This window comes from Emys orbicularis, chromosome 12 (assembly GCF_028017835.1).
Source record: "Emys orbicularis isolate rEmyOrb1 chromosome 12, rEmyOrb1.hap1, whole genome shotgun sequence".
Taxonomy (NCBI): Eukaryota; Metazoa; Chordata; order Testudines; family Emydidae; genus Emys; species Emys orbicularis.
The window spans coordinates 4482082-4543029 of record NC_088694.1 but is presented as its reverse complement, the minus strand read 5'-3'; the positions used below and the strand labels follow the sequence as shown (position 1 = coordinate 4543029).

The 60948-nt window shown below is 49.1% G+C and overlaps 1 protein-coding gene across 1 annotated transcript; it reads left to right on the top strand.

Annotated features, from left to right (window-relative positions):
• Positions 1–491: 491 nt before the first annotated feature.
• Positions 492–49298, top strand: ZNF512B (zinc finger protein 512B). The gene is made up of 16 exons (XM_065414638.1): positions 492–615; positions 9232–9311; positions 10889–11017; positions 15103–15275; positions 15465–15709; positions 16439–16510; positions 18629–18763; positions 23551–23675; positions 26926–27018; positions 27977–28075; positions 29311–29481; positions 30619–30810; positions 39266–39367; positions 40629–40691; positions 47266–47364; positions 49005–49298. Exons 1-16 carry the CDS (start codon positions 492–494, stop codon positions 49296–49298), a joined length of 2196 nt encoding a protein of 731 aa, XP_065270710.1.
• The last annotated feature ends 11650 nt before the right edge of the window (positions 49299–60948 follow it).

The following is a 60948-nucleotide window of genomic DNA, read 5'->3' as shown; positions in this document are numbered from 1 at the left end:
ATTATTTACAGAGAAGCCAAACTGAATTATTAATCCGGGGGATCTAGATAACGTTAACAATTCTCAGTTTAGACGAGTTTGCCATTCATAACGAAAATTGGAAATTTATCACGGGATCTGTTCATTAAAACTCACTTTTTCTTTTCTTTTGTTGTCTTTTAACGAAAGCAGAGAAATAAGCAAAGAAGAAAAAGCCGTTTGTTCGTTGTTTCTCTGTAGGAATCCAGCCCGTCATTTCTAATAAAGTCTTTGCTCTTGTATGCGTAGAGGAAACGGGTTTATAATGAAAGCAGCTCTTCAACCATATATATAGTATCACTCAACCATAAAACAAATATTTGCAAATATACCCCGCTTCTTTTTTAAATGAGAACATTTAGTCCTGTTTAATATTTTTTCCACCCTAGACGCCATTCTTGCTTGTAGCGTGTGCTTTCTCTGAGGCAGAGGGTTTGTGTGTTTTTAACATGTGTCTTCTGCTCGTCCTAGAGATGGCGGATCCATATTCCTTCAGAGGTGGAAGGAGAGCTGCAGGGTCCAGCAAAACCAGCGCAAGCAAAGAAGGCAGCAGGACAGAGATGAGGGTAAATCCGACCCCTGAGCCCCCCAAGCTGGGTAAGAAATGGGGTTTTCTTTTCTCAAAGCTAAGGGGGTGGAGGAGACAGGGCACAGGGTAGGTCTTGGAACCGTCACCTTCCAAACCAAGGGGAAGGGGACATACCGCTCAGCCTGCCAAAGCCTGCGTGTGAAGCAAAGATCCAGACTGAGGGACACACATTTTACATGCAGACCTGGGAAAATGCTAGAGGATTCGGTTAGGTAGCGTGACCCGTTCTGCTGCCTCAGTTTCATCTCTATTGCTGATGTAAATGCTTTTCTGCAGTAAAGCGAGGGGTCCCTAGATCTGTATAGAACGTAGGGAAATTGGGGACGGAAGTGAATGATGTGGCTTGAAACGAGGGGCAGTTGAGAGGTAGGGAAGCAGACCTCCTGAATGCTGTCTGTCTATCTAGTCTATTGCGCCTTGGGTCTCATTTGTCACCCGCCCAGAATGCTGGGTTTGTGAATGTGTGAGGCCAATGGGATTTGTTTGCTAAAGGTTGTCATTCCGGTGAAAGTTGATTTTCTATCCAGGGACCTATAAACCTGCCATAAGTTTGAGTTACTTTGCTGCAGCTTGCCGTCTTGGGCCGAATGCCCTGGCTGGGCAAGACCCAGTCAGGAAGCTCATCCTCCCCATTAAGTGACCTTTCATCAGCACTGCGTGACTCACATGGCCTCCGCCATCCATCAACATAAGGGAAGTCTCTGTCATCCCCACAGTGCAGCTCATTCGGATGGCCAGGACCATGCCTCTAGGCAGTCTGGATACAGCACTCTCGTTTATGTGAATTCTTGGTCCTGATGGCGAGTAATTCTTTTTATTATTATTTATTTATTTGTAATGAGATTTGTCACATGGATAGTTTGTGCCAGTCCACAGAAGAGCCTGAAACTCTCCTACCCCGGCTGGCAGAATGGAGCGGCGCATGCACTGATGTCCCTGTCTCTTTCCAGGAAAGGCTATTAGAAAGTTCAGCCAACTGGGTGATCTACTGGGCTGAAGTTTGTTGGTGCTTTTGCTCCATGTTGAGAATGCAGGCGCCTGAAGATGGCTCTTTTTTCCTAGTGGAAGTCGTTGTTGGCTAATCTGGCTTTGTCCCGTGGGCCACGGTGGCGATGCACAGAATGGGGACTTTGCCTATGCTGATGGCTGGTGGAGGCCACATGAATCATGTGGCGATGATGAACAGTCACTCATTGAGGAAGTTCCCTCTGAAGCACCTGGCATTGGCCACTGTCGGAAGACAAGATGCTGGGCTAGATGGACCTTTGGTCTGACCCAGGATGGCTGTTCTTATGTTGGAAAACTGGCTGCTTACATGAAGCTGGCTCTTTCCAGTGATTTTAGGTGCCCAATTTGAGACACTTTAAAGGGCCCTAGGATGGGTACTCATCACATTATGAAAATCAGGCCCCTTTAAGATGTCTCAAGTTGGGCCCCAAAATCAATGGTCACTTGGTAAAATCTTGGCCTAAGTGTTACTTTTCCTTTTAGGCAATTGCCATAGTTGCTACAGGGACGTTATTAAATCACCAGTGGGACGGGAGGTGACTCCCCTGACCGTACACGTGCAGGGGAGTGTTCACGAGACACTCTCTGGATTAAACAGGGGTCCAGGCTCTGAAAAAGTTTGAGAACTCTTAAACTGAGATGAAAGGCATCCTTGGGGTAAAGAATGAGACATTCCATTCCACAGGTCAGCATCCATCCCACCCCAAAACTAGGTGTCAGAGACGCTCCGACGGGCAGCCCAATTGTCTGAACACTCACAAGTGTTTGTAACTGCAGCGAGGTAGAAAATAATTAATTATGGACATATAATTGCTATCCGAGTGGTGTTACTCAGAGCTAAGTAGAGTGAACTAAAGGCTTTTTTGGTTTTTGCTGTATCAGCTCTTGTCAGTGTCTTTAAAATAAAATAAAAACACCCTCCATTTTTAATTCCTCAACTTCGCGGTTTAAATGAATGTGACGGAGCGAAAACTTTTAATTATTCCCGCTGGTGGGAGAGTTCTGTGGGGTGTTAGCTCCTAACAAGGTTAATTTCACAGGTGTGAAATTAAGCTTTGTGCAGATCCAGGGAGAAGTTGCCTCTGCAGTAATAGCTTTGCTGGCGCTCTCTGGCTTGCAGTCGTTCCAAAGCCCGGGCCCAGCCTGTCTGTTCTGGGATCCGTTTCAAGGAGAGCATGGTTTTCATGCTGTGGCTTTGGTCTTGACCATGAGAGGCTTTGGATACCTAGAGAATCTGCACAGAATTCCGTGTGCCTTAAAGGTACAGGGTTTGACCCTGTCTCTCAACGTTTTAGAAGATGTACACTTTGCATTTCTCTTCACAGCTGCGGGAATGGAGGAGCAAGGCACCTCCCTTGTACATGACTATAAACAATCGGGGTTTAACACCAGCAGCGTTGAGCTGTGCACGGCATGCCAATACAGTACATAATCCCGCCACACTAACCACAGCTGGCTTCCCTGCAGCTGTGCTGTGGAGCTAGCAGGTGGTGCAGATGGGTAGCTGTGAGCCCAGATGTTGGGGAAAAAAGCGATATATTTTCTATTCCTGTGGACTAGGCCTCCAATTGCTCCCTCTTCTTCATCCCTGACGAAGAAGCAATTTGCATCTCTGCCAGTGCTGGAAATGGATGAACAAGGAATTCAATTTAAAAAAAAAAAAAGTTTTTAAAGTCTTTAAAAGTTTTTAAAAATATAGAGAGGATGAACTGTCACCAACCATTCCAAACATGCCAGGCTCCCCACTGGCCTGCTTCTTTTCTTGGGGAACTACATAGAAAAACAGGGGCACGCTGTTCTTGCTGCGTTGGAATATTTTGAACTGGCAGAATGTTTCAGAGGGACAAAGTGGAAAAGTAACAGATATTTTTCAGAAAGGACTGTCCCTCCTGACAGGGGAGAACAGTGAAGTTGCAGGGTTGCCAACTCTTGCTGTTTTACTGTGAGTCTTGCAATATTGGGTGTTGGTCTTAAAGTCCCATCTCCTGGAGTCATGTGAGAAGCTCAGCTTTCACTTACAATAAAGTAAAGTTTCTAGCCCTCATGGTTGCATAGAAAATCTTGAAACTATTACCTGTGTGCACCTTACAGTCTCAGAATCCAGGAGGCAAAGAAAAATATGTAACTAACAAACAGAATTTCTAATAAGTGGAAAACTCTTAACAGAACTTTGGTAATGGTTTTGAAAGGGGACCTGCAAACCTTACTCCAGAACTAAGATGATTTCAAAGCAACCATGCAAAATTCTATTAACCCACTTAATCAGGGCTAGTAATTGTTTTTGATGGGCAAGTGCCTAGCATTCATTTCTTTTTTCATTATGCTCAATCATCCTGGCAGGGGAAGGGCAGGCAGAGTTTCCATCTGCATGGGTGTGTCTTCATGACAGTTTTGCGAGGCTGTTTGTAAAGTGTGGGGCTGAATGGCATAAACAGCAGCAAATACATGGCTGTGAACTAACCTGGTTTAATGGGCTCCGGTCCCCACTGTCACACCAGCTGGCTCCTGATTGCTCTGACCGCTAGAATGAATCATTCTGTTATATTGCAGCTATGGGAGCTGTACTGGAGCAATGAGGTTTCCTTACGGGGGGGTCAGATATGTGGCTTTATAAGGCAGAGAGCTCAGCTTTCAGCAGTTATTTTATATTCCGTAAGGGTTATAACTATGCCATAGACTAAAAGCCACATATTACACACACATCGTTATGGATCAGCGGGACGATGGGTTCATGGCTGTCAAAGCTGAGCAGAACAGCTGGTATGACTTTAAGGAACTAGAAATAAAATACTCAACAGTCTTATTTCCTAGATGCCTCTTTGCCCCAGGGTATTTGGAGCATACAGCATAAAACTTGAGAGTCAGCTTATTCTGAGGGAAAGCTTTGTAGGTAGCCAGGTAGCCTTTCATCTAACTTGTAACAGTTGTTCCAAAAAAAGAAAAACCCCACCGATCTAGCTTCTAAATTAAAGCCAGATTCTGAGCCGGAATCTTTGACTTCTCTGGCAGTACAGGATGTGAGTTTGCAGAGTTTATTCTTGGGTTGTTTTTTGTTTGATTTTTCTGTTGGTGTTTTTTTGTAAATGTTAATTGTTCTCCACAAGCTGTTTTTGTTTCCCCTTCAGATGGAGCATTTACTAGCACTGGTTTGTTTCCTCCTTTAATTAAACCCTCCGCATCTAAGCCTGAATCTTCAATTTACTGCTTACTGTTTCTACTGGCCTATTCCGGATATTTCAACCTGCCTTTGGGTTAAATTCACTCTGTGCACCACTTAAGTTGCAATTAAGCCCTCAACGAAACGCTTAAATGGGACAGGCTTTGTCCTGGCCCTCTGGAGGGGGGATGGTTTCACTTTTGGGGGCGTGTACACTTTTCTGCACACTCCCACTAGCTCATACAAATGATAAGATTGACGAGCTCAGAACCCGTTTGTGTTTGGCTTGGAGTTGGTATGTGTCAGCGTTCTTAGTTTAGCAGCCGTGTGCCAAAAATTGTGCATGCGAGTGGTAGTGCAGGCAGAGTTGCGCATGCACACAAAGAGGCCCGGTTTTGACAATTTGGTCCCAAAGTCTTTTGAAGTTTTTATACCATGATTGCGGATATTTGCACCTTTACAGTACAGCTGCAAATAAGGTCTAATTTAGTTACGGAAAACGTTAAGAATTTGTTTTCACTATTCATGTTTTTTCTGCATTTTCAAAAGTGGCTTCTAATTTTGGATGTTTCCATTGTGGTTGCCAAATTTTTAAAAACCTGGAGGCTGGCTTTTCAGAAGGGCTGAGCACCCTCATCTCACTTTGAAATCAGTAGATAAGCCTGTGCCAAGCAATATGGATCATATCTAGGACCATATTTTAGCACAACTCTCACAGTAATTTTCTTAGAGCCCCAGCTCCTGGAGTCATGTTATTAAATGAGAATTGCAGCTTTCATTTAAAAAGCAAACGTAAGATTTAGACTTCATAGTTATGGACAAATGTGACCCCTTAAGTCTCAGACACCAGAAAGCAAATAACCCCCACTCCCAACCCAAAAATGTATTATTTTTAAAGTCGATCTCATAACTTTGGGGGCCCTGACTTATGATTTTTGAATGCTTGCTTTAAACTATACCCTGAGTAGATGGAGGAAGCAGGAACAGAGGGAGAATGCTAGCAGTCAAAGAAATGGGCACATGGAAAATGTAATAAAAATCACTAATATGTCCTTTAATATAACTGAAAAACAGGCATTTGCTATTTTTTGTCACTCTTAGTTGCTTCTGCCATCTTGCACTAGCCCATTCCTGTACCTGACACTATATTAAATGAAACAAAACAATGTCTTTAACCAGAGATTCCTGAACTGGAAGTTAGACTAGAGAGAGATATTGCGATACCAGAAAGGCACAATGAGGACATGTTTTGTGGTGCATTTGTACCCACCACCTCAGGCACAAGGCCAACGCCTCTAAGGTACGTATTTAAGGCCCCCTAAAACTCAATCTGCCATGTCAGCAACTGTATTGATAACAAAACCAACAGCCAGTGGTTTTGTGGGTGCAGTAGCTCACCCGGACTCACACAGCCTGTTCGGTGATGACGCGAGGGAAACTCGACCAGGGCTTTAGAGTATGACTGGAGGCTCTTCTGATTCCTTGCCAGTAAATAAATACTTCAGTCGACTCCAAAAGCTCCTGTTTGCAAAATAAGCAGCACTGACCACAGCTTGGAAGGATGTCAGCAAAACTGTCTCCTTTGCGGACTTTTGCAGGGCTGTGCCTCTTCATCCTAGAGGATGTTCCTGGCGTGTCCTGTGTTAGGATCCCAAAATCTTCAGAGGCAGGCGAGGAGGAGAAGGAAACTGCCCCCTTCCTCTTGCAAGGAACTCCCATCTGTGCTGTTAGCTAATGTGATAGGCCAGGAGAACAGCACGGGGGTAGTCTTGTCCTCCGTGTTCATGAGGAATCTAAGTATGTAATTGCCCCATCCGTGGGGTATGGAGTAGACCCCTGAAAAATCTTTGATGCACCAAGAGCCCAACCGGGACACTGACAATCTGCAGTGGAAGAGGAAGGGCAGAGCTCCACCCTGCTTTGGTGACGCTGATTCTCTGCGGCACTACTCCTGTCTTATCCTAGAGTAGCTCCATTGAGTTCGGTGTAAAACTGGAGTCGTGCTGGGAAGGCCTCCTGGCTGCTAGCTGGAGACCATAATGTTAGGACATAAGCAGTCATCTCGTGCTCAGCACTGTGATATGTAAGTACACGTTGTCATTCTCCACCGTTCAGAAGGGTTCTGAGCTTCTGATTCTGGCAGGCCCATGACAATAATACTCTGCTGCTGAGTAGGGTTAGGCCAAACTGGAGCTTTCGCTCTGTTTTTGTTTTCAAGGGGGGTTGTATGAAATTAGAAAGGAGAGCGTCAATCCTGCTTGAAATGATAGGAAGTTACATTGGGACACTGGTGCAGGAGTCGGCAGAACAACTCAGGTCATTGGATACCAAAGGAGCTCGACCTAGTGGAATTTTCAGAGGATTAGCCCTGTTGATTAAGGTTATATTTTAAGGGTCCATTATGCTGGCTGTAATGCAGGATGCTAGTGGATGTTTTATGAAAATACAGCCCTGTGGGACAGCAGCTTGGCAGATGGACTCTGCAAACCAGGGTCATTTGAGTAGGTACCTTGCTGCTGTTGATGTATTCAGCAAGTCTGATAGCGGAAAAACTGTGATAATCCAATCTTAGTTCACATGGGATGAGTTTTAGAACTGGGTGAAATTTTTCGGACAAATCGTTTATTTGGTAAAAAAAAAATGCAGTTTCGGCCTGACCAAAACTATTCACGAATTTGGGTCGAATGGGATGAATAGTTTTGGCCGCAAAAAATGACTTTTTTTAACGTTGAAACATTTCATGTCGATATTTTCAAAATGAAAATGTCAACTTTTTCTTTCAGAACGACGTTTCGTTTAGAAATGTAGCTCGATTTGCTTTTTAAAAAACGAAAAGGGGGAAAATAACATGGAAAACTATACTAAAAAAATGTGTGTGGGGGGGGGGATTGTTATGGGTCGACAGACCCAAACCATCAATTATTCATTCGGCTCCAGTGCAATTCATCCCTGGACAATGGAGCCAGAACAAGGGCTAGACATCATGATCGTCCCATTTAGGCCGGTGCTGGAACGTGCCCCGTCTGTGCCCATTAGGCACACACCCAGAACGTGCTCCCAGCTCCCCATGGAGAAGTGGAGCTTACGAGGGGGACACTGGCCACAGGGGGAGTGGGGGGTGTTTCCCCAGGGATTGCTAGTGAGCTCCAGTAACTCAGCCTGAGGCAGTTGCGAACCTTTTCCTTCAGCCCCCCTGTTTAGGGCAGGCTGATCCTACAAGCTGGATGTGAGCGAAGGCCCCGGAGGTGGGTCTTGGGAAGCGCCGCCAGGAGCTAGAGACGAGGTCACTGCAAATAGGGCTCTGAAAAGACCCCAAGAGTGAGCTGGACTCCCGCTGGGACCAGTAAGGATTGCCCGGGAGTGAGGGCTCATGTAGGGAACCAAGGGGCAAGAGCCTCAAAGCTGCTACGGCTTGAGACCAGGCTGAGGGTCGGCCGAGTACAAGGCCCTCAGGATAGGATGTAAGCACTTCACAGGCTGAATGCTGGCCCCCCAGGAGAGGGGTGAACTTCCCCCCTAAACAGCCTCACAGAGATGATGTGTGGCATGTAGTCTCTCTTTAGGCCCCATCCTTTTCCTCCATCGTCTGTTCCTTCTTCCTGGCCTTACTGCCTCACCTCCAGTCTCTGCAACTCCCCAGGATCAGCTCCATAGCCATAACCCGTCACTCTCCCCTACCCGTGCCATCTCCTCCTAGCCCTCACCTCCTCTGCCATAACGCTTCCACTCTAAGCACACCTGTAATCGCCACGTCGCTGTCCATTGCTGGGAGCCATTGTGCAGGCAGAGTGGGAGTGCAGCGGAGCTCTAAAGCATTAAGGTGGGGTGGGACAATTCCTATGTTTTCCAGCCTGGCTCGGGCTACTCGGTCCTGTTGTTGGATCTTTGCCCCCGGTTCCCTTCCCTGGGCATCAGGGTTAGGCCCCTTTTTCCAGCCCAAGCCTGTTTATTGTTGAAGACAAAAAGAAACGGACGAGTAGGGCAGGGATTTCAGGAGCACTCCACTTCGGCCCGGCTCTGCTCCCGCTGAAATCAATGGGTTAAACGGGAGCAGAGCGAGCCCGGAGCTGAGCGTTTTGAAATTCCCGCCCTTGGAGTTCGGCTGCTGGCGTGCACTGAGGTTGACTCTAACCCTGGCTTAGATCCAGGCTGAATCGTGGTGGTGTGAAGTTTGGACAGTCACGTAGGGTGACCAGACAGCAAGTGTGAAAAATCGGGACAGGAGGTGGGGGGTAAAAGGTACCTGCATAAGAAAAAGCCCCCAAAATCGGGACTGTCCTTATAAAATCAGGACATCTGGTCACCCTACAGTCACGGCACAGTCAGGAGGGAGGGTTAGGAAATGGTGGGCTATCTGTGCCGGTTAATAGGCAGGAGGAGTCTAGTGCAACGACAGAAATCAAGGTCTCGACTTGCTGGCTGGGTAGCTGTGGGCCACATGTTCTGTGTTTGTTTGCAGGAAACGCAACCAGCGACAAAACAGAAGGCAAGAAGAAAGGGAGACCTAAGGCAGAAAACCAGGTGCTGAAAGACATTCCTGTAAGAATCCAAATCCATTGGTGCCCTGATCCCCCTCTTCCCCCCGTCTCTCTCTGTCTGAGTCTCTCCTTCCCGTTCTCTCTTCCTCATCCTGTCCAGCCCCCTGCAAAGTCGTTAGTAAAAAGCCCAACCCAACCCCTCAGGGTCTGAAGTGGGGCAGGGCCAGCACCAGATGCCCAGGTGGTGTTCCTGATCAGCCAGTTTAATTTCACTGACTGTGAAGGAATCTGGGGGAGATGCTGTTACAGAGCCTGTGTGTGCGTCTGCCAGGGAGAAGGGGAGCGAGAACAACCAGCCTCATTCAAAGCAACTCCCCCTTCCAGCATGAGGCTGCTTTGCAGTCTGGCTTAGCGGCTCAGGCGCCAGTCTGAGTCCTTCCGGCAGCCCTTCGAGCTAGGGGAGACGTCACTCAAGCTCTGTGATTGTGGACGGTGCAATATGGGACTGACCTGCAGGGTGCTGGGTGCCCACTGGACTCAGCACCTCTCAGGAGCAGGACCTAGGGATGCTGGTTTTAAAAACCAGACAGCGCAAGTGTTTGTTGACACAGATCAGCCATCTAGCTGCCCCTTTGGAAGCGTTTTTGCTCAGGCTGGCCCTGCTGTCACATGTGCTAACGAAGCTGTGTTTGCGCACACGTCTGTCTGCACAGCTGGGTGCGTCCCCTTTGAACAATTTGATGCCAAGTGTGAAGTGCTTACGAGAGTGACATGGGTGACAGGATGATGTGAGCTAAGGTTTATTTATGGGGATTATCTATAAAGTACGGCTTAACAACTGGCATGATCCACAGTGTGGTTTCTTCAGTAGGGTGGCCAAAGGGGGTGGTGTTTGATGGGTGGGATTGGAATAACTCATTGGCATTACATGAAAAATAGATGCGGTCCGGGTTCCAACAAGTGACTGGCAGGTTGGGAGCCACGCTTGAGACACCTGTGTAGTTGCTCAGCACTTTCGGAGAACTGGGCTTCTTCACGGTGTCTCCAGTTGGACACTCAGCATCATGAGTCACTTGAATAGGCTTTTGCATGTAAAGACGGTGCTTTCCATTAGGCAGGTTAGAGATCTGGCGTATTCATCGTGGGGGTGTCAGAGCCGGTTTAATTATCAGGTGGCGCGTAGTAAGGTGTGAGTTGTTCCCTGGGGAATTGTACAATTTAATTTCAGCCCTGTAGCGTGGACAACATACGGAGCAGGTTGTCATTAGACTAGGGTGCGGCGTGATTTGCTGACTAGATGAAATGTGGGGTGGTTAAATCACTGAGGCGACTTTTGGTGAGATTTACGGGGCTGGGCTAGAATGTACTTTAGTCACCTGGGAAACACAGCGAGAGATGGGCTGCTTCCCTTTTGCAAAAGGTGCAATGTATGAGTGCGTGATTGCATCCCCAGTTGAAGCGAACCTGAGTGCATGTACCTGATTGAGGGTGGAAAGCAGGTGGTGACAGGTACAAGTAGTTCATTTTGAGTACATGCTGGGCCTGCCCTTCTGAAATGTTCGCCCCAGCGTGTGTTGTGTTCACAGGATGCTGGAAGGTGTTTATTCAGCTGCATGTCACCATGTCTCCCTTTCTCAGCTGCCCCTGATGAACCAGTGGAAAGATGAGTTCAAGGCCCATTCCAGGGTGAAGTGCCCCAATTCAGGCTGCTGGCTGGAGTTCCCCAGTATTTACGGCCTGAAGTACCATTATCAGCGCTGCCAAGGGGTAAGGAGGATGGAGGTTTGTGTTTCATTTTGACGATCCGTTCTTGTGTGTATAATTTTCAGTGTTCCCCTTCGCTTCCAGCACAACACCCACGTCTGGACGATTTCTCAGCAGTAGGGCTAAACTGCCTGGGTGTCTCAAGTTTTCGCAGGCACCCTCATACTGAGTCAATATTTTATCCCCATCCCTCCTCGAACCATCCGCCCGTGTGCAGTGCCATCCTGACATCTGGCTGGAAGGGAAAGCTGAGCAGTACCTGTCTGCACCTACTGCACCTCTTCCCCTCATTCATCACATGCTCTGTCAGCTACGGAAATGGGTTTCTCCAGGATGCTTTCCATTTGGTGGCGTGGTGTTAGTGAGCACCAGCCTGTTGCATGCCGGTGGTTTCATGGCCACCAAAGCTGTGTAACTGGCTGGCTTGGATTATTGGGCTAATCTCAAGAAGAACACAGAGGCTGTGTCTACACAGCAGTTTGGACTGAGCTTTCCAGCCCGGGTCGACAGACTTGGTTTAGTGGGGCTCGTGCTAGTGCGACAACACTTGGAGCTGTGGCTTGGGCAGGAGCGCGGGCTCTGAAGGTAGGGACGAGGGTGGGCTTCAGAGCCTGGACTCTGGCCTGAGCTGCGACTTCAAAGCGCTGTCTGCACAGCTATTGTTAAAGCGCAAATGCCATGTCTGTCGACCGCCCGCGCCCGCTCGCTCCCAAATGCTGGGTAGACATAGCCCCGCGACACATGCGCTAGCAGTTCTCTAGCTAGCTTGCTAGAAGTATCAGTGAGGGTGCAGCGAGGCGGGCTGCACCACGAGCTAGCAATGCGAGTACGCACCCGGGGAACCTGGGGGGCTTATGCGGTTAAGTCTGATCTGAACTTAACCTTTTTCCTAGTGTATGTGCAAGGTAACACCGTTAGACTGATTTACCTGCTTGAGCTATAACCTAATCAGGGCTACCACTTGACCTGTTAAATCACACACATAGGTGCTGGAACTAGGGGTGCTGTTGCACCCCCGGCTTGAAGTGGTTTCCATCATATGCAGGGTTTATAGTTTGGTTCAATGGCTCTCGGCACCCCCACTATACACATTGTTCCAGCACCCCTGACCTTGCATATACCCTAGGAAAAAGCTCACATTCAGGTAAGGCGTTGTTAGCACGTGTTAGCTAAGCCTGACCTACACTCCACCACTTTTCCTAGTTAAGACAAAGCTCTCTTGTTCCTCAGAATATTGACGTCTTGAATATTCCTTGAAAATCTATGGAAAGGTCCCAAAATGCCTGGGTTGGTTCATTTCAATCATAGAAGTGCAGGACTGGAAGGGACCTCAACAGGTCATCTAGGCCAGTCCCCTGCACTCAAGGCAGGCAATGAATGTCAGGAGCATGACAATCGAAATGAGCTGGACCTTTTAAAACATTAAAAAATCCAAAACCTCCCCAGTGGAGCCACCGTTTGAACTATTGGGGGAAAAAATATGGTTGTGGTTAGTTCGAATGACTCAGCTGTTTAAAAAGGAAACGAAAACTTCATTTAATTAGGCTCTTCCTTATCCAGGAAGATGCTAATTTTGTTTGCGGTTGTCTTTTGTGCAAGTATCTGTGCGTGAGTGTGCAGGTACATGCCTACCTGTGTGTGCATGGTGCAGAAATCCAGGCTGAGTTACCATCCCGCAAAAGGAACTTGCTCACCTGGATTATGTGACCTCCCCTCTAAAAAGAAAACCACGTTCCTTACGGACACCCAAGGAGGGAGGGCGGTGGAGGGCAAGGTGAATGTACTTTTGGAGCAGTGTGTGAGATGTAACCAGGTCCCCACAACAAGGTAGACATACGAGTGTGAATAGCACCTGTGTGATATGTGGTCTTGAAGGTGGTTCTTTGCAGATGGTGGGTGGGGGTTATTGTTAAAGATTGATTGATTGATGTGACGGTAGCACCCAGTTTGTTCCAGGCACTTTACAAACAGAGGGAGGCACAATCCCTGCCATGTGCAGCTCAAAACCTGAAACAGGCTAGCGGAGGAAATACGTTGTCTTTTTTTATTATTATTGATTCAAACCCCACCCCCCAGAATTTTTTTTTCCCCTTTTCTATCTGAGCAGTTGGGATTGTGCAGAATTTCTGGGCAGGCTCCAAACAGATGAATTTGTCGAGATTCGAAGGCAGCGAAAACTGAGCAGAAACCTTTCTGTAATCAGCAATCTCCCTTCAATTTTCTGCCCCACTTTTATGGCACTGAGGGTTGCTGTTTATTTCAGTCTCTGCTGCTGTTCTGCAGTTTATTAAGAGGCGGCGCGGGCTGTACACATGGGGGTAGGTTTGCATTACCTGCCACGGCATGGGTAGCTCAGAGGATGGGCAGAGAACATTTTGAAGTATGGAATAACCACTCCCTGAAATGGGATTATCAAATGTATTCGCCTCTCCAGCTGTCGTGTTCCCTTCAGGTCAGATTGTGCAAGTGGAGGAATTTCGCGTGATCATGTGCAAAGCTACATTAGTACCGGCTAAGTGCAAATCAACAGGAAACTCTGCCTCACTGAGGGCCCAGGCCAGTATCCAGCCCTTAGCCCATCTGACTGGACTGTGTGCTGGGGATGTGCGAGGGAAGAAAGCCACTCCGTGGCTGGTACTCCAGCCTGAGGGCTACAGAAACCCCTTTGGCTGCTGCACTGCCTGCCTATGGTGGGTGGATCTGCAGTGATGTGCATTCGCTCCCTTGCCCCCAGTGCATCTCTGTGCTGGGGCCCGGAGCCCTGGCATGCATTCCCCAACGCCTGCGCTGCCTTCTCCCACCCTGTGCTACGGAGCTGCGTTGGTTCTGCTGAACCTAAGGCCCTCCGTTGCTCATGGAGGTGGGCAATAGTTTCCCCCAAATATAGGGGCCAGGCCAGAGCCTGCTGTTGCCCTGTTTGAATGTACAACGGGGGAGGCAGTGCACAGGGGTCTGATTTCCCAGGAGGGACCTTTGCATACAAAGAGGCAGATCTAATACTGCATTTCTTGACACTTCCCAGTACATACGTGAGGTGAAATCCTGGCCCGGTTGGAGTCAATGAGAGTTTTGCCGTTACTGTACTTTCACCGGGGCCAGGGTTTCACCCCTAATCTCTTTAATGGAGACGGAGCGTTCTAATGCTCAGTTGCTGCTTGCATCCATTAAACTCCAACTCCTTCTATCCAGCCGGGCCGGACGAATTCTGCCTCCCCTGACACATCCCTTGTCTGCACACGTCCCTCAGTGCCCAGGGGCAGTGCTTTCCTTTAACCCAACAGAGTCCTTCTGTAGGCAACCCCACCCCTGCCCCCATCCCCCTGGATTCCCATTGCCTGGGGAAAGACGGATTGAGACCGTCAGGTTTTCCCCTAGCAAAATGATCCAAGCCCCACATGGCCTGGTCCCCGTCAGAATTCTAAAGCAAGTTGAGAGCTAAGGCCCCTCGGCAGGGCTTTGCCTAAGAATTAAATTAACGGGGAGCCCAGGTTGCGTGGAATGAGGGAGTGCAAAGAGAATGGGAAAGGAAATCACATTGCAGGATTCACCCTCCAGTTCAAAGCTGCAACTTGAGATAAACTGGCCCCCTGTTCTCAAAAAGCAGCCATCTGAATTGTGCACAAAACTCCAACTTTCTAGCAAGCTTGCAATTGCACGTCTCTGTGCCTGTTTGCATGTGCAAATGCAGGATTTGCGCTTGCAGTTTAGGTGGCTGACTGTATTAGGATCTCTGTTATGCTTTTATTTAAAAAAAGGTATTCTGTTTTCATCCCCACGAAGGACCAGATTCCCCTTTTGATGCACTGGGGTGTGTGTAGCTCACTAAAGCACTCCCTGGCTCCAGTTTAAAATGCTGGCTGGAATTTCCAATGGAGCCAAAGAGAAATAACCCTCCAATTCCCATTGAAAGTCGATGGGGATCAGGTACCTACGGCCCTTGTGCTTTTGAAAAGCTCACCTGCTGTGGCGTGTGTGGAAAGGGATTCTTCTACCTCCCAGTCTTGGCAGTGTGAGTTTGCAGGAAGGTTCTTGCACTTGCAGGGAAAGGGCTGGTCCTTTCCCTCTCCCACCTCTCTGCTCTCTTGCAGGGGGCGATCTCGGAGAAGCTGACTTACCCTTGCTCTTACTGCGAAGCTGCCTTCACATCCAAAACCCAGCTGGAAAAGCACAGGCTCTGGAACCACTTGGATAGGCCGGGACCAGCTAGCAAAGCAGAAAACAAAGTGCAGAAAGCCGTTGGCAAGGCCAGTGGCAAGAAAAGGTACCGGCGCGTGGCTTAGCTGTTTGCCAGTGTTTTGGGGAAGGCTGGGAAGAGAGAAGGGGAAAACTCCCAATTCCCTTCCCACTGGCCACTGGGGTGCACTCCCGATTGGCCGTTGGGTTGGAAGAGGTGTCGACAGCGTTGGGTTCTTGACTCCGCTTTACATGAGCCCTCTATGCTTTGCTCTAGAGCTGCTGAGAGTTCAGATTCCCCCACCATCCATCCCAAACAGGCCAAGGTGGAGAAGACTGTGGTCCCCGAGAATGGAGAGTGCCTGGTGGAGAGCAGGAAGAACAAAGTATTTCAGATCACGGCAGCGGAGGCCGTAGCAGCAGCTACCCCGACGGCCAAGTCTTCGAGCTGCAAGGATCCCCAACAGCAAGGGGGCACGCAGGCTTCCCTCCAGGAGGAGGACCCAGAGAGGATGAAGCACAGTAAGATTAGAGCCTGGGGCTCCGTTGGTTCAGGAGGCTGGAGTGGGCGGTGTCCCAGGGCGAAGGGTAGAGTCACTCCCGGTCTCCGGGACAGCAGTGTGATGGAGGGTGACTCCGTTGAAAGCCATGGCCTCGCTCTCCGTTTACACGCGTGCATCTGGCCCCCGGGGAGCAGGACACGGTGAAGCTGTACAGCACAAGCACAGTCAGAAATCGAAGCCCCGTACGCGGAGCAGTCAGTCGGAGGGGAGTGTGCCTGAGACTGACGTGGGTCGGGACTGCATTGGGGCTGGAAAGTGGGGCTGTGGAGTTCCGCTCCCAAAGCACTAAGGAGACCGTAGGTGCAGAAACCGCGTAGGGGGCTAGGGGGGCCATTAGTCACTCGACGCCAGGTTGGTCTACAGCCTTCAGCAGTCAGATCTGCCTTATGACGATAGGGATCCGAGGGTTCGGGAGCAGACCTTTCAGCTGCCATGGGATCTGGAAAGAAGGACAGCACCTCTAGTGCTCTACGAGGGTGTCAGACTGAGGGTCCCATCCATAGCTGCTTCATTTCAGGGCAGTAAAGCCCCTTGCGGGGGGGAGGGTAAAGTAAGGTTGGATCCCTTACTGCTCACCTCCTGATCCAGAGTTCATCCAGGTGCCTTTGCCCCGTGTGTATTTAAATCCACGCTTGCAGTGCAGTTATTTGACCAAATTTTTATCTCTGTTTTCTCTCTCTCGAGTCAGGAAGGAAACAGAAAACTCCTAAGAAATTTACCGGGGAGCAACCGTCCATCTCTGGGACATTTGGATTGAAAGGTAACATACGGGGCAGCCCTGTTTCAATTCCAGAGCCTATAGCTTCCCCCTGTGTGTTTCCAGAATACTGCCCCTCCTCCCTGCTCCTGTGAAGGCAGGTATCTGTGATCTCTTCATTACCCAGGGCACCCCGAGCAGAGCCTCCAACAGAAGCATTGGTTAGACTCTGTATCCAAGATGGGACCTAAAACTTCACCTATGAATGGCTTATGACTGAGATGATCTCCTCTGACCTGCCACCCAAAAAAGGAGGGATGGGGCAGCACCAGAAGTATGGCTGCATCATACTGCCTTTGATTTAATATTCTACCTGCAGCTCCACCCCGAGTATGCTCCAGCATCCTCATCTCCTTCCCCATCTCAGATGTCAGCAACTGGGTACAGGATCCCTAGTGCCCTTAACAGCCAGTTGGGGCCTGGAGTTCGCGGGACATTTTTGCATCATTTTTGCACACGAGGTTCCTGCCGTTGCCTGAGCAAATCAGACGTCTGTGCTCACAAATATGCATTTGCACTTGTAAATGCTCAGTTTTCACATGTAACTCCTCCCGTGCGGGCATGTGCAGAAAGAGCATGAAACAGATGCCTAAAAATGCACATGGCTCTCGGGACTCGCGTTCTAAAATTCCAGTCTGCGGGTGTTGGACCAAAACGTGATTCTGGGCAAACAGGTCTTGCTGCAACCCATATCTGCCCCTATTGGCCAGATTTTCAAAAGTGGCCTTTAAAACTGTATCTTCCATTTCTTGCACACACCCCGGTGGGTAACCTGCCTGTTAACTGCCCATACAGTGTGAGGTTTTGCATGTGCAGAGCAGAGGGGCATCAGATGGAGCTGTTATTATTGCTATTTATTTGTTGGTCCATCAGCTGCTTGTCTGGCACTATACAGTACATAGGGGAAGACACGATCCTGGCCCCTTTCCTCGGTGGATTATGGCCCAAAAGAATCACATAAGAAGTGTGTCTGGAGGGACCAGAATGAAAAGCGAGGAATCGCTTGTTCCGAGCATGGAACAAGATGCAAAGATGAGGTGGGAGAAAGGACACAAAGGCATGAATAAGCAGGGAAGCTGGACCGAGTGCCGTTGGCTCTGTGTATATATAACTCTGCCTGCTAATCCCTTTTCCACCAGGAGCAAATTTGTTTGCCTTTGCAGTCAGACTTGGCAACACGGCAGCTCACTCAGCAGTGCAGGTGGCAGCAGCCTGGTCTCCCGAGGGATTTCGGTTCCCACGTGTGCCTGGCACTCACTCTTACGCTAGCCCTGCTCTCTGCTCTCCTATTCCCAGGCAGTTTCACAGTCTGACAACACGGCCTGTTTAATGAAGTCCCAGGATTCATGATGGCAAATTTTTAAGGCTGTGGGGAGTAAAGATCCCCATTTGTGATCCCAGAACTGCGTTATTTAATAGTAGGGACTCTGGATTCCTTTTGCGAGCAGCTCCCCAAAGCTGTACCCTGCATGCGTCTCTCAGCAGAAACAGCCCTTTAATATTCCAGTGTCTCAAAAGCGGGGGGAGGGATAGCTCAGTGGTTTGCGCATTGGCCTGCTAAACCCAGGCTTGTGAGTTCAAGCCTTGAGGGGACCACTTAGGGATCTGGGGCAAAAATCAGTACTTGGTCCTGCTAGTGAAGGCAGGGGGCTGGACTTGATGACCTTTTGGAGTCGCTTCCAGTTCTAGGAGATGGGTATATCTCCATATATTATTATAATTATCCTCTTTCAAATTCCTCCATCAGGCGTCAGGTAGAAATCCCTCCCAGCGTGCTCCCCTCACCCTCCATCCCTTATCTGAATGTCCCGTGCTCTGTCTTGGCTTGGAATTTCCCAAGCTGTAAACTCTTTGGGAACAGGAAGTGTCTTGCTTTCTGTTTGCAAAATTCTAGGTGCATGCGTGACTCAGCATATCAAAATCATGTGTCAAATCCTGCCATTGCTGCTTAGGCAAAACTCCCATGGACTTCAGTAGGCATTGTGCCTAAAGGACTGCAGGATTTTTGCCTAATGAATCAGTTAGATAACATTCACCAGAAGAGCATCCATCAAATCTCTTTGTCTCAAGGCCCCGGTTTCACGGTGTATGTCTTTAATAAAGGTTGCTCTCCTTCTACAGGCCTGGCAAAAGCAGAGGACAAGGCAAAGGCCCATCGAGCCAAGAAACTGGAGGGGACCAGCAACACAGATGAGCTGAAAAAGAAGCCTCCAGGAGCTGGTGTGAAAAGGGAGGCCGTGGCGCATTTATCCTCAGGTGAGGCGTGAGAATTCCCCGGCCTGCTGAGAACTGGGTCACTTGGTGGTAACCTCCCAAGAGTGAGGGAGGAAAAACAAAGCAACAGTTTGGTTAATGGAGCTCGGTTAATAAGAGACCAAAGTCATTTTGCCTGAGTGAGGAATGACTAGAGGTTAAGAAAATGTTTCGACACTTGTCTCGGTGCTTGGAGCACTCAGAAATAGCTTATTTTTGATCCTTCCCATTCACGATAGACTCAGTTCTCAATGTGGACTTCAGGGTCTTAGTGACATTGAGGCCCAGATCTCAAGCCGAGGCTGAAGAGTGCTTGGCAGAGCTCAGGAGAAGGTGGCCGAGAAGATTATGCCGCTGTTTCACCCTCATGATCCTGGGCTGGTCTCCATTGTTCCAGTTCCCCACGACAATTTAGAGCAGCCAATAGGCTGCTCTGAGTTACCCCAGCTGCACGTGGCCCTAAGGGGCCATTTTAGCAGCAGGCCATTCAACAGCGGGGTGAGGTGTCCTTGCCACAACCCCTTTCTCTTGGCATTTTCCCCTGCACCACCCACAGGGAGGGAGGGAGGGATAGGAGCCAGTACAGCAGCTCCCAGTGATGCTGCTGCATAGGAGAGATTGCCCAGTGGCCAGTGCAGGGAAAGCATCACAAAACGTCCCCAAGGCAGCCTCGAATCTGCCCTGTGGTTTCAAGTAATGACACTATAAGCAATGGAAAATGACATAGACCCAAATCTTGCCCCTCATGCATGAAGTCCCTAGCCAAACTCCCACTGACTTCAGTGGGACCAGCGTCTGGACTATGGGCGGCGCTTTGTGCACAGTTCTTCCACTACGAACTGAATTAACATACCGACCATTTTCTCTCTGGAGCCTGCGTTTCCGAGTTCTTCCTCAGGCAGCACTTGCTTTCGCTGGCAGTCTTGACAGCGAGAGGCATGCAGGAGGTGCAGAAGAAACACAGCTGCAGTGCTTTTCACTGATTGCACATGCAAATAAGTGGCTCTCTCAGCTCATCACAATGCGGAGACATTCAAATAAACAAGCTCAATGGGCCACATGCTGACCATACTTCCCCGGCGTAAAAGCAGAGTCACCCTATCTGAGTCAACGGAGAGAACTCCAGATTTACATCCGTCTGCGATCAGAATCTGGTCTCCTGTGGGGTTTTTTAAAATCTCATATCACACATTTAAATAAACACACGTCAGAAACTTGGCATGCAGACAGTAGCTGCCTGTGTTTGTGCAGGTGGCAGAGATAGCAGTTACAGAGCATACGCGCACACAGTCGGTTTGGAAGCCTGACGTTGACGTTTATGTTTCATTCCTTCGCTGAGTTTCTCTTAGGGGGAAGGAAGGATCACTGTCAGCCGCTCTAGGGGCCATCTGTCTAGTGGTCCCAGCTTTCCTCTAATGGCCTGCTAAACGCTATTATACCGTTCACCCACTAGGTGGCATTGTGTGTAAAATACCTTCTTTAAATGAACCTCAGCCCTACCTGTCAGAGCATTAAAGGATCTTAAACACACCAGGTGTGATCATCATAAGCAAACTCTGTAGCCAGTCCGTATCTGGTACAGGGACATGACATGGTATCAGGAGTAAACTAAGATCAGAGACAGAAGGACCAAAGCAACAAAGGTTGCAAGATCTCATCAACATGCCACTCTTCAGTGCCTCCCAGAGAACTTCAGCCTTGATAAGCCTTCACAGTGGACAGACTGGAAGCAGCGTTTTGCAAGATTTCGAACTGCAAACAAACTCCGCAAAGAAACTGGAGATACACAGGTATCTTCTTTAATTTATGCTATGGGGAAGCAGGCAGAGCATATTTTTAAACCCTTTGACTTTACTGAAGACCGTCACAAAGATGTCTATGAAAGGGTTCTGCCTATATTTGATGCAGACTTTGTACCTCATCAACATGTGTTCACCAGAAAATTCAAGAACCAAGGGGAAATGTTGAATGTTTTATAAGAGCTCTGCATACATTGGCTGAAAACTGTGATTTTGAGCATGCAAAACATGAGAATATCAAAGAGAGACTGGTTATTAAGTTAACAGATAAAAACCTTTCACAGCAGCTACAGTTGAAGAGAGATTTAAACTTAGCTACAGCTGTTCAGATAGTAAAGCAGTCAGTATTAGTGAAACAACAGAACAAAAGGCAGGAGCAGCCCGAAAACCCTGAAACTAGCTTAGAAGCTATGAACAGACACTTGAGAGTTAAAAGTCATTATCATACAACTCCTGAAGGAAGGTGAGAGAACTCCCAGGCTAAGAGGGATAAATTCCAGCCTACATGCACAGGTGTGGGAAAAGTGATATCCCAGGAGATGATGCATGGCCAGCCGGAGGCGCACGGTGTAATACATGCACGAAATATGGACATTTTGAGGCTGTTTGCTGCACCGAAGCAGTCAAGGAGTTGACTCAAATTACAGACAATCAAGAGGCATTGTTTCTGGGATCTATCACTTGTGATGACACGGAGCCTGCCCGGAAAGTGAAATTGAATATTCACGACAGAACTATTGACTTTAAAATTGACTCAGGAGCTGATGTCACAGTCATCTCAGAAAGGACTTACAATCACCTTCAGCCTGTCCCAGGCCAGAGCTGAAGTCACCTGACTCAGCTCTGAGTAGCCCTCCAGGGATTCTGAACTGCATGGGCCAGTTCATCACAGATATAATTTACAAAGACAAAAGCTTTGCATTCAGAGTGTGTGTGATCAAAGACCAACAACCTTCTCAGCCGAAAGGTGGCAGCCATGATGGGCCTAGTAAGAAAGGTGGAAGTCGGAACTCTACAGAGCATTTGTTGATACTGAACTTTTGAAAGGAGATCCAGTTCAAATCAACATAAGAGACAATGCTGAGCCATACAGTGTACAGACACCACTTCCTGAGAAATCTAGGAAGAGATTAGCTGCAGATTTATGCAGATTCAGAGGACATAATTAGCTGGTGCTTGTGGACTGTTTCCAGGTATACTGAAATAATGTACTTGAAAGACGTAACAGGTTGCAGTGTTATTGAGAAACTGAAGTACCGCTTTTGTTCACTTCAGTATTCCAGAACAACTAGTGACGGACAGTGGACCACAGTTCACTGCAGCAGAATTTAAGTCATTCCAAACAACACATGATTTTGATGCTATTACTAGGAGCTCACATTACCCACAAGCAAATGGAGAGGTGAGAGAGCTGTACAGACAGCCAGGAAAATCCTACAGCAGGAAGATCCATTCTTGCTCTTCTGAGTTACAGATCGACACCAGTAGCGGCTACTGGATATAGTCCAGCACAACTCCTGACAGAAAGACATCACAAAAGTTCTCTTCCAACTTTGGAAAAAACCCTATCTCCAAAGTGACCAGACATGAAGAGAGTAGCCAAATCAGGTAAAAAATCTAGAAGAGCTTATGAACACTTCTACAGCAGATACCACTCAGAGAATGGCCACATCTAGAACCGGGTGACCATGTTCATGTCAAATTGGATGTAGAAAAAGGATGGGCAACGCCAGCTGTCTCAAAGAAAAACTCGATCATATGTGATCAAGACCGACAGTGAAGAGTTCAACAGAAACTGTTGATGTCTCCAGTTTGCTCCTCAGAAAGAACAGCACAGAGCAACACTACAGATGACAGATGCAGAAGAATCCAGGATTCCAACCCAACCACAGCCAGTCATTGCAACTAATGGACAGCCAGATGAACAAGTTGTTACATTTTTGGGTCATGTAATTAGAAAACCAGGATGATTCTGCAACATGCAACAGATTAATCTGTACTGAACTACAGAGGTAGCAGATAATGTAACTATGGGAAATGGTAGGCATGTAGAACTTAAAGGGGGAGATGTAATGGAATGCTAAACTGCATTGTACTGTTCAGCCCCTGGGTAGCGCTGTGTATGAACTACCTATTTAACCAAGTCTGAGCCATACCGGGCAGAGCGTTAAAAGGATCTGATGATGATCACACCTGGTGTGTATAAGCAAGCTCTGTTGCCAGTCCATATCTGGGGGACATGATTCTGGTCTCCCCCTGTTCATCTCAACTTAACCTGAAATGAGTCAGTCAGCTCTTAAACTCCAGGGCTTGCAGTCTTCCTTTGTCTCCCTCTGTTTCTTAGAGGCATCCCAGTATGGCGCTGTTACCCCTCAGCTATCCCAGTCCTTTCGGCATCCCCATCTTCCTCTGTTCTGCTTCCTTTATAGCTGGGCTTGTTTTCCTTCTTGGTCCCAGCTGAGGGTGCATGCCTCCACGATGGGCAAGTCTGCAGCTGGGCTCAGCCTGGTCTCCTCTCCCTTCTGCCTATGCTCGTTATGGGGTTTGTAAACCCCATTGCCATCACATGGGCTAGCATCCTGACTCTGTGCATGAAACAGGGACATCATGGTGCATGAATTACCAAAGTGCAGAAACTTCCCAACAAGACCAGATATTGGAAATATATGTTTTTCCCCATTGCGCACAAAAATGGGCATGCAAATCAAATGCCTCTGTGCAAATGGCTCCGTTTGCCCAAGCCGTTGCAATAATTTTACGTGCAAATTAGGCACCCAACTGCATTTTTGCACCTGTAATTTTGGAAATGTCTGCAATTTGGGGGCTTTTCTATGAATGATTTGTTGCATTTGACAACTTCAGCGGCTTCCAACCTTTCGAATCTTGATGTTTCTCTTATTCATGAATCCTGGAAAGGGCTTTACTCTGGAAAAAGTGTTGTCCCTCTAGCACCAACCTTTTTACTTGTTTTGCCTTTCTTTCCCCCTCTAGCAAACCCAGAGGACCAATGGCAGCGGGAGATCAATGAGAAAGGAGAAGTTGCCTGTCCTACGTGTGGCGTTATAACCAGGAAAACCATTGTTGGGCTCAAAAAGCACATGGACGTCTGTCAAAAAGTAGGTGCTTGCAATGGTCAAGTTGAGCTAATTTATTCTGGTGGGGAAGAAATTGCACACCCTAAAATGAAATTATTAATAATAACAAATACCTACCTCTTACGTAGCACTCTTCATCAGCAGACCTCAGAGCGCATCACAATTTTTAATGGATTTATCCTCACAATACCCCTGTGAGATAAGGTGATGCTATTGTCCCCATTGTTCAGATGGGGAACGGAGGCACAGAGAAGCTCAGGGACTTGCCCATGGTCACACACAAAGTCTGTGGCAGTGCAGGGAATTGAACCTGGGGCTCTCAAGTCTTAGGCAGGTGCCCTAACCACTGGGCCATCCTTGCTTCTGTTTATTAATTAATAATTAATTAATCTTCTCTAAGGCTACATCCTCACTACGGGGGGGGGGGGGGTGTCGATTTAAGATACGCAAATTCAGCTACGCGAATAGCGTATTTGACGTATCCGAGCCGACTTACCCTGCTGTGAGGACGGCGGCAAATCGACCTCCGCAGCTCCCCCATCGACGGCGCTTACTCCTACCTGCGCTGGTGGAGTACAAGCGTCGATTCGGGGATCGATTGTCGCGTCCCGACGAGACGTGATCATTCGATCCCCGAGAGATCGATTTCTACCCGCCGATTCAGGCGGGTAGTGTAGACGTAGCCTAACTGATATTGGTGCTCGCTAAACCTCAAGCTGTGGGACACCTACTGGTTGTCTCCAGCGAGCTGACTAGGCACTTTAGGCTGGCTTCTCCGCCTTCATTTCCAGCTGCTAAATTAATAGATTTTTAAGGCCAGACATGCCCATGGAGATCATCTAATCTGACCTCCTGCGTAACACAAGGAGTTTCACCATGGGACATTCGTGCACGGAGCCCAATAACTTGTGGTTGTGGTCGTGCACATCTCTCAGAAAAACACCCCGTCTGGATTTAAATTGTATTTAAAATAAGGCAAACACACACTCAGTTCCTCTGTACTACGACTTTTCCACGTGGGATATTGTGGCCACAGGAGACCTTAGGCATTGTCAAGGGGTGGAGGTGGTTCCCTGGATAATGAACGCAAGTGGAGGTGTGGATGAGAGCATCTCTGTATTCAAATGTGGCCCGTTAATCTTCAGTCTCTGAAAAACCAACGTTTAAAACATAAGATGGGTGCCCGCTTTTCAAACTGTTTAGGCATGTGACTGCACCTGCAGTGTTTGTGCCTAATTGGTGTGTGCAGGTACTGCCCTTGAGTGCACACGTTGGATCAGTGTGGCGGTTTTCCCAGGCAAATCCCCAGTTTGGACACACAGTTGCAGTAATTACACACAGAAAGGTGCCCCAAAAGTTTTTAAGAAACTGGTCCAGTACATTTTTGCATAAGCTGTTTTCTTATTGTCTGGACACAGCCCTCAGTTACAGCTGTGTAACACCCCCGCTGCATGCATATGCATTGATATGCGTGCTACTGAGGCCAGACTTTGGGGCAACTAGGTGTGTTTAGTAAGCCTGTCAAAGTGCTGTTGGTCAGTAATGGTACCGTGAAAAACTGACTCTCCTCTGCGTCAGCATCCATCAGACAAACCGATTCCATCTTCATCAGGCTCCTGGTGGGTTAGAAATAAATCCATTCTAAGAGAAAGATGACATAGGATCAATTCCGACCACTGGCTCCGTTGAAGTCAATTGCAAAACTCGCAGTGGCGTCCGGATTTCATCCATTCTCTGTTACAATTACAGTGTGCTTTGTGAAGGTCTCCCTAGACCAGTGGGTAACATAAAGGGCCATGAAGACCAGCCAACCTGCTTGATGTGTGAATCCATGTGAGGGCAGTAAAACTTGCCTTTCCGCGTGTAAACAGGCGTGTGGCTGTGCAGATCAGGTAGCTGGGCCTCTTGCTGCCTGCTGGGCCGTTCAGAGGGGCACCATCCTGTGGTGCTCGCTGCTAGCCCATAGCTGGCGCTCCCATCACTTCTGGCAGAATTTAATCTGTCGATTTGGGCGTGAGTTAGCCATGGTTTATGATTTGCAGTGGTGTTGGAGCCATGTTGGTCCCAGGATATTTTAGAGACGAGGTGGAGGGGTTGGGCAATATCTTTTATTGGACTAACTTCTGTTGCTGGAAGTTTTGACCTTACATAGGGCTCTTCTTCGTGGTTTCCGATGTCGGAAAATCTCCCGCGATGGAATTATAGACCCAGATCCTCCGCTGTGGCTGAGGAGCCCAGCTCAGGATGGGGGTGCAAAAGCAGCTTTCTGCTCTCCCGATCCTAGCCAGCTGTGGGCCCACCTGGTCCCCAGTGTACATTGGGCCTGCTCTGACTTGAATCAATTTCCAGTAGCCACAAGGGCCTGATATGGCAGCCAGAGATCTCCTGGGCACTATGCCAGTAGCCAGGAAGGGAGGTGGTTTAGGAGCTGGTGTTTTGCTACTGGGTAATCCCCCTACACTTTATACAGTTAGATGGCTAGCTGTTTGAACGACTGGAACAATGACATGCATTGACTTTTCGTTTTGGTGGCTATCTAGACTTACTGTCTTTTGGTTCACGGTGGTGCGTATTTGCCTCTGGGGTCGATAAATCTTGATATTCACCTCAGTGGAAGTCAATATGTGCTTAATTGCTTTGTAAATTCTGCTTGTCCATCAGCAGGTTAGCAGTTGCAATGCAGAGTAGCTCATTTTCATTGCATTTTTTAACAGGCCACATGTAATGCAGAGTCAGGGGTCGTATGGCAGAGTAATCGTCTCATGAAACTATTCTGCTGATGAAATCTTGGTGACATTTTCAAATAGTTCTTCAGTTTTGGACAGTCCAGTAGCAGAGGGGAGTATATCACATTCCAGGACTCATCATGATTACAGATGTCTGCAGAGTGCAGTCTCTACGAGACCAGTAGAGCTACGTTTTGTATCCCTCTAATGAGCTGAACTGAGACCCCAGGTCCAAGTGCACCCAAGTCTGGGGGGTTGAAAATCCAGGCCTGAAATCAAACTTCTCCAAAGTTTGGGGCATGAGGATTAGAAATCCACATTTGGTGCATTGGAGAGAGAGGATAAAGCTGCCAGCTCAGACTGGGTCCCAGGGCTGGGGTTCTGATCTAAGGTTCTGGTTCAGGTCCAGCATCATTCAGTAGCTTTCAAAATGTCATCTTGCGGGGCCTACATCAAGTGTTCCCTGTTGGGTTGAGGCAGAATGTACTCATTGGGAAATCAAAAATGAAATGGCCGGCGTGGTGACTCTCCTTTAATCTGTTCAGCTGCAGGATGCCTTGAAATGTCAACACTGCAAAAAGCAGTTCAAGTCCAAAGCTGGGCTCAACTATCACACCATGGCTGAGCATGTCAACAAGGTAAGGATTCCCGGAGCACGCACTGATCTCCAGTTTTCATTCTCTCTCTCTCTCCGGGAGATGCAGGCGAAGAAGATGAATAAAGAAACAATTCTTCTTCTTTTTTTTTAAATGGTGAATTTGGTGCTTATGGAAACAAAGGACTGGAAGCACTGGCTTTCCACCATCTCACACACAGCTCCCAACGTGTACCTCAATCCAGATCTGCAGCATGCCCTGATTTCCCTGTACTGCGCACTGTCAGTCCTTAACACACAGCGTATATCCACATATACAGCATGGACACCCACTGGACTCCGCGCGTCGTAGCATGACCAGAAAAGACTAAAATTGCAAAATTGTGGAGCCAAATTTTCAAAGTGCCTAAACTCTGCCTCCAAAATTGGGCTTGCAAAACCATGGGAAATGGGTAGTTACTTACAAGAATCACATAATTGGGCATTTAACCTCCCACAGGGCATGCAACGAAGTCTACCTCGGACATGCAAATGTGGGGTTTGCACAAGAACTTCTCTGTGCACACAAAAGCTGGCAGGCACAAACTTTTTGAGGCCGCTCTTAAAAATCTGGTCCTGTATGTTTCTGGGAGACCAGGGCAAGGCATAACTGTATTTTCTGTATGTCCTGAATTTACCAATTCCATATTGCATTTTTGTTGTGAATCCGTCTCCTGTGGTCTATTGTAAAAGCAGATTTTTTCACTTATGAGTTGCATATGTATTTTCAAATTAGCCGTTTGCATGCAAACACATGCTAATTGTATGGGCAAATTAAGCAAGCGGTTTCAAGGGCATTGAAACTATGGAAAATCCAGCCCATGAATTTTAACCCAAGACTCTCCTCTAAGAGTTCAGAGAGAGTAATTCCTTGTGAGGGCGAAGTTTGAGACAGCACTCAGGGCACAGAGGACACGAGTGAATGGCTGACTCTGTCGCTTCTGTTACTTCCTTGTTTCCAGCCTGGTCCTGTGGAAACCGCTGGAGTTGGTGAACAGGAAGAGCGGGAAAGGCTGAGGAAAGTGCTAAAGCAGATGGGGAAACTGAAATGCCCCAACGAGGTATAAGAACAATTCCTATTTATCGTTCTGCAAAAGGATGAAAGGAATAAAGAGCCCAGATACCGAGGCGGCCAGAGACGTCTCTGTGACTGTGGGCGTTTTAAAATGAATTCGCTGCAGCTCAGTTCTCCCCCGGGGAGGGAGGGGGGGGGTGCACTCTGTGTCAGTTCCTGGCAGGAATGATCACGGAAACAGGGAGGTTGAGGAATATTCACAGAAGGGGAATTCCCAACTGGTAAACTCAAGTATCTGCCCCGAATCTCCTCCAATCAGGGAACAGAAACATAACACATATGGGCCAGCATGTCCAATCGTATCTAACCCATCCAGTGGGAATTTTGAATACTTGCGACCAACGAACTGCTCACAAGCAAGCTCCGGGGCAAGAATTATTCACTGAAGTTCTTCAGTGAATAGCTGCAATTATATGTACAGTGAGCTATTTGCAGACACGTTGAGAACAGGTAAAGGGGCAAAATAACTGGCTGTGAAGTGTTTGCCAGATTGGTCCCACATGCAGCAGTTCTTTCCGCCCCAAGATGTACACTTTTCAGCCTGTCTGTCATACGTGTTTCTGAGACTCCTCGCACCTGGGTGCTGAAGTGCTGCAGGGGGCACAAGTCAAGCCCAGACTGGTCTCCTCCCTCTATTTCTCCGTGTCTGAGGCTAAATGTAATTTTTTGAGGATGTTTTGGAATGAAGGTGTCCATTGGGCAGGCGCCTTTCCATTTACTTGTGCGTGCTCTAAACAAGTGGAGAGCTCGGGTTGTTCTGAACCCAAGTCTCAGAATTGTGCCTTTGACGGGTTTGGTGGATGGTACAAAATTGTATGGGAGGTGGAGCGCGCCAGCTGGCAGAGCTGAAATTTTAGAGAAGTAAACTAGGACAGATTCCCCAGAAAGTGAGGAACATCTGCTCCATTCCCAGGGTGACAAGCAGAATGGGTTTGGGGCACAACATCCTTGCGCAAAATGAAGGCCGTGATAAGACACCTCCAAGACTAGCTGGAGAGAGGTTGCAGGGATGGTGCAGCTGCCCTGTGGTTCTCAGCTCCCACAGGAGTTAAATGGGGAAGTCCAGGGGCCATGCCGTGGAGGTGCAGAACAGCGTGGTAGATGGTACAGATGTGTTCCTCCTTGAAATGTTGGAGTGATGGTGCTATGATCCTTTCAGCCTGTTTGCATGTATGTACGGTGAATGCACCATCTAACCCTCTCTTGTTCCCATCTCCATAGGGTTGCACAGCCAACTTTTCCAGTCTGATGGGGTACCAGTACCACCAGAAACGGTGTGGGAAGCAGCCCTCTGAAGTGGAGAAGCCCATATTCACCTGCCCACATTGCAGGAAGAAGTATAAATCCAAGGCAGGACATGACTACCACGTGCGGTCGGAGCACACTTCTTCGGTGAGATTCAAGAGCAAGGCTGATTGTTAAAGCTTGTGTCTCTGTTCACTTAAGCAGATAGTGCGGTAGGTGCAGCAAACCCCCAAAGCCCATGTTATGTTCATAGGGCAGCAGGAAACTCTCATTACAATGGGGCCAAACTGTCCCTGACTTCTTTAAACACGATCTTGGAGTTTTGAGACAGATGAGAAAAGTTCCGGAGTGGAACAACGAGGGTCAAATGAAGCTTGAATTCTCTGCTGTTGTGTACACACATCTCACTGCCCATTTAAATGTTCAGCCGGGCATGTAATTTGAACGTGAAATTATCCTCTGATAGGGCATGAACCCACCCCATCACAAACCCGAAGAGAGTCCCCAGTGGAGGCTGTTCTTGTGAGTGACTGCCGCTCAGTGTGAGTAAGGCTGGCAGAACAGACTTCTGAGGGTCTATCTATACTGGAGCTGGAGGTGTAACTTCCATCTTAGCTCCACATAGACATGCTATCGGTGAGCAAGCTAGTGTGCTAAAAGTAGAAGTGTAGCGGCGGCGCGGGCTAGCTAGGGCCCCGGGCGGGATTGTACTCACCCAGCCTATCCCACCGCCTGCACCAATGTGTCTACATGGCAATTTTTAGCGCACTGGCTTGATGAGATCCACGTGAGCTAGAAATTACACCTCCAGCTCCAGTGTAGGCATACACTTAGTCAGTGTTTCATACATTTTGTTGAACTCTACTGATGGGACAGTCACTCACTGCTGTAACTTGCTCAGACTGAGACATTAATATACGTGGGAACACGGCTAGGGTTAAAAGACCATCTCACTAAAGAAGTTAGACTTCTAGCTCGGTTAAGAAGGAAGCGTCACTCCAGTTGGCGGGCCAGATTTGCAGCCTCCAGCCTCTAACTTTGCATGTTTGCGGAGAAGGCCTGGGAAAGGGCCCTTAGCGTTTTGCAAGCCCAAAACTTACCCGTGTGTGACAGTTCATTTGCAACATGCAGTGCAATCAGCGGTGTGTGCAAAAGCTGGCGTACAAACACGCAGGCCCTGAAAGCTTCCAAAGGCAAGATCTGAACTTCCCTGCACCAGTGATAAGAAGGCTTTCCTCTCACAGTTGTTAGCCATTCTCTTTCCTAATCCTTTCCATATTTCAGCCTCCCGAGGAGCCAAAGGTGAAGCCAGAGGCCAGCCCAGTAGAAGATTTTGAAAGGACTCCTAGTGGTAGAATCCGGCGCACATCAGCCCAAGTAGCAGTCTTCCACCTGCAGGAGATAGCTGAGGACGAACTGGCCAAGGACTGGACCAAACGAAGGATGAAGGACGACCTGGTACCTGAAACCAAGCGAGTAAGAACTCCTGATTTTTCCTGCCATTACGCTAGGTGTGAGTGGAGACACTGGGGTGCCACACACCTCTACATGCCAGGGAACCGGTCTGACAGCTGGAGTGGATCATTTCTCCCTTATTTAATAAAATAATAGTGCTGGTGTGTGGGCATCTGGTTGCACACAGGTGCACACTCGCTGACCCTCGCCTCACCCTCACCAGCTTCAATCCAAGGCAGGATGCGTCTCCACGCTTGGCTGAGAGGGTGTGGGACTGGAGGGAGCTGGCGATTCAGGGTGTGTCTACACAGCACATGAAGCCCGGGCTCTGACTCAGATTTGAGCCCAAACCCCTCTTCCATCCACACACACGTCAGTCTGACTCGGATCAGCAAGTACTCAGGACCCAGGTGCTAGGACTCTGCCAGGGCGGTGGGTCCTGCTATGACTCGGGTCCAAGCCCTGTCATTTTGCAGTGTGGAAACAGGTCAAGGCACAGACCCCAGTCAGATGGTCTACGTAGTGCAATACGGACGTGTTGGCGCGGCAGCGAGACCCAGGTCCAGCAATTGCTAGCCCAGGTTTACAATGCGGCGCGGATGCTCAAGCACGGCTTGGAAGCACCGAGTCCACAAGCCTGGGTCTTACAGGGTGTGTCTACACTGCAGTAAAAGACCCACAACACTGAGTCTCATCGTGAGGCTTGGGCTGCAGGGCTAAAAATAGCAGTGTAGATTTCCTGCTCGGGCTGGAGTTGGTCTAGAACAGGGGTGGGCAAACTTTTTGGCCCAAGGGCCACATTGGGGTTGCAAAACTGTATGGAGGGCCGGGTAGGGAAGGCTGTGCCTCCCCAATCAGCCCCCTCCCACTTCCCGCCCCCTGACTGCCCCCCTCAGAACCTCTGCCCCATCCAACTCCCCCTGCTCCTTGTCCCCTGACCGCCCCCTCCTGGGACCCCCGCCCCTAACTGCCTCCCGGGACCCCACCCCCTATCCAATTCCCCTGCTCTCAGTCTCCCGACCCCTATCCACAGCCCTGCCCCCTGACGGGCCCCCTGGGACCCCACGCCTATCCAACCCCCCCGTTCCCCGTCCCTTGACTGCCCCCCCCACAGAACCTCTGCCCCATCCAACTGCCCCCTGCACCCTGTCCCCTGACTGCCCCCCAGGACCTCCGCCCCTTATCCAACCCCCCCAGTCCCCTTACCATGCCGCTCAGAGCAGCATGTCTGGCAGCCGCGCCGCCCGGCGGGAGCTAGACATGCTGCTGCTCTGCTCGGCAGAAGCTTGCAGCCCCGCGGCCCAGAGCACTGCCCGCGCGGCAGCATGGCTGCAGGGGAGGGGCCGGGGGCTAGCCTCCCTGGCCGGGAGCTCAAGGGCCGGGCAGGATGGTCCCGCGGGCTGTAGTTTGCCCACCTCTGGTCTATGGTCTCAGAGTTCAGGCTGCAGCCCGAGTGGGGACGTCTACACTCCTATTGTTAGCCCTGCCAGCCCGAGACAGTTGATGTGGGCTCTGAGACTCGGTGCCATGGGGTTTTCTCTGCAGTGTAGATGTACCCGCAGCCCTTGTGAACGTACCCTAGGAAGGACATGGTGATTGGGGATCAGGTCTTGCAGTTCCGTCCTCCTCCTCGTTGTGCTGCCAAAGGGCATGAAAGTCTCAGATACAATCCACTTCCTTCCAGTTCTCTTCCCTTGGCCACTGGGAGAAGCTTCTTTCCCAGCGTCCTTGAAGACCGAAAGGACTCGTTGCACTGTGCTGCCTGCGCCCCGAGCTGGGGCCCAGCCCAGAGTGATGATATATACCCAGCTCGCCTCTTGCAGTTTGCATGAAAAACCTGCCCATTTTCCATCTCTCAAGACTGAAGCACAGAACCCTCTCGCCGATGATAAGAGTTTATCCCAGCGCTGCAGGATCTGACAGTGCAATGGAGTTCCCGGGCCGCTTTGCGGTACTCCACAAATTTAAAAGTCACATGCAATTAAATCAAACATCCCGTCCCAGATCCCTGGGGATGCAATACCTGCGAAAACTCCCGAATGACCCTCCCCGGGGAGAGACGTTTTCCTCATCCTGTGCCGCAGCAGGCAGTTACTCGAATCAAATGGTAAAGCTCGTGTCAGTACACAGAGAAGAAAAGGAGCTCTTCAGTCATTCGGTTTGATGGTTCAGCAGTCTGAGGCGTAGTCAGCACAGCCAGTCTGCGTGCCCTCCTACCAGCTGCGAACCAGCTTCCTGAGTAAAGAACGAAGCAAAGCAGGTGTCCTTGCAGTTAGACTCTGGCCTTCCTTGCTTGCTTGATGGGCGTGCACATTTTATCGAATGCTCTTAAATCCATCCCTGTGCAGAGGCATATGCACCATTCCAGCCCTGGTTCGAGGGCTTAGGTGGGAGTTGGGTAGTGTGTTTAGGCCGTGCTAGCCCGCTGCATGGGTGAATTCCCCCAAAGTGGGCTTCTGCTCTGAAAAGTGACTCTGAAAATGGCAGTCTTGTTCCAAAGATCTGTTCCCACTTGTCATCCTGTTAACGATAGTGACTCATAAGGTTTTCTTCCTGTTCAGCACTGCAGAGCTGATACAGCTACGGCAGAGCGAGTGGGATTCTGGTCATTAGGGTTTTGATTACAGTAGCCTAGAGGCCCCACCGTGCTCTTTACTGTATATATATATATATAGTGACACACTCCCTGTCCCAAAGTCCTTATCGTCTAAATAGAAAAGACGGACAAAGGCTGGGAATGGGGGGAAACAGACGCACAGAGCGGTGAAGTGACCGGACTGAGGAATATGAGTGACACAGCTGGGAATAAAAGCCAAGCCTCCTGAATCCAGTGTCCTTTCAGTAGCCTCGGCCTGTCTATTCTAATCCATTCTGGCTCTCGTGTTTTCAACAGAATTGTTCAGTAAGTTCTGACTGCAGAATTTATCGTCACTTGAGAGGCTTAAGCCCCAAAGAACCCAGCCTGACTCTCGGATCCCAGCCTGCGTGGGCAGAGTGGGAGAAATACATCTTCCTTCTCGCTCTCTGAGCAGATGACATCTGGGCGTCGCCGAGAGGCAATGAACACCGCCCCGTGATGCCGTTGTTTTCACAGTCTATTTTAGAGCCGAGCTGTGCCGTAAGCCCGAAAGCTTGTTTGCTAGAGCTGGTTCAAATCTTTTGTTGTTGAAAAATTCAGTTTTGCCGACACCAAAGTGCTTTGGGAAACCAGTTTGACGTTTTTCAACCAAAGAAGAACAAATTTTGAAACCAAATTTCTGTTTTGTTTCGAATATTTTCACTGAAAAATTGAAATTTTTTTGCTGAAATTAAAACTGGATTTTTTTTTTTGCCGGCTCCATTTCTGACCATTGCTTGAATTAGCTGGCGAGAGAGGCATTCAGCTCGCTGTCCATCACTGCTCAGATGTGGGCTTTCACCTTCTGTAAGGAGCTTGCTAGCAATCGCTTGTCTCTGCCACCCAGCTGCGTTTCCCTTCTCGCCTTGTATTGCTTTGCTTTGCCTCATGATGATGATGATGATGATGATTTGTGTTGCCATAGCACCTCGGAGTCCCAGTCATGGACCAAGACCTCAGTGTGCTAGGAGCTGTACAAGCAAATACTACGAACGGGAGGAACTTCCCCTAGAAATAATGTTCCTTTTTATTTCAGACGTTTTCATTTGTTTAGATTTTATTAATGTTTTCCCTTGTCTGATTGTAACCAGGGACACAAGCCACAGCCCTCTGTTAAGAAACAAAACTAATTTTTCAACGAGTCTCGAAGGGGAAAGGGCATTTATTGGTACATTTAAAGGTCTAGTTAGAACCTCCTCCTGTGAAATGCTGAGTATCCCCGACTCCCTTAGACATCAGTGGAAAGTGACGGCGCTTAGTGCCACGTAGACGGTGCTCTGCCACTAGCGTGATCAGATCCCTGTTCCACAAGAAATGGGTTTGAATCTGGATTGAGGCTTGCCCAGAGTTTGGGGATCAGGAGCCTTGAGGGGGTTCATCATAGAGTCCGGGGGCCAGCTGTGGAATTCAGATCTGGATTTGAGTTCTAAAGCTGTTCCATTGGGCCCCTCTCCACCATATCTCCTGCCAGAGTCCCACTCCCTCTTTGGTGGTTTTTTGTTTTGTATTTTGGGGTGGGGGAGCGTGTTTTACTTTCTATACAGGGCCCTGGGCCTTTTACCAGGCTGCAGCTCTGTGAAATCCTTTTCCGATTGCTCTGAATTTCAGTCCCTGAGTGCTATGATTTCTAAAAGAAAGGTCATTCCCAGGAATGCATGAACGCTGAGTCCTCCCCATAAAGAGGCGTAACATCTTCCCCCATATTCTTAGCCAAAACACTGATGTCAGCCTCTTGTGGGAAAGTCACTGCTAGTTAATACTTTGTCTAAAAAATATGATTGAAGGGCCTTAATCCAGATTCTGGGCTCCAAAGAAGGGTCCTCGATCTCAAGAAGTCTGACTGCAAGCTGACATATCCAGGGGGTTGTGATGGGCAAATCGCTCCTTGACTTTTAGGTAGGGTCGATATCACAAAGATGAATTTTTCCTCAGAAAGCCTTGAGTGTGTTGCAAACAGGGCCTCGTTGCCTTGACAACTCATCTTTTCAAAAAATAAATGCATTATACGCCCTCTTCACTGGCAAAATAAACAGCCACGAAAGAGGCAGGAGGGTCTTCGCTGGGCTGCCGATAGGAGTTTTGCTGACTTTAAAATACACTGCTAGGCGCTGCATTGCTTTGCTTGCTTTTTCTTTTTTTTTTTTTTTTTTTCCTTTCTTTCTTTCAGAATTGCCTTTTTCCCCACCAAGCTTATTTTGTTTGGGGAAGTGATCTGAGCTGTACTGGGGGTAAACAGCATCTTCACTGGGGAAGGGCCGCAGTGAAGCTACACCAGTAAACCCTCCCTAGTGTAGACAAGGCTGCCATTTTCAAGGGTTAGAAGGGAATTAGGTGCCCCCCAACTTTGGGTGCCTAAGGCTTTATGCTCTTTCGTAAAGGCCAGAGCCAGATACTTGCCATCTACTTTAGAAAGAGACCTCAGTCCCCGGCCCCTCAGAATTCCCAATCTATTAGCCACCACTTCCACAGCATTGGGAGGGAAAATGCTCATGAAAAAGGCAACGTCTCCCATCTCTCCCCCTCTCAGGGCACCTTTGATAGTCCTGAGAACAACGTTTTAAATCCTGGGAGTAGTTTGGTACGTCACAATTGCAAAATAACTCACCGCAACCTCTTTATCCCTTAGAGGAACAATTCAGTTCTGTCAGTGACAATTTGTTCGCTCCGAGCCCCAGTGGAAAGTTTCTTAAATGGATGTACCACTCTTTACATTCATATCCCAGGTCTACTGCTCGCTCAGTGTGTGTTACATTCCCTTCTAGTGGCTGGCCCCCCCACAGAAGATAACAAACTTCTACAACGACCAGCTGATTGAAGTTCTCCTGTAGCTCATGAGGGCTGCTATAGAGCTGAGAACCTAAATGCAGCTTCTGCAGATGGGGGTTGTTATAATGACTGTGGGACAATTTAACAAGCTCCTCATAACCCAGGCTCTATGGCACTAGAGAAAAACAATTCCTCCAAAATTAATGCACTTCAACAACATGTTCCTCTCTGCGCTAAGGAAATCCACGTTTCTAAATATCGACTAGAGCCTTGTTTTCTTGCCCACAATCTTTATATGACTCTGGTTAAACTGAAACGGATGACGTGTTCCACACTAGGTGGCTGCTGGATACGTCACGCTTTGAAGGGCACGTTCTGGGAAAGGCCCAGGAAGACACTGTGCAGATTTCAGCTTGAACCTCCTCTGGCATTACTGGGACTTAATGAATCTAACATATCCCGGACGTGGCATCACTCAGATCTCAGACTTTGTTTGCGCCCGCTCCAGGCTCTGGAGTGATGTGTGCCCGTACCGCAACACTTTGAAGGAAAGAAATCGTGCAGTGCTGTCTCTCTGGAGCACAAGGAACAAACTTCGAAGAGGCAAGGGGACAGAAGATCTGTTTCATGGTTTGATGCCCTCCCTCTGTGGACCAGTCTTATTTGGAGAAGCAATTCTCCGTGCAGCAAGCCCAGAGCGACTCCCCTGTCCTAGATTTAATGTGCCTTATCTCAGGCAAAAAGCAACAGAGGGTCCTGTGGCACCTTTAAGACTAACAGAAGTATTGGGAGCATAAGCTTTCGTGGGTAAGAACCTCACTTCTTCAGATGCAAGTAATGGAAATCTCCAGAGGCAGGTATAAATCAGTATGGAGATAACGAGGTTAGTTCAGTCAGGGAGGGTGAGGTGCTCTGCTAGCAGTTGAGGTGTTGACTCATAAAGCCTGCTTGATTTGCAGTTTGCTGGCTCTGGCTTGGGCAGTAAGTGCGGTTTTGATTTGTTATGGTGTATTTTAGGGAAGAAGAGCTGTCTAGAGGGAGAGGATTGAAATATGAAAGCTAATTAAATACAACTGTCAGTCAAAAAGCCTTCCCACCCCACTCCATCCCCCCACCCCAGCTATTCTCCTGAAATGATGATGGGCCCTAGCCAAATACAGTTGTAGCTGTTTAATGATTTGGCCATGAAGATTTTTATTTACAGGCTGTTTGAGAAAATAAATGGAAAAAATAAAATATTCCATGCCTGAGGCTCCTTCTTAATAGAGACATAAAGATGATGCTGACGTCTCTGGAACCACAGTGCTCTGGGGAAACATGGTCTTTGCAAGTTATTGTGACACTGATTTCTCTCTGGAGCTGGGAAGCTGGAGTGACTAGAGATGTTGGAATCTCAGCGCCCCTTGTGAGGCTGCGGGGTCGGGCAGCTGCTGGCTCCGTATCCAGTTGCTATTAGTGTTCATTTGTGTTATCTATTGATTTGTTTAAAGTTTTAATTAATTGCATGGGACCTTTGCTGCCCAGCTGTAGGTTTCCGGGGCAGTGGGCAATGCTTTGTGTTCTCCTCCCCACTCAGGTATGGCATCCCCACACAGCTCCAAGCAAGGATTCCCGTCAGAAATCTGTGTTGGCTCCATCTAGCCTCCAGTTATAGCACCCTGTTTCTCCTGGACAGAGTTGAGCGAATGGAGGTTGCTCAATGGTCTGTTCTGAGATGTGGCTCTTTCATTTTTCGGTGACATTTGATTGGCAATGAAAGGCCTGTGTTTGAGGACAGACCTCTGGGTGATTAAAGTCATATGAACTTGGTAGGACACTGGCATCCCCTTGCTCAGCAAGTGCCTTGTTTCAGAGCAGAGCAGATTGCCGGAAGGGAAGCATGTCGCCCCAGCCCAGGTAGAAGAAGGCAAGAAGGCAAAATCAGCATGTTCAGAAAAGTCACAGATGGGAAAGAAATGTAGACTGTCAACTCCCAATTCTATTGGAAAATGTGATCTTGAATTCCTTTGGGAAACACTTTCCAAACAAGTCCTGTTCTTTTGCAAGCGTAGTTAATTTATGCATTATCACTTGTGAGCACAGATGGTAGAATTCACACATACAAAATCCATCAGTCTAAATGTTCAGAAAACTGTCTGCAGTTCCACACACAAAAATGCATGCACAAATGTAACAGCAGTAGCTGCATATGCAGGTAGCCAGTGAGACTATGTAAATGACCATTTATGCATGCAATTACCACAACACAGCCTGCAAAGTAAGCAGGCAGTTGCGTGTACATTTTCCTGAAAACTTAAGCCAACAGATGCACATGCAAGAGTACAGCACAGAAATTGCCCATGGACGTGATTGTGTGTGCAGAGCTGCGCATACAGAAATGGAGTCTACAGTGAGGTCGATTTGAAGGTCTGGTCCCTTACATTAAGCCCCAAAGTTACTAACAAAGCTGTAATTAAAATGAAAATGAGAGGCCACTTGGAATGAGGGAACTTGGAATGAGAGGCCAAGCCAAAAAAGAGAGCAGACAGAGACACAGAGTCTTTCATTGTTGAATGGAATAGTCCTGTTAATCAGTGGATGGAAGCCAGATAGGCTGTTGAAAGTTAGACATCACCCCCTCTGCCAACAATAGAGTGTTGTTTGTTAATTGGTTAGGAAGTGCAGCAATGCTATAGGGGCATCTTTAGCACAAAAGAGTGGAAATGTTGGGCCCAGTACTGCCCCCACTGAAGTCAATGGGAGATCAGACTCCAGGACAGCTACGTTTCGGTCTTCAGAAAACAGCTGCTTCAAATAGTACTGGCTGGCACCAGTTGTAGTGTAGACAATTCTCCCGCGCTACTCTGTCATATACCTTAACCAGCCTCGCTTTCATTCCCAATCCCTGGCCACTCCAGAGCAGAGACCGACTCTCACGCTGGATTGCGTTCAGTGTGTTCCGTGGTGAGGATGATGTAGCTATGAAGGACTTTGGCTGAAACCTCCAAACTCATTGTTCAGCCCTGATTCACCTCTTTGGGGGGGGGAAACCCATTCAAAGGCCCAGAGGGCTGGTGCGCGCAGCTCTACTAATAATGTTCTATTGTTTGGCAGCTAAATTACACCCGGCCGGGGCTTCCGAAGTTAAATCCGAGGCTGTTGGAAACCTGGAAAAATGAAGTGAAGGAGAAAGGACACATCAACTGCCCCAATAACGTAAGGAGGTTCTCTGTACATATCACAGGTGTGATTTTTTCAAAAGAAAACACACAGCTGGAATGTTCAGTAGAAGGAGGGAATTCTCAATGGGAAAACCCCGGAACTGAACACGGAGATGCTTGCTCAGGTTTTTATTCAGTCCGTACTTAGGTAACACTCCCAGGGAAGTTAATGGAGCATGGCCTGAGTAAAGACTTCAGGATTTGGCCCATTCATATGACTATTTGAAGCATGTCCAATCTCTGTGCACTCCTGGGGTACTCATTATAATACTGATGGACATAATTACCAGCAAGAGGGTAGAGAGTGGCAATGGGAATCTGGGGCTCATTGTTCTAAGGGGAGAGCTCTGCTTGTTGAGCGGCTCAGAGGGACCTTCCTAAAGATTGCAGGCTCTGGTTTATGGGAGCTGCTTTTTGAAGTTTTGCCTAAATAAAGACGTGCAGGTTTTGATCCAGGGAGTCTCTTTTTGTACAGGACCCACATTTCCCTAGATTGTCCCTTATTAAAGCAAGTCAGGGTCTGATTTTTACTCTATTAGATAGATGTGACTATAGTAACTGATTGTGCAACTCAAGTAACTGCATGTGCAAAGAGCAAAGATGAGCTGTTTGCACGCAAACATACCCAATTGTGCATGCACAGCCACCGTCATTTCCCCTGTGGATTAGGTGTGTGCATTTTGGGTGTGCACGTCTGCATCTAACCTCTTCTGAAACTCAGGCTTTGCCTGTCTTTCCTCTGGATGTGAACTGCACCCATCTCACTGGGCCATTGATTTATAATCCGGAACGAAGCCTTGCTAATGGGAATATTAAAGCCAGGATGTTAGCAGGGTGAGACGTGTTAGCTAATTAATGTCATCTACATGCACTTTGAAAAGACGCTGCTCAGAAACTGGTTATGCTACTGCCTGGTAATTAGCCTCTCTGCCTGGATCTTCTGCTGCGGCTGTAAGAACTCCGGGCGCTCAGCGGGGCCTCCTAACCGCTAGAAAAGGTACATTTTTCACAGAGACATTTAGGGATAAATTTTTCAGCCCTGGTGCAGAGGAACGTAGCCACATGACTCCCATTAGCACTAATAGGAAACGTGTGGCTCGATCCCTGTGCATCACACAGAAAATTAACCTCATGCTGATTATCCAGAGCTGGCAATCAAAGACAGCCTCCTGGGTACGGTGGGCTGCAGTCCATGAAATATAGAAAGACAGGAAGCAAGTTGCTAGACCTCTCTGCCTCTTTGTTTCTTTCTGCAGAGCTGTGAAGCCATCTACTCCAGCGTTTCTGGCCTGAAAGCCCACCTGACTAACTGCAACAAGGTAAATGGATCTAGGCTTTCTGCCATTCTGCTGCCATCAATGTTTAGGGCGGGCGGTCTTCTCTCTCATTCTCCTCCCGCTCGTTAGGGGGAAATGGGCCAGGTGCCCCCGATAGAAAGTATTTCAGAGGGTTTTTTTAAAACGATTTATTGCATTGGGTCCTTGGGAAAGGTTGATGCCACTGGGAGCCCGAACCCTCTGCTCAGCTCCCACACAAGCCGTGCTAATGGAAACTTTCCAAGGCTGCCCCATGCACTCGCTTTAACACAGCCCTCAAGGAGTCACCTCTAGGGGTGAGGAGAGACATGCCTGCCTCATGCTGACTGAAATCAGGGGCCTTGGTTGCCAGGTAGAGCCGGCTGGGTGAAAGTCATCCTGTGCAGTGGTCCAGCAGGAGGCCAGGCACTCCCTGAACCCCGGACGGGCCCACAGTCCTTGTACAGGATCAGTGCAGGGGGATTACAAGTTCCTGTGTTGTCACCTGCCATCTGTGAGCTGGATGGAGAGCACCAGCCCCTTTCACACAGGCCGCCTGGTGATGCTGGCCGCTTTCACTCGCTCCCAGCCTCCGGCGGATTGGAACAGGAAGTAAAAAGCTCCACGTCTCCCGTACCAAGTCCCCTGAACCGTACCCACTGCCCAGAGATGGCAGCAGTCGATCCATTAACCCTTTCATCCAAGTGTGCTGGGGATGAGGAGCCAAAATCCACCACCTGAGTTGGGACAGAGTGTGGGACCGGCATAGCCTACTCCCGCCTCGGGGATGTACTCACAGCTGCAGCGCAGGGTCTGGTCTGCCGCTTGCCCCAGGCATTCCTGCCTGGCCACTGAATTCCTGCAGTCACGATCCCTCCCCTAGCCTGATACTACGTCATCGTCATCATGGCACATCTCAAAGGGGCGTGGCCTCCTTGGAGATTGAGCGCCACCCAGCTCAATCTCTGGCAAGGGACTTAAGGCGGTCGGGTTGTATATTCAGTTTGTATCCATCTCTGGCAATCTTGTCATGCCACCAAAGCTTTGCACGCCTGTGTGATCACTGGCCACGTAGCAGCATCCCTTGGTGCGCACGCCTTGGAATTGGTTGGTTTTCCATTTTAATAATACGCCCATGCCAGGCGAGCTGCAGAAACCAAACCAGTGCTGATGGAGGCAGTTGCTGAGTTCACCTTTCTGATCTTGTCCTGCCACTGAAGCAGCTGACAAAGCGGACGAGAATTGAAGACATCAATCTGGTGTTCTTAAGCTTCCATCCGCACCCACGTTTCACTTCGCTGCAACTGAGCCGGTGTCACTGCGTTCTGTAGAGCGGCGGCTGGGTAGCAAACGGGACGTTGCGACGCCCCCGCAGAGGCTGCCGAAGGACCTGAAACCCGGCAGCAGCTGCTGCTGCTGGAGGCACATCTGCATCTTTTGAGCATCTTCCAGCACCGCCTTCGAGGCTGCCCAAGTATTTGACAGCTGCCACCAGCTCGATACACCGTCCGCACAGGTTAATACTGAGCGGGTTGCAATCTGGAGTTGGACGCTGCTTGATGGTAGTGGCCTGGCACTTACCTGGCTTAATAACCAGACCAGCGTGTGTTGCTTCTTGCCCAATTAGACCGGCCCTCAGCTGCAGCGATTCACCAAACTGAGCCAACAAGACAATGTTGTCGGCATACTGAAGATCTCAAAGCAGAACAGGGTTCAGTTCAATGACAGCTGCCGTCACAGGCTTATCCATCAACCAGTCAGTGCCGATGCCGAACAGCCGTGGTGACAGAACACAGCCCTGCCACACACCCATGGAGATGGGAAACCCTGCTGTGTATCTGCCATGTATCAAGCCTGATACAGCGTACGCTCAGTGCTATCTGCCATGCCACCTTATTCAGGCAGGTATGGACCCCACCCTCATGGTCAGCAGGGAGTAGAGAGACATGCCTTAACATGCTGTCTAGTTTGTCAAGCACGGGGCTTAAGTGCCTCTGGCATCCTTGCTTAGGCTCCTCCTTAGACGGAGTGATTCTCATGCTAACCGTCTAGCAGGGTTCTGATGCTTAACACACAGTACAGTAAATACAAAATAACCCGTCGTTCATTGCCAAAGAGGAAGGTGCTAACGGAATTTGACACCTAACTCCTATTGACTTGGGCACCTAACTCCACTCATCCACTTCGGAAATCCCAGCCTATAGAAATACGGTGTGTCACATGAAGAGTAGAACCAAGGGCAGGGAAATGGCCACATAGGCCTGGTCTACACTAGGAGGTTATGTCGAATTTAGCAGCGTTAAATCGAATTAACCCTGCACCCGTCCACACCACGAAGCTATTTAGTTCGACATAGAGGTCTCTTTAAATCGATTTCTGTACTCCTCCCCGATGAGGGGAGTAGCGCTAAATTCGACATGACCATGTCGAATTTGGGTAGGTGTGGATGGAATTCGACGCTAATAGCTTCGGGAGCTATCCCACAGTGCACCACTCTGTTGACGCTCTGGACAGCAGTCCGAGCTCGGATGCTCTGACCAGCCACACAGGAAAAGCCCCGGGAAAATTTGAATTCCTTTTCCTGTCTGGCCAGTTTGAATCTCATTTCCTGTTTGGACATCGTGGCGAGCTCAGCAGCACTGGCAACGATGCAGAGCTCTCCAGCAGAGGTGGCCATGCAATCGCAGAATAGAAAGAGGGCCCCAGCATGGACTGATCGGGAAGTCTTGGATCTGATCGCTGTGTGGGGCGATGAGTCCGTGCTTTCGGAGCTGCGATCGAAAAAACGGAATGCAAAGATCTACGAGAAGATCTCCAAAGCCATGACGGAGAGAGGATACAGCCGGGATGCAACGCAGTGCCGCGTGAAATTCAAGGACCTGAGACAAGGCTACCAGAAGACCAAAGCGGCAAACGGACGCTCCGGATCCCAGCCCCAGACATGCCGTTTCTACGAGGCACTGCATTGCATTCTAGGTGCGGCCGCCACCACTACCCCACCACTGACCGTGGACTCTGACGATGGGGTATTGTCGACGGCTGCTTCCTCGGAGATGTTCGCGGACGGGGAAGATGAGGAAGGAGATGAGGAGGACGAGGCAGTCGACAGCGCTTACAACGCTGATTTCCCCGACAGCCAGGATCTCTTCATCACCCTCACAGAGATCCCCTACCAACCATCCCCAGGCGTTAACCAGGATCCAGAATCAGGGGAAGGATCAGTCGGTAAGTGTTTAAAACACGTAAACATTTATTTTGAACAGAACAGGAATATTAACAATATTAACAATGGGTTTTTCATGATTACTTTGCCCTAGGCGCTTAACTTTTTAGTCCTTGCCAGTGCAACTACTGCAAAAGTATCTCAAAATAGTCACATTATCTATCTAGGCAAGTACATGCCCTCCACTGTAGTGGAGCGTGAGGGCTGTTACACCCGATAGATACAGGAATAGTGCTTCCAGTTTAAATTAACTCCAGGAACATTGGCCCACCGCAAGAGAGGGCGACTCAGTGCAGAACCATTGAATTGGAACCAAGAAAGAACTTGTAAAACTTTTATCTCCTGAAATCCTTCCAGCTCTAAATCACATTGAATGTAGTAGATTCCAGAAGGCAACTCTTCAGTTCCTATGGGTCAAATTCATACCTGCTGATAGGGTGACCAGATGTCCCGATTTTATAGGGACAGTCCTGATTTTTGGGTCTTTTTCTTATATAGGCTCCTATTACCCCCCGCCCCCCGTCCCGATTTTTCACATTTGCTGTCTGGTCACCCTACCTGCTGATTATTGAAAACGTTCACAGCCCTCTCCCCACTACCTTTAACTAGAACACTAATGAGAGAGTTTAGAAAATCATAAGCAGAAATCCTGCACAAAAAGCAGAGTTTTCACAAAATAAAACAGCCTATGCAGGAGATTGTAACTGTTGTTTGGATGGATTGCAAAATCACCCTGCTTGCCAGAAAAAGAGGCCCCTTCACAGCAAAGCCAAGAGACTCCAGACCATGCAGGCCTGCATTTGCAAAAACTATGCAGGCAGTTGCACCCTTAATTGTAGATGGAATTACCATGGCGGTGCACAGGAAACAAATGCACAAATGATCTCTTACATCCCTAACTGGTCACTTGAGTGCACAGCTGTGGTAACTGCACTCTCAAATCAGCCGAGCAACTGCCCATGTATTTTTCTAAATGCACAAATTCATGTGCCTTATTCTGCAACATGTAGACCAGGGATTGGCAACCTTTGGCACGCGGCTTGCCAGGGTAAGCACCCTGGTGGGCCGGGCCGGTTTGTTTACCTGCTGCATCCGCAGGTTCGGCCGATCACGGCTCCCACTGGCCGCGGTTCGCTGCTCCAGGCCAATGGGGGCTGCGGGAAGCGGTGGCCAGCACATCTCTTGGCCCGCGCTGCTTCCTGCAGCCCCCTGGAGCGGCGAACCGCGGCCAGTGGGAGCCGCGATCGGCCAAACCTGTGGATGCAGCAGGTAAACAAACCCTGGCGAGCCGTGTGCCAAAGGTTGCCGATACCTGATGTAGTCTGTGCTAGCAGCAATCTACAGGCTTGCCTCTAGCATCCAGAGTACAGATCAAATCATGTCGTCCTGACTCAGGAGCGACCCCTGCTCTCCAACTTGTGCAGGGAAGGACATAGACTCAGTGCAGTCCTGTGGCATGGGGAGAGCATGGGGAATTCCTGCGCAATCAGCCTGCAGGTGTCCTCTACCACTGTGTGGAGATGTAGTTTGGGAGTCCAATGTGGGACAGGCAGAGCAGGGGACATGTGGCTCCCACACACAGACTAGTGGCCATAGGACAGCTTTGGAGGTTAGTTGGAGAATACAATGGAGGAACCTTGTTGGAGGATACTACGCCCCATGGCTGCTGTAGAACTCATAACACACAAGTCAGCACTAGTGTGAGGAACAGGGCCTCCGCTCTTACTCTAGCATTGACTTCAGAGGGAGTTTTGCTGGAAAAAAGACAGCAGGATTTAAACCTACAATAATCCTCTCTACTAATCAGTGGGGTGGGTAGTGGGGGTGTCTGGCAGACACCATCCAGTAATTCTTATGAAACCTAAGGAGCTGGACTGAATTATATTTTTCATGAAATCCCAGTGGAGTGTTTAGAATATATTTATTGATCATTGAGAAGGGTCAAACTGACGCAGAATCATTGCACTGGGGTCAATATGGATCAATGATCTGTGATTTTGCATGATCGTTTCTGGATTATGTGTGAAGTGGGAGTCTGGGCTGGCCCGGCCTGCCTGTGTGCAGACACAGCTAGGAAATGAAAGACCTGTCTGCCATAAAATTTACAACATGAACCCAATTATGAAGAAATTCCCACAGAGCCCATACATCGCCCAGAGGGCCTAATATATAATTCTCTGGTCAATAAAGAACGCATTATCTCCTCTGTGCCAGTGGACCGAGGCAAAGTCGAAAAATCATTCATTTTCACAAGGACTCTAATAACAAAAATCCAGCAATTTAATGGCCTGTTCAAGAGTATAAAGGCAAAATTAGGAAAGACCCATTGATCATAAATTAGAAGTTTCACTCCCAGTAGGTGTTCTTAATGATCACTGAATTTGCTGACAGTAAAGAAATTGTGTAGCTAGCGATATTAAATGAAAAAAAAAGTCTGTTAATGTAATATTACAGTCGAGATTTTAAATGCACAAACACCAGGAAATTCCCATTTTCGCTTCCACAGAAACCATCATTCATTCCCCTTGGGGTGCATATGTGGTGTTCTGTATTATTGTAGAAGGGGTTACTTTTATGCCTTGATACACAGGTACAATTACAGTTGCCATGGGAACTGCAGCTTTGAATTTCCTGGCTTTCAGGCAATTAAAATCCACACCATTGTGGAGGAAAACATGCCTCTCTGTTTCTGTGTGGAAGCTCCTCGCTCTTCTTTGCTTCCCCAGGGAATAAGTCTTACACATCATGTTCCCTGATGTTTTTCATGGGTGTTCTAGGGAGTAGGTCCAAGTTTTCAGGTACATGTGTGTATCTGTGCACCTGCTTTACACATGTTGTGTGGGTAATTGCATGCACAGGTGTCTAATTGAGCATGATAATGTTTGCAGCTTTACCAGGGTTGCAGTAATTGCCCACACAAGTCAGATATGCGAATGTGCATGCATCTGACACAAGCCCAACATTTGTCCACCATTTGTAGCAAAGGAAGCTTCTCTTCCTTTTGGATCCTTCTGAGGAGAAGGAGCCCCTCACTGTAACAGATAAGGGGCCGGATTACATGGTAAATTCCTGGCCTACAGCTCCAGGGGCACTGGCGTGTCCACATAACCATGGATGCAGTATTTTAGGAATACATCTACGCATTTACCTTGAAGACAAAGTCTTTGAGCTCTGGATGCTGAGGGGGCATTTGTGGCCTTCAAGTGGCCCTGGACCCATCATCATGGGCCCAAGCAACAGGCCATTTTCTGCAGAGAATGCCTAGAGATTTTCAAGGGGCTTCTGGGTTGTGAGGAGAGAGGGAGGCTGTATTCTCTCCTGCAGCGCACGTTTGAACCTACTTTGGAATACTGGAGGATGTTCTCTGCCTTTCAGGGAGACCACTCTGTTGGGAAGTACCGGTGCCTTCTCTGCCAGAAGGAGTTTAGCTCAGAAAGTGGAGTCAAGTACCATATCCTCAAGACTCACTCAGAGGTAAGGAAGTGGGCAGGGTGCAATGGGGCTTCGGAGCATGGTTGAGGCTGTTTCCTGCTAAGGTTCATCTGTGTCCACTAGAAGCTCCCATTGGAGCTAGCAGCGTTTAGGCCAGAAGTGGGCAAACTATGGCCCGCGGGCCACATCCAGCCCGCGGGACCGTCCTGCCCGGCCCCTGAGCTCCCGGCCAGGGAGGCCAGCCCCCGGCCCCTCCCCCACAGCCTCACCTCACCGCACCACCAGCGCTCTGGCCCGCTGCTCCTGCTGGGCAGCGCGGGTGGCGTGGCTGGCTGCGGCGGGGCTGCGAGCTTCTGTTGCTCTGAGCAGCATGGTAAGGGGGTGGGGGGTTGGATAAGGGGCAGGGGGTTCCCGGGGGCAGTCAGGGCACAGGGAGCAGGGGGGGTTGGATAGGGGGTGGGGTCCCGGGGGGGGGCGGTTAGGGGACAAAGAGAGGGGGGCTTGGATGGGTTCTGAGGGGGGCGGGAAGTGGGAGGGGGCGGATAGGGGGCGGGGGCCAGGCTGTTTGGGGAGGCACAGCCTTCCCTACCCGGCCCTCCATACAGTTTCTCAACGCCGATGTGGCCCTCGGGCCAAAAAGTTTGCCCACCCCTGGTTTAGGCAGAGGCGGGAGGTGAGCTTTTTTGGCCATCCCTCCTTGTCCCACCTGTCGGACCTTCATCTGAGGCCCCAGAGCACCCGGTCTAGTCTCTGGCACGTCCGGAGACACGGCGCTCCTATGGCCTTACTTTGCACACTTTGTGTTCAGGGTGGGCAGTGGCAAACTCATTCAGCCCAGTTTCCAACCCCACCCCCAGGCTGAAAAGCTTGACTCTGATTTGAAGGTTGTTGGGTTCCCGTTCTGCTTATGGGAGACTGAGAGAAAGGGAAGAGAGAGAACTGAAAACATGGGGGGAAAGTGGAGCGGAGCCTGGGAGGTGAGGGGAAATAGAGAGAAACTGGGAGGAGGGGGTGAAAGGGGAGGAAGAGGAGAGAGACATTTTAAAGTGAAGAGAGATACAATCCACACCTGAATAGCACATACAGAATGCACTATTCCTTCTGTCTTAATACACAGCACAGATTTTTTCCCCCTTTAGATAGAAAAATGGTGTAAACTATAGGAGGAAAAGGATTGCAGCTCAGGGCCCTGTTACGAGAGGCAGTGTGGTCTAGTGGGTAGGCACCGGGCTGGGAGTCAGGAGCATCCAAAACTAATTTGTGGCATTTGCAAAACTTAAGCTTCCCCAAAGATTCCCCCCTTTCCTGCTTCCCCTCCCCCCGCTTCCATCATTACATGTGATGTCAGTGCCTCTGTGGACAGATGCTAAGAGAAGCATTCAGGCTGTGGCAAGAGATGTACTGCATCATTGCACAGGACCCATTGGCAAGTTAAAACTGGGGGAACAGGGGCAGGAGGGTGGAATAAGGGGGATTTCAGAGGTCAGAGAGGGAAATCTACGGGGTTTCCTGGATGCCTATGGAGTTCAGGAGTTTTCCCTGGTGAGAGTGAGGCCAGGAGGGAAAATAGGGGTTTTTATAACAAGGATGGGGGGAGGTGTAAATGCCGTGGCTGGGACAGTGCTCCCTGGCCTGGGAGGGCGACTAACCCCCAGTCCTGTTCTTTTTCCCTTTGGACACAGAACTGGTTCCGAACCTCTTCAGAGGCAGCCCGGAAGAAAAAGAACAGGGACCAGATTTCCTCTAGCCAGGAGGAGAAAAAGAAAAGCACAACTGGAAAGAAAAGGGGGAGGAAACCCAAGGAAAGGCCCCCGGAAGCGTCTCCGAAAGGCAAAGAGAGCTCGGCAGCAAAGACTAATCATAAGAAAGCCACAGAGCCCTGGGAAGGATCCAACTGCAGCCCCGAAGGGAGAGAGAGAGGCACCAAGCTACCCACCAACAGGAAAGGGGGAGCCAGTAAGATGCCTGAGAAATAAGGGGTTCAGAGACTCTCTGAGGATTAGTTTACAGGCCAGGGTAACGGGGTGGGGCCCCTCCCGGTTTTCTCTCCCCCGCCCCCTGCTCATCCGTTTGTTTGTTTTTAAAAAAAAACAAAACAAAAAACCACTTTAAAATCATGGACCTTGTTTCACACTGGAAAAAAAGAAAAGACTGCGACCCTCCATCCGTCACCCACGTGCACACGCCCGTACCCCTCGACTCCCCTCCACACACACGCGTGTGCACTTGTGCATACACACGGGCTGCACAGCTCTTCCACTGACAGGTCACGTAATGCAGCCAAAGCCCTGCAAAGCGGGGACCCCCCTGCTGACCGTTTCCTTCAAATTCTGTGCGCTGAACTGGTGATGCTTGAGCAAGAGGAAAGTGCAATAGAGGCGGGGCGTAAAGGCTTTTTATTTGGGATTGCTTGTCGGATTGCAGTGCCAGCATAGGAACCTGATTGGTTTCTTTTTGGGTGGGGCAGGGGAGGGAGGAAAATGATCTTTTAGACACCGTCTGTACCACGCCCACAAACGGTGCGACAGCCTGTGGCTTGTTAGTTGTGATGACCTAAGGGCAGAGTTGAAGAGGTGTCTCCAGTGACTAGGCTTTGCTTACCTGTTGCAGTGGCTGGTGAGGCTTAGAAAATGCCAGTCCCAAAGCCAGATGCAGAACATGGTTATAGCCAGAATCCAAAGCATAGCGCCCTTAGGAAAGATTTTGGGTTTGTAAGGCAAGCTGGTGCCCCGTGGTACCCACAGTTAGTCCACTTGGTTTCTATGAATGATGCTCGTGCTGTAGCTCGGAAGCCCGCCTGTCGATTTCAAAAGATGTCGTGGGTCCGAACATTTAACCCATGGTCTGTTGGTTTCATGGCCTGGCCAGTGTATTGGGCGTGGTTTCTTCTCCACCGTCAGGGTAAGCAGGTGTGGTGACCATACGTAGCGGTGCATTCGCCGTAGCACAAGGAGTTTGTCTGTTTTGGCCGTTGTCGTTCACAAGCAGCAAAGAATGCTCAGCGAGGCCAGAAACATGCCTGTGGGGCATGAGAAAAAGATCATGACTGTCACTTGTGACTCCAGCAAAAGTCCACTGGAGCAGCAGGTTCTCAGCATCTCTGGAAATCAGGCTTAATGAAACCAGTCCCAAGGAAGAGTTTTATTGGGGGGGGAGGGGGGGGATTAGTTTTATTTTTTTAACTGAAGGCTGGGCAGTTGCAAAATTATCTGAGCTCCATTGCCAGATTGAAGGGGAGAAAAACCCTCTGGATTTTGAGAGAACTTTTCCAGACTTTTTTTAAAAATGTACATCAATATAAAATACTGTATCAAATTGATACTGAGCTATTGGTACAAATAGCCCATTAGCAACAGAGCTGGGTGACTGCTGCAGAAAATATGCATGGACATTTCTTTGAATTCCCCCTTTCTGTGCTCGCTTTCTGCTGGCAGGAATGTTCACTACAAGAGCAAACGCTGTGGAGGATTGGCAGAAAGAGACTTTCAAATTCGTGATCATGAGCCATCACCCCGGACAGCTGATTCTAAGAGTGAGGCTCATTCAATCAGGGGTCAGAAACAAACCACGTGACCTATCTGTCCAATCAAATCCGCTCCACTTTTGAATATTGAATACTCGCAAAGACCCAAGAGGGTGAAGAACTTCCGATAACGAATCCATTTGAGAACATTGCAAGATGTTCACGGACAGAGAAAGAGGCAAAATTCATCCAAGTGCTCTATGAATTAGTCACCCAGTTCTCTTCGCTAGGCCAATGAGATCTCTCCAGCCTGAATTTGGTGCACTGCATTGGCACCAAGTGACAATCACAGGTCATGCTTTATAGTCACACCTCCGTGGCTTGATGGATGCACTCCTCTCTTGACTTGTTCTTAGCGCCCTCCCTTTGGGAGGAACATGCCGCGGCCCAGGGGAGCAGCCTCTGATCCCCTGAAACTCATACTGACCTCAGTTCATCTTCCCAATTTGTCATTCCTGGGAGTCCCTTTTAAACAACCGCACTTGTTTTGCGTTCGTATTTCTCTGAGCTGAAATTCTCAGAACACCTCGCTCTGGGCTGGAGGAGAAACTTCCCCAGACCAAAGTCCATCGGCTTCTAGACAAAAACCAGGCTACCTCGCTCCTTGATAAATACATGGGGCTCGCTGCAGTTCATATCACAAGGAGGCTTACCAGAGCATTTTTGTAACACGTTTTTCACTTGCCAGTGGAACAAAACCCAAGGAGCTTTTCCCTCATTTGTTCCAAATTGGGGATTTTGGAAGGTTACGTTCAGGGGGAAGAAATTCTGCTTATTTAGTCAATTAAAACCTTGACCTTCACTTTGCTTCACTGCATTTCACAGCCTGTCCTCCATCCCCTCAATTCTTAGTATTTTTTTCATGCTCTGAAGAGCCATTCAGTAATAATTAATGTCCTTCTCCAGTGACACATTATTACTGCCTCAGAAATAGAGCTGTCTACTCCTGATGTCAAGTCAACTCCTCTGGGGAATCCTTGCTTAAGTGCCCACCATATATCTTGACAGCTGAAGTAAAATGTGTGCATTTCCCCTGGTAGCACTACTAAGGAAGTGTGGCTAAAGCCTCCGCTACTTGCCCCTGAAAATTGTGGCCTAAAGATTGCTCGGGATAAAATCCCTCCCTTGCATTTGGCCATTGTTTACGGAACACTGCTAGGCCGCATTTTAAAGCAATTAGTGAACAAATTTAATTAGACGGCACATCTGGTCCTGTTTGCCTTTTGGGCGTCATCTGTTCTGTTGTTTATCTTGTTGTCAGTAGCGCAAAGTACAGACCTTATCCCCCAGAGGAAGAGGATGCTTCTTAGTAGCCAGAAGGCCAGCGACTTCCTAGCCTTTGCTACAGGATAAACCGGAGCTAACTTTCCTCGCAACTTTCCAGTGCATTGCAAAGAAAGTAGGAAAAAGACGACCAGGTGAAATTTTGCAGTCATTTTGGTGATATTCTAGCCAGACAGAGCTCAACGGTAGGGCTGCCTGTTTCAAATGGAGTCATCAACGCAGTAATTACCAGAAAGCCATTTGCATTGAGGGTTATTATTCCCAGGGTGGCAAAACACTGTTAAGCTGTATCCCGCCGATGCTCCAGGGAGGGGCCATCCTGCCATTGTTCCGTGCTAATATTGCCACTTGCTAAAAGGCCCTAGAGCAGCAGTAGCATTCTGCCGTTCCCTCGCAGGAATGGAACGCAGCGCGAGAAGGGATGTGAGAAGTAACGGGGCCTCGGATTTTCAAAAAGAGCACGTCCAGTTATGCTCCTAAATCTGTACGTAGGCTCCTAAATCAAGTGACCTGATTTCTCAATCGTGCTGAGCACCCAGCTCCCGTTGACGTCAGGGAACGCTGCTGGACGCTCAGCACTTTTGAGAAATCGGGTCACTTTATCTCGGAGCCTAAATCGACTTTAAAAGCTTGTTTTCAGGCGCCTGCTTTTCATAATCTCAGTGAGAACTGTTTGAATAGTTACAGATTAAACACCAGCTGGAAGATGTTTAGATGTTCAGATAAGGATCCTGACACAGCAGAAAGCATGGCTGAAAGGAACAGAGGAAAGGCTGGGGAAAGAGGCGAGGAGAACCCCTACTTTATCGTGGCATGTACAGTACAAATAGCAAGATTACACTGAAACGCATTGGTATTGTGTAGGCCCAGGCCTTGAAAAACGTGGGTCCCAAAGCACACTTGCGGCACCCTCAAACTCTGCAGGTCTGATTGTGCACATTGGCTGTCACACAGCACGACTGCATGTCTTGTGCACGCTTCAGTACACATGCTTTTGCTGGGGCACCCACAGCTACCTCCTTTAAAGAACTGAGCCCCTAGGCCCAAAATCTTCCCCTCACCCCAAGTAAATGGGCCAGGCGCCGGGGACTCTGCAAGGAGGAGTCCTCTTCTCATGGCACCAGAGCAGCTACTCAAGGCTAACGGTGCCTAGCTCCAAATCCACAGTGTCCTGCTCTCCAAGGAGACCTCACCGATCTGGGCTGTGCAGCATGTGTGGGGTTCCAGCGGCTGGGCTTCCCTTTGCACGCGGAAGAGGAGGCAGGACTGGCTCCTTAGCACTGGAAACACCCTGACCTTTATTTTCAGTGACCGTCGCACGTTCTTCATGAATAGAATTGCAGGAGGACACTTCGGTTTTGTGACGTCCCAGATTTACAAACAAAAGCAGCTTTGTCAGATACTCTCAACACGAGGGGACGTGCCAGTGCCACTTCGGGGGTCTCGCACAGCTCTGTGCAATTCAAAATGGGATCTTCTGGATAGCCGTTGACTTGGGAGCTCCTCTCATATGGTCCAGTACATTCTCTCCTGAGGCCTTTCTCGAGTGTGGAATGGGTTGTGATCAGACAGGGGGCATTGCAGTTGTTTATATCTATTACATGGGCGTGTCTGAAATGGGCCAGAGCCACAGAATCTGGATCTGAAGCCAGGTCTCCAAGACTTCTGTATCTGGGAGTACTTGGATCTGGGGGTTCCATTTGGTCTGTTAGAGAGAGAGAGTTAAAGAGGGAAATTTAGAGCTGGGTTCCAATTGGGAACTTTCCAAAAGTTTGGGGGCTGTTTGGATCTAAGTTTTGGCTTCTGGCCCATTTCTGATTGCACAGTATCTGCTGACATACATCCACCCCAGCTGTGTGAGCGTCACCCAGCTAAGGCCTGAAAACGTATCTCAGCACTCTTCTCAGTGACAGCTGATGCGGGGGTTCTCCTTAAGCTCAAATGGTAGAGCAGCTGCTGCTGCTTTTAGATGTCGCGTTCCTCAGTTCAAGTCCCAAAAGGGATGGATTCCACTCATTGGCAACCAGTTTGTGGTTCAGTCCTGCTGGTGGCACGTTGTCTGATGCTGGTTTGTGTGTGAACAGCAGTGGGCCAGGTTCATGCTGCTGGGGGACAGCTGTGTGCTTGTGTGCTAGATCATGGGCATTTGATGGTCTTGTCCTCTGTGGCTGGGGGCTTGAAAAGTGACACAAGTCTGTGTTGATAGTGGAGCTTCTCCCTTAACTGAAGTGGTTGAGCTGCTTCCCTGGGCTCTGTGCTTCTCCAGTTCAGCTCCCCATGGAGCACCAGTTGCCTCCCCCAGGGGTTAGCACATGGGCCGGGATTTGAGAGTTCAAACATGCACAGAGATGACTTGAATCAGACAGGAGTTGATAGCATCTCAGTAAGGGCACAGCAGGGGAACATCCGGAGGCAGAATGGACCTGTTGGAGGTGATGTTTATCAGTACTACACAGCTCTCTCTACCCCATGCAGCTGGCCAGTTCGGGGTGGAGTCCTGGGCCGGCCCTTTGGGGCACCCCGAGGGGTAAAAGGTGAGAACATTCCTTCTTCTTCGAGTGCTTGCTCATGTCGATTCCATTCTAGGTGTGTGCGCACCCAGGGGCACAGTTGTCAGCATTTTTTGCCTTAGCGGTATCCATAGGGCCAGCCTCTGGAGTGCCGTGCTCATGCGCTGGTATATGAGGTGCTGCCAGCCCTACGCTCTCTCCCTTCCTTCTTGCTGCCATGGTGGTGGGTCAGAGCGCCTTCCTCTTGCCTCGCAAGTGGACAGTGGTTTTTCCTAGTACCTACTTGGTCTATAGTTTTTACAGTAGTTTCATACCAGCCAGTCTTCTTCCCGAAACCTCCTAAATCAGATGAGGAGTGAGATTACACTCGCTGGACGTCAGGAGGGCGCTGGCTTTCTCCATAGACCAGACTAAGCCATTATGTAAATCGATGCAGCTCTTCGTCGCGGTGGCAGACAGGATGAAAGGCCTTCCTGTGTCCATTCCAAGAATCTCATCTTGAATCACTGCCTGCATCAGGTTTTGCTATGAACAGGCGAAAGTGCCACCGTCAGCCATTGTACCTGCCCGTTCAACCAGGGTGCAAGCCTCGTCGGCAGCCTTCCTGGCCCAGGTGCCGATTCAAGATATCTGCAGGGCCGCTACCTGGTCGTCCAGCCACACGTTCACGTCCCATTACGCACTGACCCAGCAAGCCCGCGACGATGCTGGCTTCGGCAGAGCAGTATTGCAAGCCGCACAACTGTGAACTCCGAGCCTTCATGGATACAGCTTGTGAGTCACCTAGAATGGAATCGACATGAGAAAGCACTCGAAAAAGAAGAAATGGTTACCTGCCTTTCGTAACTGGTGTTCTTCGAGATGTGTTGCTCATGCCCATTCCAATACCTGCCCTCCTGCCCCTCTGTCGGAGTTGCCGGCAAGAAGGAACTGAGAGGTCGTAGGGCCAGCAGTGCCTCATATACCGGCACATGAGCGCAGCCCTCCAGAGGGCGCCACAGCCTGCCCTACAGATACCGCTACGGCAAAAAATTCCGACAACAGTGCACATGAGCGCACACACACTGACAATGGAATGGACATGAGCAACACATCTCAAAGAACAACAGTCATGAAAGGTAGGTAACCGGGTTTATGTCCCTTCCCTGAGCTCAAGGCCTGCAGTTCTGTGTGCAACTCCTGCAGACCACACAGCTGAGGGCGAGAAAAGCTCCCCACCCCCATCCTCCTGCTGCACACCTGTGTGCGGGCCAGGCAATAACAGACCCCTCGGAAGAGAATACAGCGCATCCCGGTTGGGAGGGCGTCTTTCCTATTCACCTTTTCCACAAATCTGCCCCACCAGCGGCCTGCTTTTCGGGGGTGCTGATCGCATGGCAGTTACTGGGACCTGCAGCTGCCCAGCCCCTCTGAGAAGCAGCCTGTTGATCGGTACTAGAAAAACCATCAGTTATGCAGCACAGCGGAGTGCATGGGTCAGTTTGTACCCACACACCGGGGCTAGTTTCCATGCTGCCGTTAAATAGTATTTGTTTTGCAGTAGCCACCAGATGCCTCCGTCTGGATCAGGAGCCCAATCAGGATCAGGGCCCCTCTGCACCAGACGTATAGGAAGGCACAGCCCTTGCCCTGATCGGAGCCCCATTGCACTTGTCATGTGCAAAGCACATAGGACCCCGCCCTGAAGCGCTTACATTAGAGCTGCACAAAGAGGGTTTAATGTGAAGCCCAAATCCATGGTGCACGCATGAGCATTGCCTTCCTCATGAGCCTTACAGGCTAGATGCAAGCAAGTGGGATGTGTGCAAAGATTGGGGTCTGAAGGACCCGGTGCTCCAACTCTGTGGGGTTCTGTGGTGTGAACCCAGTTCCAAGCACTCAGCAATATTAAATGTCCCGCCAATGTTGATGATATTGGTGTGTGTGTTAGTTCATATCTAGGACCAACTAGAGTGGAATTCTGGGGTTACCCCGTGTATGGAAGAATAGCAAGACAGCCTCTAGTTCATTTCATTCCTGGTCACAGCTGCGTAGATTACAGTCGGTGGCCTTTGACCTCCATCATCTCTATCCAAAAATCTCATGGGTTACATTCGGGCTGCCTGATCCAACCACTTGAGGCACCATCTGCCCACCCTTTAAAAAAAATCTTATTAATCTGCCTTCCCAAGCCAGGACACTTTCATTTGCCCTTCTCTTTATTATGCTGCAGTTTCACCACCAGTCACGAGAAAGGAAAGGAAAGTCCCAAATATTTCCTGTCCCAGGTGTGGGAAGGCTGTGGCTGTAGAGAATGGAAAGGCTACAAAGCAGTGGTGTGTCTTCAGCCCACCAGTGGGGAAGGTGTATAGTAAACAGATTGTTGAAGTCCTCGATTCCCTTCCTTTTAAATCCTGCTTCCCAAGAGGAATGCAGCTTAGGAATAATTTCCCAGGCCTCGCTCCAACTTGCAGAATGCCTAAGCAGCTGCAGCTCTATTCTTCTCAGCAGTGCCAACAGTGTTGAGACTTGCCTTAAAAATAGCTTTTCATTGCCCTTCATCCTTTCTGTTTTCACAGCACAATCAGCTGCAAAGGAAACAGCCCGGGGCAAAGCCTAGGAAAATGCACATCAGTAAAATGAATGTGAGCGCAAGATTCAGTGCAGAGTTTCAAATGTGTTAGGTGTGTGCACCTGCATGTCTAATTTGCATGCACTGTTACCGCAGTTGTGTGCACACACTGGGTATCTGCACGTGCAAATTCACCTGATTGTACCTGCAGCAGCAGTCATTGTGCATGCAAGTTAGGCACTCATTTGCACACTGGGACATGTAATCTCCAGAGTCATCAATACACTGGGGAGAAGACTATCAGAAATTTCTGGAGCAGAAAAAGACCAACTGGCCCAACGTGGCAGCCATGTTAACATTTCTCGTACTGCCCCAGTCTCAAGCCTTTCCATTCCTTTCCTCTCTCCGGAAGCAAAGCTTGGCATCTCTTGAGCTCATTTCTGCTGTCGCTGCTGTTCCCCACAGTTTGCTCTATGTGTTCGTCACACCCATGTCTGATAGTCCTGCCAGGGTTCCACATATACTCCTAGTTTCCCACTTTCTAGATTCTTGGTAATGAACTGAAGCCTGATGGCCAAGAATTCCCAGGACTGCCCTTCCCCGGATGCAATGATAGCCAAGCACTAGGCCTCTGATCTGACTGATCGTTTAATGGTCAGTGACATATTTTTCATAGTAGTTCGTTCCCTTCTTTCACTTTCCATTTCTGTTTGGTGCTGACTCTCTCTCTCTCTCTCTCTCTCTCTCTCTCTCTTCCAATGTTCAGCTCTCGAGCTCTGGCCAAGGAGGGCTGGAGAGAATTTCCTCCAGAGCCCGGCAGTGTCATTCAGTGCATGGGAGCTTTCTGTAGAGCAACGTGAGGCTTATGTTCCCTGCCCTACTCAGTTCTCAGGGACCTAAGTGCGGTGCCAGTGCCTGGCCACCGTGCTTGTACTGCCCAACCAGTGAAATCTCCATCTGTCCATCTTAGGCATTTCTAATGCCTTAGTATCCGGGTACCAAGGTCACTGGTGGCTGGAGACCAAGGGCCATGTGCTGGCCCCCGCTACAGCCCTTTTGCACTGCTCTGACCTGGCAAAGGGACCATAAAACTGCCCTAACTGGGCAGCTTCGGATTGCCCGGATATGGGGGAATCTCTGGGTGGTAGAGTCCAGCATAGTCCCCCTAGCAGATCCCCTGCCTCAGTTCCTACGCTGAGCAAAGCTTGGCCGGATCCAGGGATTGGGGCCCAAACGTTGCAAATGCAATTAGCTCCTTGCTGGTAGCCAAAAGCCAGGAAATATATTCCTAAGTCATTTTATATTTGCTATTGGTAGCTTCAGTGACTGTTAGAAAACATCTGGCCCTTCTGTGTGCATGCGGGGCTGTGTGAGTATTACACACCGGACTCTGTGTCTCATCAGGGCCTGATCTGTTCCTGCTCGGCAAGCACTACGCCAATCGACTGCAAGGGGAGTTTTTCCTAACTAAAGACGTGCCAGACTGGAATCTCCAGTGGGAGCTCAGGTCAGTGTGGGGGTGGTAGTTCAGAAACAACCAGAAGAAAAACATTCTCCGTAGCACTGCAGTCAAATCCATTAAATAGAGAGGTAGAGATCCTCAGCTGGTGGAAATCGGTGTAGTTCCATTGTTGTGAACAGCTGCACTGATCTACGCCAGGAAGATCGCAGTAGCACTTATTCTATGTACAGTTAGATACCAGGGTTACTACAAGATCCCTCATATGGGGAATGTGCGCGTAATGGCGTCCACTGTGTGCAGAGTGGGTTTGTTTGGGTGTTGCTCGTTTCAGATTGTTTTGTGTGTGTGTTTCTGTTTTACGGCACTTTGATACACGTATGGAGCCAGTAATCTGTGCATTTGCCTATCCAAACTGGGTGACTGTGTCCACAAACGGCTGCTGGTGTGTGCAATTACCTGTGCATGTGTATGAACTCGTGTGTTCCCAGTGGTAGATAGATTTTGTGTGCACGCACCAGCGCACACATGACCTAAGCCACATTGTTTGAAAAGTTTGCCTCCAAGTCCACATTGTCTCCCTGTGGGAGTAAAACATTTTGGCCCTGATGCTCATTACCACCAAGGCCCCTTTGCCCCACGCTGGCAGTGTAAAAAGGGGCCGTTAGTGCAAATGACATCAGGCCCTTTGAGATCAGCAACCCCCTATGATCCGAGGTGCTGCCTGCAGCTCCAGGTTCGGTTAGCTCCAGGTTGGTAGCAATGCCAGCAGGGCGTTGGCCACTTCTCCACATACAGCAGCTTTGCAGCACATCTATTTAAAACCAGGAAGCTTTTGAAATTGACATTTGAGCCCCGATTCTGCCCTCTGAGAGACGCAGGCAACTCCTACTCACTGAATCTTGCCACATAAACCTTTGTGACGTGCCTTTCGACTGGGTTTGCTCCTTTGCTGCTTCCGTTAAAACCCGCGTGTGAACTGCAAAAGCCATTTTTAAAATATTACCTTTACCTCACGACTTGGTAATAATCAAAGGCTGAAACACTTATCGCAGAGCTCGGGGGGGTTGGGGGGGAGGAGAGGAGGGTTGCGTCCTTTCTATTTATCAGTCATTTCTATATTTCATGTGCAGTTTCCATGCAGAAGAAACGGCGGCAGGGTGTCATTGTGACCTTTATCGTCACGAGCAAGGGGAGTGACAGCTTGTACCTGTTCTGTAGCTATGATTAGTTCATGGAAAGAGTTATAGAAAGAGAGGTCAGGAGCAGGAACTGGAAATAGCCCAAACAAAGGCCCAGATCCTCAGCTGATGTCAATGCCTGGAGCTCCATTGAAGTCAATGCCAGTGTACGCTGGTTGAAGATCTGAACCACAGTTCTGTTCGGAGTTCTTTGGGGGTCCTCTCTCCTCTCCCCTCCTTCCCGCTCCCAGCGCCTTGATTAAAGAGCTCCCATCTCTCCTCTGAGCGGGAGTCAGCTGATGCCCACAAACTGTATTGGGGGTGCATTTTCCCAGTTAGATGCTGCCGCCCTTTGTGTCTTGCCCATCTGATGGGAGTTGGCCTCAGAAACTTGCCATAGATCAGACAGTCCAGGAGCAGCCAGAAAACAGGAAAAATCAGCTATAACATTGAGGGCCAGAACCTCAGCTGGTGTACATGGACCTACCTCCATTAACTTCAAAGGAGCTGCACTGATTTACCCCCGCTGAGGATCTAGCCCTGTGTCACTGGCAGTTGTTTCAACACCTGCATTGCAGGGAAGGGAGTGGAGACGCTGTAAGGCTAATTATAAAACTTGGCCAGGAGAGGAGGATATTCTAATTCTGAGAGTCAGTGTGGCCAAGTGGGTAGTGCACTGAACTGGGACTTGGGAGAGCTGGAGCTCTAGGCCTGGCTTTGCTGCTGGGTGGCACTTGGGCCAGTTATGTCCCTGCTCTGTGCCTCAGTTTCCCCAACTGTAAAAGGGGGGTGATGGTACTGACTCCTTTTGTAAAGTGCTTTGAGATCTACAGATGAAAAGAGCTAGTTATAATAGGAGTTCTGACTGTAGCTTTTATCACTGCTGTTTTTTCAGAGCTTCACTGACTGCAATAGATTATGTGAATTTTGATATTTACCATCCTGGTGTACGTGTCTTTGCTATCTGTGAAATTTCCAATTGCTAGTTGTGACTAGTGGTACCATATTTTATACTCTTTATTGTCATAAATACTGGACTCTCTGGTGGTAAGGTTTTCCATCAGGGTTAGAGTTTGGGATTTAAATCTCGTTGAGCCTTTAATTGAGCAGAAAGGTTT

What these genes read in the sequence shown, in the direction of transcription:
- ZNF512B (XM_065414638.1), top strand. Translation starts at nt 492, where the DNA reads ATGGCGGATCCATATTCCTTCAGAGGTGGAAGGAGAGCTGCAGGGTCC. An exon ending in TGGGACATTTGGATTGAAAG is followed by an intron (nt 16,511 to 18,628) that starts GTAACATACGGG and finishes CTCCTTCTACAG; the next exon opens with GCCTGGCAAAAGCAGAGGAC. An exon ending in ACATGGACGTCTGTCAAAAA is followed by an intron (nt 23,676 to 26,925) that starts GTAGGTGCTTGC and finishes TAATCTGTTCAG; the next exon opens with CTGCAGGATGCCTTGAAATG.